General features: G+C 37.9%; 5 protein-coding genes and 1 long non-coding RNA gene across 12 annotated transcripts; 4 read left to right on the top strand and 2 right to left on the bottom strand.

Annotated features, from left to right (window-relative positions):
* Positions 1-10,351: 10,351 nt before the first annotated feature.
* Positions 10,352-18,235, top strand: LOC132701951 (uncharacterized). Of its 6 annotated transcripts, XR_009618837.1 has the most exons (4): positions 10,352-10,944; positions 11,014-11,350; positions 15,533-15,832; positions 16,733-18,235. XR_009618837.1 is itself a non-coding variant. In XM_060670302.1 (3 exons), the coding sequence occupies exon 1, from the start codon at positions 11,867-11,869 to the stop codon at positions 13,472-13,474; it is 1,608 nt and encodes a 535-aa protein (XP_060526285.1). In that variant the 5' UTR covers positions 11,380-11,866; the 3' UTR covers positions 13,475-15,832; positions 16,733-17,242; positions 17,302-18,235. The 6 variants fall into 6 exon arrangements, 3 of the variants coding, with proteins under 3 accessions (XP_060526285.1, XP_060526284.1, XP_060526283.1); XR_009618838.1 differs by lacking the exon at positions 15,533-15,832 and having other exon boundaries at positions 10,995-11,350; XR_009618836.1 differs by lacking the exon at positions 15,533-15,832 and having other exon boundaries at positions 10,360-10,944.
* Positions 18,236-18,628: 393 nt separating this feature from the next.
* On the bottom strand, positions 18,629-19,212 carry LOC132702392 (serine protease 48-like). The gene is made up of 2 exons (XM_060670984.1): positions 18,899-19,212; positions 18,629-18,848 (listed from the first exon to the last, which is right to left on the bottom strand). The coding sequence occupies exons 1-2, from the start codon at positions 19,210-19,212 to the stop codon at positions 18,629-18,631; spliced, it is 534 nt and encodes a 177-aa protein (XP_060526967.1).
* A 12,532-nt stretch (positions 19,213-31,744) lies between these two features.
* Positions 31,745-33,210, top strand: LOC132702391 (rho-associated protein kinase 2-like). The gene is made up of 2 exons (XM_060670983.1): positions 31,745-32,506; positions 32,554-33,210. Exons 1-2 carry the CDS (start codon positions 31,745-31,747, stop codon positions 33,208-33,210), a joined length of 1,419 nt encoding a protein of 472 aa, XP_060526966.1.
* Positions 33,211-40,903: 7,693 nt separating this feature from the next.
* On the bottom strand, positions 40,904-42,975 carry LOC132702196 (uncharacterized). 2 transcript variants are annotated; one of them, XR_009618864.1, is made up of 4 exons: positions 42,639-42,975; positions 42,426-42,586; positions 41,605-41,722; positions 40,904-41,152 (listed from the first exon to the last, which is right to left on the bottom strand). It is a non-coding gene; the product is annotated as an uncharacterized LOC132702196 (long non-coding RNA). The 2 variants fall into 2 exon arrangements; XR_009618863.1 differs by lacking the exon at positions 41,605-41,722 and having other exon boundaries at positions 42,639-42,967.
* Positions 42,976-43,525: 550 nt separating this feature from the next.
* LOC132701957 (chromosome-associated kinesin KIF4A-like) lies at positions 43,526-66,787 on the top strand. Its single transcript, XM_060670315.1, has 21 exons — positions 43,526-43,626; positions 43,695-43,948; positions 45,299-45,559; positions 45,615-45,792; positions 46,031-46,245; positions 46,294-46,480; positions 47,157-47,364; positions 58,636-58,855; positions 58,906-59,196; positions 60,577-60,692; positions 60,750-60,851; positions 60,912-61,047; positions 62,434-62,561; positions 62,619-62,720; positions 62,781-62,916; positions 64,308-64,435; positions 64,493-64,594; positions 64,655-64,790; positions 65,885-66,048; positions 66,107-66,156; positions 66,323-66,787. Exons 2-20 carry the CDS (start codon positions 43,714-43,716, stop codon positions 66,116-66,118), a joined length of 3,057 nt encoding a protein of 1,018 aa, XP_060526298.1. The 5' UTR covers positions 43,526-43,626; positions 43,695-43,713; the 3' UTR covers positions 66,119-66,156; positions 66,323-66,787.
* Positions 47,722-58,606, top strand: LOC132701954 (uncharacterized). The gene is made up of 5 exons (XM_060670309.1): positions 47,722-49,497; positions 55,527-55,799; positions 55,968-56,288; positions 56,800-56,948; positions 57,174-58,606. The coding sequence occupies exon 1, from the start codon at positions 48,192-48,194 to the stop codon at positions 49,470-49,472; it is 1,281 nt and encodes a 426-aa protein (XP_060526292.1). The 5' UTR covers positions 47,722-48,191; the 3' UTR covers positions 49,473-49,497; positions 55,527-55,799; positions 55,968-56,288; positions 56,800-56,948; positions 57,174-58,606.
* Positions 66,788-72,089: the final 5,302 nt, after the last annotated feature.

The raw sequence follows: 72,089 nt of genomic DNA, 5'->3' as shown, positions 1-72,089 counted from the left end.
CTGTAACTAACCTAAATCACCATTGCTTAGATCTCGTTTTCGCCAATTTCGACGTTGCGATATTGAGAAACGCAGTACCATTTATCGACGAGGATCCACAGCATCCTTCGTTAATAGTTTCTCTCCAAGTCTCTTTTCCACACGTCTCTAATTTTCCAATCAATAGGAACGATCAAACCGAATTTAACTTTAGGATGGCCAACTATCCTCATATGTATGAACTGATGCAACATGCAGACTGGAATAGTGTTATGGAGTGCTCGGATGTCGACAGGGCTCTAACACTTTTTTACGACATGCTAAACAATATTTTTGCCCTTTGCACGCCCACTAAAACACCGAGACAAAGGCGATTTCCATCATGGTTCACTAAAGAAATGATCGCAACTATATTTGAGAAGGAGAAAGCTTTCTGCAATTTCAAGCAACATAAATCTGCTTATTATTTTGGCCGATATACCGCGCTACGTAAGTCAATCAAGTTCCAACGCATTGCCTATACTGATTTTCTTCGTCGTGCTGAGTTAACTATACATGATAGTCCTACCAATTTCTGGTCATTTATTCAGCGGAAGAAGGCAGATTCGCGAATCCCAGCCTCGATGTCCTATTCCAGTCAGCCATGCCAAGGGCCTAATATGGTTGTTGCAGCTTTTGGTAAGTACTTTGGTAGCGTTTATACCATATCCCAGCCAGATCCACGTTCATCTTCAAGCGTGTCCTCTAATCCGGAACTAGTGAACATACCTAAGCTTACTATCCAAGATGTCTTGTCAGCAAGCAAAGCACTCAAGAACAAAATTACCGCTGGTCCTGATGGCATACCAAGTTTTATCGTGAGAGACTGTTCCCACACACTGTGTGCTCCTTTATGTCAGGTTTTTAACCTGATACTTGAGACGGGTGTTTATCCAGAGCCTTGGAAATATGTCATAGTTTATCCTATTCTCAAAAAAGGTGATCCCTCTGTTGTTGAAAACTACCGGCCTATTTCGATCTTGTGCAACTTTTCTAAAATATTCGAGATTATATTAAATAAATTTATTTTTGCTCAAATTAGAAATAAACTATCTACGCAACAACATGGTTTTTATGCGAAAAGATCATGTATCACTAACTTATGCTCATTGTCTTCGTATGTCTGTGACTCTCTGAACAAGCAAGGTCAAGTTAACGTTATATACACTGACTTCCACAGAGCATTTGACAAGATAGATCATCACTTACTGATTGAAAAAGCATCTCATAAATTTAGTTTCTCTGATTCGCTGATTACAGTGTTGAGGTGCTATTTGGTGAATCGTCGACAGTTTGTTGAGATTGAGGGGTTTAGATCAGTTCCTTTTGTTCCAACTTCTGGCGTCCCTCAAGGTTCTAATCTTGGACCTCTGCTTTTCAATATATTTATAGATGATCTCGTATCTTCGATCATTTGCAACAAGCTTGCCTATGCGGATGACCTAAAGCTATACGAAAGCATTGAAACTGGCATGGACTGCATGACTCTCCAGGACAACATCAATATTGTCAGTCAATGGTGTACTAAAAATAAATTGCATCTTAACATCAGCAAGTGTAATGTGGTTTCTTACCACCGCACAAAAACTCCTATAGTCTTTAATTACAATACGGATGGTACTGTCCTGACTAGACTTGCTACTGTGAAGGATCTGGGGATTTTATTTGACCAGTCGTTCTCTATTGTACCTCACATTACAAAAATGGTTTCCAGTGCAATGCAAATTTTAGGATTCGTAATAAAAAATTGCAGGCATTTTTGTAGCTCAGCTACTGTTAAATTGTTATTTAACTGTTACGTTAGGTCCAAGCTTGACTATGGCTCGCTGATATGGTCACCAATTTATAACTGCCACACTCAGTCCATTGAGAGTGTGCAGAGAAGGTTACTAAAGTATCTAACGTTCAGGGAGGACGGTTCCTATCCTGAGAGGGGAGTTGATCACGATCTTCTACTAAGAAGGTTCTCTATACTGCCCCTGAGCTTGCGCAGAGATTTGCAATCTGTTTCATTTCTCTATAAGTTAGTTCATTACGGAGTCGATTGTCCGTTTCTTCTGGAACAATTACGTTTTCATGTGCCGCGGCTGGAAGGGAGACATCAATCAACTTTCTTACCGCAGTTACCCAGGTCCAATATCCATTTTCAAAACCCTATTTACAATATGTGTGCTACCTTCAACAAACTATCATCGTACTGCGATTTATATTATGATGGTCTCCAGGCCATACTTCAGCAACTTCGAATGGCGTCGGGTTATGCGTACCGATAAGTCTTATCGTTTTCTTTCTCTTTCTCATTCTATCTTTCTTCATTTTTTTTAGTTATAAGATTAGTACATTTAAGATTAGTTTCTACGTCCCCTAGTATATATATATATATATATATATATATATATATATATATATATATATATATATATATATATATATATATATATATATATATATATATATATATATATATATATATATATATATATATATATAATAATAATAATAGCACTTTATTTCCAACAGGTAACATGACCCAATTACAGGAAATATTAAATATAAATCATCTATATATATATATATATATATATATATATATATATATATATATATATATATATATATATATATATATATATATATATATATATATATATATGTATATATATATATATATATATATATATATATATATATATATATATATATATATATATATATATATATATATATATATATAGATGATTTATATTTAATATTTCCTGTAATTGGGTCATGTTACCTGTTGGAAATAAAGTGCTATTATTATTAATATGCGTTAAATTGTATGCTATGTAAAAGACCTGAATGATAATACCAACCATTCAAAATCTTAAAGAGAAAAACTAAATCACTGCAAAATCTTCTGGTTTGAAGAGTATCAATATTGAAGGCCCTGCTTATAATACTGTAGTTGATCTGTATAGAGATTGATATGCGCCTTTGAAGCCAAAGATCTTAAAAATACTTTTTGAACGGCTTCAATGTTATCTATATGGCAGTCATCATATGGAGACTGTACCACAAATGCATACTCCGGTCTAGACCGAACCAAAGAGATATAAAGGAGTATAAAGCAATGTGGAGTAAGTTGACCACCCTTGCGTAAAACAAACCTAAGGACTCACGTAGGCCTGTTAGTTCAGAATCAAAGAAAACACCAAAGTCTTTAATGCTAGTGACAGCCTTGATCTCGACTCTCAATGCTATATTGGTTGTGAACCATACTCAATGAATGACTAAAGCTAATACAACGTTTTTTTACATTAAACACAAGGCTATTAAACTTAGACCACATGCAAACACTGTCCTTGTCCCTCTGAAGCAGCAGATCATCCTTGCTCCATTCAATCCTCCTGAATATCTTCAAATCATCCCCAAACAAAAGACACTGCGATTCCCAAACTGCACTGACAATATCATTTATAAACAAATTAAAAAAGATGGGTTCAGTGTGACAATAAATATCATACCCGAGACATAATTATCAATTCGAATCGACTGAGTATGACCCCACAGGAACACTAGATCCACTGCACCAACCCAGGCCCATAGCTCTAACTTAGAAACAAGATGCTCATAACTCACCTGGTCAAACGAATTCGAGAAATCAGTATAGATAGAATCCACTTGACCAAGCCTATCAAAGACATTCAATAAAAATTGTTTTTAGGCGAGTAAATTTGTTACTACCCTGTATAAATCCATGCAGTTGATCAGCCAGAATTCTCCTGCAATGCCAAGTTTCTCACAAAATAACTTATCGTCCAGTTTAGGAACCACCGACTGTATGCAAATGTCTCTATAATTAGCGACATAGCTCTTATCACCACTCATGAATCTGTACCAAATAGTCAACCTTCCAAAAGTCAGGAATACATGTAAAGTACACACGCAATTCTTAATCAAGACTGATGGAATCCCATGGAGTTGAAGTCTAAACTGTAGTCAAAATTATAATTAGGAATCACGCAATCTAACGTTCCAGTGCACCCAATATTTACATATTCAAACGGCCTAAAAGTTTCTCAAAGGATGCCCGAAGTCCCACTGGATTTGATAATGTTTTTGTATATGTATAGTATTTTTATAGCTGAGCTTAAGCGACTGAGAACAGGTGCAGATTCTATTTTTTGTTATCCAATCTGCTTTTATAGGCTATTTTGATATTTATTTTACATACGGTATATTTAGTACTGCAGTTACTTTGTTCTAGAGCGGGGGGAGATTTTTTTTTTTTAATTAACTTACCAACTTCGTTAATTTTGACTAGCATTTTGTCACTCAACTCGCCCGATTTGTGCGGTGATTCTCCCCCTAGGTTAAAGTTAAAGATTTTTTTTTTTTACAGATAACTATTCTAATAATTCCCGACGAATTTTATGATTAACGAGGATTGGATCTGTGTGAAATGCAAAACATTTTTTTCTATACTATGTTTTTTTATTTTTCAAAAAATCTAAATATGAACTACAACTGTTGTTGGTATCCCAATCATCATCTGCTATTGTGACTGGTCCCGTCCAATTTGTTGTCGTTTGATATGAACTACAACTGTTGTTGGTATTTTTTCATTAAATCTTGTTACGTGTTGATTTAGCTGCTGCTCCTTCCACGCCGGCCACTCTTGTGTTTCTTCCAGACGTGATTTGTGAGGCGCCGCTTAAGCAACAGGTGTGATTCGTCGATGGGACAGAGAGTTAAATCTTTTGAAAAGAATAAAAAAAAATTAAAAAAAAAATCTTCAAAAACTTACCAGCAGCGGAGTAGCAGCAATAAGGAGCTTCTTTATTCATTGACATATTGAAGTTGTTCGAAGAAGTGTTTTCAGAGCACGAGTATACACACAATGTTTCGCCACGAATTGCGCCGCTCGATCAAATTTGCCTCGTATTTATTACGACAACGTTCGGACAACTTCGCTAAGCGGCCGGTGTTCCACGATGCAATCGTGAATCATGACGCAATAGGCACGCGTAATTGCAGGAAATATGTGGCACAAATTACGAGTACAACGAATTTTTTAAATAAATAGATCAACGCAGGACCCGTGGATTTCAGTCTATTAGGCATCAGTTGTCCACGCGAGAAATTTTTTAAATAAATTGATCAACGCAGGACCCGTGGATTTCAGTCTATTAGGCATCAATTGTCCACGCAAGAGCGTGTTTCAACAGATTAAAAATTTGTTAATGAAACTGACGACTAGGGGGTGACCACGATGGATAAAATACTGTTGAGCCATCCGACGAATTTGAACAGCGAAGACCTGAAAGTGCTGCCGGCATAATACCTCATAGAACGGGTGAGACTCTACGAATTGTTAAATATGTGGCACAAATTACCGGGAAAACATCAATGTAATTTTGAACTACAAACTCATCTGCCGTGTTTTGTGCATTACAACCGGCCTGACAGCAGAACCCATATCGACGGACCGGCTCCCTCGCAAAATCGGTGTTTTCATTGTTTGAGCGCTATAAAAAAGCGCTGACGACGTGGTGATCAGTGTCATTCGAGAACGCGATGGCTACGCTAAACGCCAAGTTTATTTTGTTGTCCACATTAGTGCAAAATATGTTTTATATTCACAAACCCAGCGGGGTAATTGAAGCATATGTGTGTTTCAAAAACGTCGATAATCGTAATTTTTCCTGTTCATGGCCGGACACCTGGACGCCGATGCATCTGGCGGCGACGGACGGCAACCTGTTTTTTTGACTAAACTGCCAATGAGTGCGGTGCACCAAAATTATAAAGTTCGTTTGGTTTTCTCCGGTCGCAGTTACGGAGATCAGGGAGAATGGCAAAGCATTGTAAGCAGTAGCAGCAGCAGCAGCAATGACTCTTTAAACAAAAACAACTCCAGAAGCCTCCAAAGCAGTGGTGACGACGACGACAAGCACTTTTCCCCGAATCAAAAACAAACTATTTTCATTTTGTTATACCTGATCGCGTCCAGTTCGCTACTTTTGCTATCAAAGTGTTTGGTCAAGATAACTAAAACTCAATGTGCCGTCCAATTTCGACGATAGGAGGGGGATGAAATGTATAAATACTGTGTAGGAGTTATAAAAACAATGTAAGTTTTGTGTGTGTGTTAGTTGACTGAACAACAGCAACAACGATGGTTGGTGATTGGGATGCAACATTTAATAATCACAGAAGAATTACGCCTACGCGTATTCCGGATACTACAGTAACGATCGATGAACATATATATGTCGAGATGGATTGCGCCCAAGTACGCCTGTATGTTAATGGACAGCAGCGACTAGACTTTACCCACGAGGCATTTTTGGAGTTTTTATATTTTATTGACGAGGAAATTGGAAATCTAAAATGGAACGACGTCATCTTCCCCCTAGGAGATTGCATGCAAGCGACTTATATATATATATATATATATATATATATATATATATATATATATATATATATAAGGGGGTAGTCGAATAAGGGTTGTAGTCATGCGGGTGGTGCAACAGAAACTCGCACTCCCCATCGAAAATTTAGATTTTGTTTGCGGCGAGGGCGGGGACAATAAAAGCAAACACGGAAAACTGTTACCCAACTCGTTTAGGGCGGTGTTTTGTGGACCGAGCGGGTGCGGTAAAACTAACGCCATGTTGACGCTACTCTTCAGCCCCAATGGAGCGCGTTTCGAGAACGTTTACGTCTACTCAAAGTCGCTGTATCAACCCAAATACCAACTACTGTCTCGCGTAATGAAGCAAACCAAAGGACTTGGATACTTTCCTTACAGGGATAGCGACGAGATAATCGACCCCAGCGAAGCGAAAGAGAATTCCGTGTTCATTTTCGACGACGTGTCGTGGGATAAACAAAATAAAATTCGCGAATATTTCTCAATGTGTCGACACAAGTCCATCGACGCGGCCTATCTCTGCCAGACGTACTCCAAAATACCCAAGCAACTGATACGGGACAATTGCAACGTTATAGTACTGTTTAAACAGGATGACGTGAATTTACACCACGTTTACGAGGAGCACGTCTCGCCCGACGTTTCGTACGACGCGTTCAAAAATATCTGTTCCGCCTGTTGGCAGGACAAGTACGGAAGCCTCGTAATTGTCAAAGATTTTGAATTGAAAAACGGCCGTTACCGCAAGGGTTTTGACAAGTATATAAAAGTGGATGACAAGTGATCGTCGGAAACACACAGTGTCATGAAGGCGGCGCCCGTTGACATCGCCGACGCGGCGCTTAAACGGAAAGTAAACGACCTGTCCAAGTCAATTAGGAAAAAGTACTTGGCTCTAAAATTGGGCAAGAGCGAGGAGGACGCGTCCATTCGGATAGGGGAGGAGGATGAAGTGTTTGACACCTCGAATGTGGCTAACGAGTCCTTTCGATCCTATCTGGATCAATATCCTGAGATTTCCCATCCTTATATTATGGCCCCGTTTATGACTCGATCTCATCGAAATGGGTTCTCGGCAATAAGTGGATGGACTTTCATCGAAGATCCGGCGACATTATTGTGGACAGCACGCGTTACCCCGGCACTCTCGGCCTATATAATTTGGTGTTTTTGAAAAACCCCCAGACATACACCGAAAACGATTTGGCAGAATATAAAAAAATTATGGATATCACGGGGGTACATAGGGACTCGCGCGGGCGTCTAAAAGGCGCGTCGACGGTACCCAAGTACGTTCAGGTCATTCGACCGTTAGTAAAACCGCGTCCTTATTCGTACAGTGGACAAGGTTATTGTATGCGCCTATATATAATATAATAATAATAATATAATAATAACGCGCCTATGGAATACGTGTACTGGGACGACGTCAACGAACTCGTTGAGCGCCTAAAATTACTGGTCGCGTCGAAACACGCAGGGAACACGTCCGCGGACAACGAAATTCTCTCTATCGTCGAAGAGTTAAAAGAAGCCGGTATAATACGTTAGTTTAATAATGAGTCTGGACAAGTTTGGACGTTCCAGCGGTGTCCGCTCCAAGCGAACTACCGTGATAAAGTGCTCCGTCTTCGATTATACCGCGGAGGGAAACGTCGATATGAACCATTTAAGAATTTGCAATGTCCAAATGCCTAGCGAACACTACGACGCGGCCACCAAAAAGTACGTGGACGATGAAGTGGACGAGGCGCTTACGAAAAGGCTACGATCCAAGGACGTCATCGCATCACCACCGCTGCTAGCCCCAGAAGAACAAGCGTTCGAAAAACACGCTTTAGCGGTGGAGCGACTCTCGCGGCAAAACAGGGACATTACCCTGGCGTTGGAAGCAAACAAGAGTAGATTCGCACGTTTGGAGCAACAAGTCGGAACGTTTCGAAGTGAATTTCTAAAGTTTCGCCGCGACCTTGATCGCAAACTAGGCCAGATATGCACAAAGCAAGAGTTGGAAAATCACGCGTTAGTGACGGAACGGAGATTCGACGAGATTGTTCCCGAGGTGAATCGACTCTCCCGGGAAAATAAAGATATAACGAGGGCGTTGGAATTAAAGATTCTCAATCACCCGCCGCAGCAACAGTCGTATCGGCCCAAAAAAAGAGCAGCGGACCAAATTGACGAATGAGTAGTAAAGAAAAGATACAACTCGTGTGGGAACTGCACAGGCCGGCACGTAGAAATTATGCGCGTCGCAGAACTATAATACGAGGGTTGGATGATTTGTGGCAGGCCGATTTGGCCCAGCTCGATCGATATGCGAAACAAAATAAAAACTTTAAATTTATATTGGTTGTTATCGATTGTTTTTCAAAATACGTGTGGTGCGAACCGTTAAAAAGAAAAACGGGTAGTGATGAGACCAAGGCCTTCGCCAAAATTCTAAAAGAGGCACGGGATCGACACCCAAAAAACCTGCAAACGGATCTGGGCAAAGAATTTTATAATGGCAATTTTGCGAAGCTCATGACCAAGCGCGGAATTAATCATTATAGTACGTACAGTAAGAAAAAGGCTGCGATAGTCGAACGGGTAATAAGGACGCTCAAAGAAAAATTGCATCGGTATTTCTCGTTAAACGGAACGTACCGCTGGACAGACGTGCTGCCCTCTGTCGTTCAAGAATACAACAACAAGAAACACAGAACGACGGGAATGAAACCTAATGCGGTGAATAAAAGTAACGCCGATTCACTTTTGAAGAGCGCTTTCAGTCACCTGAAAATATTCGGAGCTAGGAAATTGAAAGTGGGTGACGTGGTTAGAATTAGTAAAGCCAAACACGTGTTTAACAAAGGATACACGCCGAATTGGACCACCGAACTATTTAAAGTGGTCAAAGTGCAGATCACGAACCCGGTGACGTATCTTCTCGAAGATATGAACGGTAAACCTATAATGGGAGGATTTTACGAAGAAGAATTGCAAAAAACGGCCAATCCTGACGTCTATCTCGTTGAAAAGGTTCTGCGCAGGCGCGGTAAAAAAGTTTTGGTACGCTGGTTGGGATTGGACAAGTCGCACGATTCGTGGATTGACGACGCGAATGTATTATAAGTCTCAGTGTCGATGTAACAGTTGTGTCGGGGCGCGCATCATGGAGCAGCAGCAGCAGCAAATATCACTCCCCCCCGAAGAGTTGTACGAATTTTTAACGAGCTACGACATACATTATACGACGCCGCCGCCACCACCACCACCACCGAAAGTGCAACAACAACAAGTAAGAAAACCGTCAAAACGGCGTCGTAGTGCGACGACGCCCCCAAAGCCTCACAAAAAAAAAAGAAAAAGCGAAGAAACGGTTCAGCAGCAGCAGCAGCAGCATACCGGCTCATCCTCCTCCTCCTCCGGTTGGTTCGATACGTTTATCGGCGACGAAGAAAGAAGGGTGGTATGCGAAGCGTTCCAGTTGAAAATGGTTTTAGAGTCGCAGCTGGTGCGAAACGAGGACCGGATCAAAGAGACTGAAACTAAAATTGCCCTGCTGCAGAGCGAGTTACAAGTGGCGCGCCTTCACTCCGACGAATGCAGAAAAAAACTTAAACATTTTGCAAGTTTAGCGTCCTCTCTGCCCGCATCAATCACATAGTTTTTTTTTTATTTTAAAAATATTGTCGATGTTGATGTAAATAAAAAAAAAATCTTTAGTGTTTTTTTTTATTTAGACACACACACACACACTCCTCCAAACAACAACAACAACTAGAACAAAACCTGTTGAATCGGAAGTGAAAAAAAAAAAAACATATTCATTTTACATTAGAATAAAAAAAAGACCAACATAAGCCTAATTTTTTTACAAATATTTTTTATTATTAGGTCGCAACGAATATGTTAAAACAAATCAATTATCGCCATTAAATTATTATATATTCTGGTGTGATCATCGTTTTCTGAGGGATTCTAAAAAGACTAACATAAGCCGAATTTTTACAAATATTTTTATTAATATTAGGTCGCAATGAATATGTTAAAACAAATCAATTATCGCCATTAAATTATTATATATTCTGATGTGAGCTTCGCTTCGAATCTCGACCGTTGGTCGCGGTATGAATGTAAATTGCAGCGCGATTGTGTGCGATGGCGTACCGCCGCCGTCGCGTTTGACGACTGGATGACATCATCGCCCGCCGCGTGGCCGGTGTACGGCAGCGGATGCATGACATCATCGCTTTGCGAAATGTTTGAACGAAACCTTGGCGGGTGAGATCATCGCGTCGCCTGCCTTCGCAACGAGACTTTCGTATTAGTCCGCTGTCGGAATACAGTATATAAAAGGTTTCGATTGTTTGTCATCATTTAAATACCGCTTGAGTTGTGTGTGTGTGTGTGTGTGTGTGTGTGTGTGTGTGTGTGTGATCAAGTCGCTTAATTGACCAAACGATCCGTGTTATCTCAGTGTTAGCCGCGCCACCGCAACCTCCCAAACCAACGCCAAAGTAAGTACTATTTTTTTTTTCTTGAAAAAATTGTCAATATTGAACTGAAGGAATCTACTTTCGTTATAGATGGACTTAAAAGCATTAAATGAAAAAATTGCAGCGAATAAAGAGAATCGAAAACCAATAGTTAAGTTGGGGCAGTTAGACGTTGGTCGACCATACAAGATAGACAAGGCCAGAATAGTAAAGACCCAGTTTGGGGAGGCGGTTCTATTGGAGTTAGAATTATCGGTGGTGTTCCTGCCGAACCGGGTGACGGACAGCTTCCGGCTGAATATAGACCAATTTTCGACGGGCCGCTACAGTCTGGTGTATCGGGGCGTTAAAGAAGTCGGCAGTTGGCCCGCTCAACAATTTGAAATTGTTCAAAATTAAAAATTACGGGGGGAGAGAGAGAGAGACGGTAAGTCTTATTTTTTCAAATATTATTATTATTAATTGGTCGCAATGAATTTCACGCGAACTATTGAGGACGCTCAAAATTTAATTTTGGCTTTTCGTCAAGTGAACAAATACGTGTTCGATAATTTAACGGAAGAAGATAAAAATGTTTGGTTGGGTCGTTTACGCAGAAACATCATTCGGTGCAACAAGATTGTTCGTAGTCCCAAAAAAAATATATCCATGGGGTTACAAAGAAAAATACAGACAACAATTCAACATCTTAAGACTATTAAACAAATGATTTTAAATCATCGCTACCATTTTGGAATGGGGTTGCAAAACAACAGTCCCGTAAATATAAAACAAAGGGTTTTGTGGGAGCAGATCGTGTCTTGTTTCCAGGGAAGAGTTTTAACGGGTGTAATAATCAATTTGAAACACAGAGACGAACAACAGTTTTTAAACGACTGTCTTGTCATATTTAAGAAAAAAATTTCAAAAATTTTAAAACAAGCGTCGCCAATGCTAAAAGTAAATGCCATCGTTTTGCGGGGAATTTATAAAGAGAAAAAGCGACGACCAAGACGTGACCGACGTGAAATATATTTCTACCAAAAATGCTGTCATCGACTTGGGGACGGATTTAAACGAATGGTTCGTTGAAAATGTTAAAAGTCAAATTCTAAATAAATTGTCTGAATTTCAAGAACGCGATTCGGGATTTGCCTTGCAAAAAATTCTTTATTTGGAAATTAATATTAACAAATTTGAAGTGGGTAACGGCTCTTCCTACATTGAATTGCCCCCAGAAATTAAGAGAAAAAATGCATGCATTAATATTCAAAATAATGACGAAGCCTGTTTTTATTGGTCAGTGGTCTGTGCTTGTTTTCCTGTACATCGCAAACAACACTTACCAACTTCATATCCTTATTATAAGGGCGTTTTAAGAACTGAAAATTGCCCAACACCGATGGGTCTAAATCAAATTCATATATTTGAAAAATTCAACGAAATTTCCGTAAATGTGTACGTTTTAGAGTTAATTCAAAATAACAGTAAAAGTTTTTATTCAGTGCTACCGGCCCATTTGACTAAAGAAAAACGCGAAAAACATGTCAATTTACTATTAATTCAAAATAAGTATTATCCAAAAATTAATGATTTTGATCCGGAACCGACGACGGCAGAGGACCATAAATATGAAAAAGAAGAAGAAATTAAATATCATAATTGTTATATTAAAAATTTATCTCGACTAGTGTCGCGCCAGCTTAGTAAACATAACGGTAAAAAATATATTTGCGATAGGTGTTTGAATTACTTCAGTAGCGAAACGCTCTTAAAGGATCATGAAAGGTTGTGTGTCAGTTTGAACGATTATAAAGTGTCTTTTCCCAAATACGACTATGTTGAATTTCGAAACCATATATACAAACAAACCGCGCCATTTGTAATCTACGCCGATTTCGAAAGTCAACTTAAAGATGTAAATTTGGTAATTTCAGACAAAACGCGAAAATATCAAAAGCATGAGGCATATAGTGCCGCATATTATTTTAAATGTTCTTATGACGATTCTTTGTTCTTTTTCGAATCCTATCGCGGCCCAGATTGTATGGATTGGTTCGTCCGACAAATATCTTACTTATCGAAATTTGTCCAATCGAAATTTATTGATATCGCACCCATGGAAGGGTCAATTACTTTCTCTCAAGTTTCGACACATTGTCATATTTGCGAAGAACCTTTCTCACCGAAAGACGTCATTGTCTGCGTCCACGACCATTTTACCGGGAAATTCAGAAATTTCGCCCATCAGGCTTGTAATTTAAATTTTAGAAAATTGTTGATAGTGCCCGTAGTATTCCAGAACCTCTCAGGGTACAACGCCCATTTTATCCTTAGGGCCTTGGGCAATAAAGGGTCTTTAAGTTTGGTTCCGGTCAACAAGGAAAAATACATATCTTTTACCTATTACGAGCCCGTATATAAGCTAAAGTTTCGATTTATAGATTCGTTTAGATTTTTGGGGGCGTCTCTAGACAATTTGGTAAACAGCGTCGACAAAAATGAACTTTACATATTAAAAAAGGAATTTTCTCACCTTCAAGACGAATCAAAACTAAATTTATGGTCATAAAAGGGTGTATTTTGTTATGATTACATAGACGACTACGACAAATTAAATGAGTCCGACATTAGTAAAGAAAAGTATGCTCATGCGCAAAAAGTCTGGTCCGCGTTTGAAATTAAAAACTTGGGCGAATATTCGGATTTATATTTGAAAACGGACGTTATTCTTTTGGTCGACATATTTGAAAATTTTTGAAAAAATTGTATGGTGACGCATATTTTGGACCCGGCATGGTATTTTAGTATGCCCGGATATACGTGGGACTGTATGCTTAGATTCACAAAATGTCGTTTAGAACTGATGCGTGACATTGATCAGATTATGTTTATCGAACAGGGTATACGGGTTGGGATTTCGGTGTGCGTTGGCAATCAATCAAGCAATCAAATTATCTCACATTTTTTGACGTTAACAATCTTTACGGCAAGGCTATGTCGGAGCCTCTTCCCTACGGCGGATTCACATGGTTGACTCGGGAAGAAATTGCCTCCCTTAGCATTAATAATGTTCCAGACACGGGCGGGGTAGGCTATATTTTGGAGGTAGATTTGCAATAGCCTCAGAGTTTACACGATTTACATAAATATTTCCCATTTTGTACCGAGCATCGCGTGCCTCCCAATTCAAAATTACCAAAATTGATGACAACCCTTTTTAATAAAACCAATAACATTATACACTATCGAAATTTAAAGCAAGCTTTAAAACACGGACTCGTTCTTACTAAAATACACAGAGTATTAAAATTTAGGCAATCTTGGCTAAAAGAATATATCGATCTAAATAATCACTTACGGGCGCAAGCCACTACCACTTTTGGTAAAAATCTTTTTAAATTATTTAACAACGCGGTGTCCGGAAAAACTATGGAAAACATACGTAAGCATCGGGTCGTAAAATTTGTTAGAAAGTGGGAGGGTCGTTACGGTGCTAAAAATTTAATTGCTAGTCCCCGATTTCACAATAGAACTGTACTAGATGATAATCTAATGTTGGTTTAACTGAAAAAATCGGAACTTATTTTTAACAAACCCCTTTACATTGGAATGTCAATTCTGGATCTATCTAAAATTATCATGTATTCGTTTCATTACGATTACCTGCTACCCAAGTTAGGTCCGGAGAAATGTAAAATTCAGTATATGGACACGGACAGTTTCATTTACAACATCCATTGTGATGATGTATACGAAGAGGTTATTAAGTCCAATTTAAGCAAATTCGACACGTCCGACTATCCCATTGATAATCCATACAATATGCCTCGCGTCAATAAGAAAGTACTGGGTCTAATGAAGGACGAGGCCAACGGTTCAATAATTTCACACTATGCCAGACTAAGATCGAAAATGTACACTTATAAAATCTTAAACGGAAAAACTGTAAAAAAATCAAAGGGTGTAAACTACCAGATTGTTAAAAATAAAATAACTTTTGAAGATTTTGTTGATTGCTTGAAAAATTTAAAAGAAAAACATGCTACTCAACGAACCATTCGTTCTTATACGCACGAGGTGTTTAGTATCGAACAAATTAAAGTGGCGCTAAGTCCGTATGACGACAAAAGATATCTTATAGCAAACACATTTGATACTCTTCCGTGGGGAGATTACAAGGCACTGTAATTTTTTTTCTCTGTTGTAGACAATGACCGAATTGTTGTCGTTGAAAGATCTATGTATAAAGTCAATTAGTGAAAACGTTCATTCTTTTGCACATTTTCTGCTTGAAACGACCTTACCGAGGACGCTAACGCTACAGATAATGGAAAAATATCCCGAATATAGGTGGAAATATATTAATGCACTCGCTGTCAAATGTGAACGACCACCTCCACCAGATTTGAGTTTGATAACCCGTCAAAAGAAAGTATCGTTGGCACATCGAAATGCCATTTTAGTATGGCCAAGGTATACAGACCATCCTTTTGAGCATTATAGCTATTATTTATGGGAAAAACACTATATAGTGATGACCCGAACATTTCTGTTGATGGTTTGTGAATCTTGCAAAGACGCTTTTATAACTTTTGATGTTGCTATTCCGAAATACACTTTGAATTAGAACCCGAAAAAAAAAAAACGATGATCGCCCCCCATTTCAACGACGGACGGGTTTTCACGGCAGCCCCTCCGAGATGGCGGGGGGGCGGGGACTCTACCAGCGGGGGCTACGCCCGCCCGCGCGGGCGGGCGGGGCCCCCGAACGGCACGCGGGCAAACGGCTCATGGGCGAGCGGACAAACTACGCACCACGGACAACGGTTTGGTTGGCACCACTGACAACGGTTTGGTTGGCACCACTGACAACGGTTTGGTTGGCACCACGGACGACGGTTTGGTTGGCACCACGGACAACAATTTGGTAAGGTTGGCACAACGGACGACGGTTTTGTTGGGTTAGGGCGAGTGACCTTGAACCAATGGGCGAGCGGCCAATGGACGAACGGCCAAAACACAAAAAGAAGAAGAGTGGCCTATGGGCGAGTGGGCGGGGCCCGTGGCCGGGAAGCCAAAAAGTGAGGTTATGTGGGCCTGGATGTCCCTTTATTCGGGCGAGACGTGCTCGTCGTAAACGTGGTGTAAATTCACGTCATCCTGTTTAAACAGTACTATAACGTTGCAATTGTCCCGTATCAGTTGCTTGGGTATTTTGGAGTACGTCTGGCAGAGATAGGCCGCGTCGATGGACTTGTGTCGACACATTGAGAAATATTCGCGAATTTTATTTTGTTTGTCCCACGACACGTCGTCGAAAATGAACACGGAATTCTCTTTCGCTTCGCTGGGGTCGATTATCTCGTCGCTATCCCTGTAAGGAAAGTATCCAAGTCCTTTGGTTTGCTTCATTACGCGAGACAGTAGTTGGTATTTGGGTTGATACAGCGACTTTGAGTAGACGTAAACGTTCTCGAAACGCGCTCCATTGGGGCTGAAGAGTAGCGTCAACATGGCGTTAGTTTTACCGCACCCGCTCGGTCCACAAAACACCGCCCTAAACGAGTTGGGTAACAGTTTTCCGTGTTTGCTTTTATTGTCCCCGCCCTCGCCGCAAACAAAATCTAAATTTTCGATGGGGAGTGCGAGTTTCTGTTGCACCACCCGCATGACTACAACCCTTATTCGACTACCCCCTTTATATATATATATATATATATATATATATATATATATATATATATATATATATATATATATATATATATATATATATGTACAATATATGGACGCGGCGTGTAAGGCCCACGACATTGCTTATTCGCAGAAATGGTTCAAGGAGCGCCGTCACCCAGCCGGGCGGGCACTCTACCAGCGGGGGCTACGCCCCCCCGGGGGCCCCCGCGGGCGACCTACGCGCCACGGACAACGGTTTGGTTGGGCACCACGGACAACGGTTGGCACCACGGACCACGGTTGGCACCACTGACAACGGTTTGGTTGGAACCACGGACAACGGTTTGGTTAGGTTGGAACCACGGACGACAATTTGGTTAGGTTGGTACCACGGACGATGGTTTGGTTAGGTTAGGGCGAGTGGACAATGGGCGAGTGACCTTGAACCCATGGGCGAGCGGCCAATGGTCGAACGGCCAGAAGACAAAAGAAGAAGACCTATGGGCAAGTGGCAAATGGGCGAGTGACCAATGGGCGAGTGGCCAGTGGGCGAGTGGCCAATGGGCGTTTGGCCAACGGACCAAAAAGTGAGGTTATGGGGTCCCTGGAAGTCCCTTTATCCATCTACTGATTATTATTGGTAATAGCGGGTAGTAGTTAGGTAATGTTTAGTCTCCTTCCGTTGATTAACTTCTGTCATTATTGGCCCATTGACCCTAGTGGTGTCGGAACCGAACATCGTATTGCCAGCACCATCGGTCTCTTTTTTTTGGAACTTTGTGAAACTTCATCGATCTTTCTTTCTTTGGCTCTACGATTTCCGCTGGTGCAAGTGGTTGCAAGATTTCAATCCGAATAAGTTTGTGGCATCTCGTAGTTTTCGAGGATTAAACCGGATTGAAATCGTATAGAAGTTGCGGATCGTCGTCTTGTTGGTAGTATTTTGCTTGGACGTCCCCGACATTACAGCCTAGGCTGGATTAAAGCTAACCAACCTAGCACCTGGCACTCTTCACCGCCACCCACGATCATCAGGCGTAAGTTTCACAATTTATTTCACACTTTGCAAGTAATTATGAACTCCGCAACTCATTATTTTGTTTTGTAGGGTTTCTGGTTCTGGTTTTGGTTTTGGATTTGGTTTTCGTTTTGGAACCAGTTTTTGATTGTTGGACTGGTTTTGGCTTCCCATTTGGTACTGGCTTCCCTGGTTCCGGTTCAATTGGATTTGGTGCCTCCTTACATCGTGGACGGCACGTGTTATGAATTCTGCAACCCAAGAATTCGTCAAGTCTTCAAGTTAGCTCGGTTCAGGACGTTGCAGTGCATATCTCCTCGTCCAAGAGGAGATATGCATGACTGGTGAACCCGTAGGCAGCATACAGGACAGCCATCTTAGAGCTTGCCCGACTCGTTCGTTGCTGGTAACTGGAGGATCACAGATAAGCCTCTATTTACGTTTCGGGTAATTTTATTGCTATTAAATACAAATTTCAATTTTTAAATATCGATATAAATTAAAGAGCTCAGTTAGGGTAAAGATAAAGTACACAATAATAGAAACATTTGTCTGTAAGAGTTATTTGTAAACGATCGATCGTAACCAAGCTTCCTGTGCTTAGTGTGTACTTGAGCCAATATATGGAGATTTAAACTGACGTGCCGGTTTATTTATTAATTATTTATTTGGTTATTTGGGTTCGAACTTTGTTAACTTTGTGAGTTTGATGGGTGGCTAGTGAGCAAGGACACTAGTCACTATCACTAACTTATAGTATAGGTTGGGGTTTTGTCCTAGCTGGCGCCCTTCAAAAAAAAAAAAAAAAAAAAGAAAAAGTGTCAATGGCAATACCAATCGGTAGCAAAGTGAGCAAAGTATAGTAGGATTGCTTCGGTTTCCCCTCCACCTTCAGTGGAAAAGAGACGTGGCAATTTTTCTGGAAACCGGGGCGCCAGCTAGGACAAAACCCCAACCACTATAGGCTGGAAGAATTCGTTAGAAATGCTCAAGCTATCAATGTGCCAAAAGACAAAAGGCACTAATGAATTAAGTAAACGTACTCAGATTAGGTAACCATACAGGCCTGTATGAGTCGGTGCTGTTTGCCAATGTCAACAGGCAAATGTCGTAGTACGGCTTCTTCTTGGGATAAAGTTCGTGGATTTCCACTTTGACGACCCTGTATTCGGTCACCTCCTTTTCGCTGGCGCAAATGTTGTACATTCCTAGTCTGACTGTGTAAATGTCCTCCAATTTGCCTCCCTGACTAAACAAACCTGTTATATCGGCGGTAGCCGTAGCAGTGAAGTCAATTACCTAGCAGAGTGGAGGTACTCTTTGAAACAATGAGCTGCGGTGAGGACAATTTGGGGCCCAATCAAAGCACCGCCGCAGTTTACTTGGTTCGAGCGTACCAGCGCCGCGTACCATGGGTACCTGTAGTACCCGACGTCGTAGCCAGCTACGATGCGGTCAGTTTGGATGACATATTCATTGCCCAGGGGTCTTCCGCATTCGCTGCCTACATGGTTTCGCTTATAAGTGGGTCTCAACATGTGTTTACGATTGGCCAGACAAGGGTCTGTAAGAGCGTACAAGCTTATAATGATCGCGGCGTGCGTTGCAAACATAGCAAGGGTTAAAATGTACTCCACACGCATACAGTGATGACCTACAAGCGAAATGATAATCGCGTCTAACGTAATGGTTTGCATAAATGCGGAATATTTGGCATATTTTTTGCAGCGTATCGTTTAGGGAAAATACCGATGCATCTACAGGGCGATTCAGTTAAAGCCTGTTTCCTAGTTCTCAATTATGTGGCAGGTTTTAGAGAGTAAAACTTTACAATTGCAGAAAAATACTTTGTTTGTTTTTTAAGTTTTATTTAAAAAATATAGGAGTGGCAAACCTCAAAGATACATCATAGAACTTCTTATTTAATTGTTTATACATGTCTGACTATAAATAAATAAATGAAACGACAGATAGAATTGGTAGAATTGTGAATTAATAAGTCAACGTAAGTCGCTAATGAAAAATGGTAACATAATAAAAGAAATAATGACGAGTTTAGTGATGTTTGGAATGCTTAATTAAACATTGTAATAGGTGTTTTTTTTCGATGTATAGAACTTTAAGTTGGCATTACTGTTCAAGATGGTGACCGATTTTTTAGCAGCAGTCAAGTGATTTATTTTCAGTTTGGTTTGGCAATTCATCATGAATAGACTCATGCCTGAACAACGCTTGCAAATAGTGCAATTTTATTTCGAAAATAATGGTTCTGTGCGGAATACGTATCGCGCACTACGTCCATTTTATCGTCGACAAAATCGTCCATCAGAGCAGTTAATTCGATTAACCATGGAACGTTTTCGCACCACGTTTACTCTTATTGTTAATTCGCGTCCCCAGCGACGTCGTACGGTGCGTACAGAAGAAGCTATTGCTGCTGAAGAGCGTAGCATTGAGGAAGACCCGAATGAGTCCATCTGCCATTGAGCACAGGAATTGGATCTGTGTCCATCCACTTTATGGAAGATTTTGCTGACGGATCTTGGTGTACGTGCTTACAAAATCCGACTCGTGCAAGAATTGAAGTCAAACGATCATCAAGTAAGGCGTAGATTCGTCGAATGGGCCCAAAACGAGATTGCCGTTGTTCCCGATTTTCATAAGCGAATTTTGTTTAGCGATGAAGCGCACTTCTGGTTGAACGGCTACGTCAACAAACAAAACTGCCGCATTTGGAGCGAAGCTAATCCTCAAGTGTATGTCGAAACACCGTTACATCCAGAAAAACTGACTGTTTGGTGCGCTTTATGGGCTGATGGAATCATTGGCCCGTACTTCTTCAAAAACGATGATGGCCAGAACGTTACAGTCAATGGTGATCGGTATAGAGCTATGATTACTAACTCTAACTAACTCTTTCATTCCTGAATTGAATTACCATGATGTCCAGGAGATGTGGTTTCAACAAGACGGCGCAACATGTCACACAGCTCGTGCTACAATCGATTTATTGAAAGACACGTTTGGTGACCCCCTAATTTCACGTCTTGGACCTGTGAATTGGCCTCCAAGATCTTGTGATTTAACACCGCTAGAGTACTTTCTGTGGGGCTATGTAAAGTCATTGGTCTATGCGGATAAGCCACAAACGCTTGACCATTTGGAAGACAACACAAATGTTGGAAAAAGTCATCGAAAATTGGACGTCCAGATTGGACTACATCCGCGCCAACCGTGGCGGTCATATGCCAGAAATCATATTTAAAATGTAATGCCACAAGATTATCTTTCGGATAAATAACATTAATGTCAATTGAATAATCCATCGTTGTTTTATTGCAACTTAAAGTTCTATACATCGAAAAAAAAACACCCTATATGATAGTAACCTTCAGAACCTCCACAGGCTACATGAGCCCATAAATTGCAACTTTAACACTGTACCCATGGCTCTCCAGGTCTGTCATTGCAATAAATGGTTTCGCAGACTCGACATAATCGGTATTCACTGCGTCTTCGTCACTTTCAGAGCCACTGCTCGACGTAGCTTTTCTCTGGCGTCGAACGACATGCCTACCGGATCCTTCTCTGTCGTGATTACGTCTGACACCGTGTCCACGTCCGCGTCCGCGTCCACGATTCTGTGCTAAGCGCAAAGATTCGGTTAATTGATTTTTGTATGGTGATGACACCTTTGCTGTAGCCTTTCTTCCACGATTAGCAGTCCTAGTCTTGATCGTAGAAATTGGGTGAATGTTTTTCCTGGGGAAAAGCATCATAGGTGGCACAAATATACCCGATGCGTTCATGCAGCAAACATAGTGATTCTCATTCTGCAGCAACTTCTTGCCATTTTACCTAACACCTGACTGCACGATTGTCAATCCAGTTTTGTCAATATTAAAAATCCTGCCAGCAGGATTAGTTTTTCTCATTTCGGCTTCCAAAATATCAAAAAATTCTTTGACTGCTTGACGATTGAAGCCTTGAGTACGAGCATATGATGTCCTCATTGGTCTGCGTAAAGATAAAGTGTCTTTATGCCGGTTTAAAAAGTGATCTAACCAAGCACGCCCTGCTGCTTCATTCTTAAATGTATTAAGAATACCATTTTTAACAGCTAACTGATAAGCCGTTTGCCGAACATCCATTCTAGTAAGCCCATAGTACCTGGACTCCATAAACAAGATATACTCCACTAACTTTTTTCCAGCTCAGCTGGAAGTACACGTTTCCTTTCTAGTGGTTTATGTACAAGCAACTCTAAAGATTCTGGAAGGTTGTTTACTAACCGTTTCAGTGTACAACTAGGCACAGAATACATTTTTACAGCCTTTTTATATCCCATGACCTTACTTCATTAATTGCTGATTTCATTTGTTCAGGATCCCATTTTTTTTGTTAAACAAACGTATCAAAAATAATTATTACAAATTTAATTTTGTCTTTACCTTTTAATTCTCGAAGAAGAACAGTTCAACGTATCCAATGTCCGAACCATAGACAACTATATTATATTAGTTGGTTAGTTGTCCGAACACAATAGCCACAAAACTATTTATAAACAATTACCAAATTAAAATCACAGTAGTTTAAGTTTTACCGGAAACGAGTTTCAACTGTTTCGAATGGCAATCGAACATGACAGGCTCTGGTGGATTTGTAAGGTACTAAATACGTATGGTGCCGGGAGCATCCCGTAGCGCATAAAACATACTAGATGGCGTTTTTCAAATATTAAAATATTGAAGGGGACAATATATCCGCAGGGGCCACATTACCACCTTTTCCTCTAATATTAAAAATGATTTCGAGAGAGACCACATAGGGTTAGACTTCTAGAACATATTAAAAGAATTCACAACACAGTGCTTAAAACAAACCAATTAGCTAATCACTTAATTGATTATGAAAGGGAATCCAACGATCCGCGACCCGCTAGGTCAACTACAAAATTGCCAATCACAAATAAACTATCGGAGCTACTCAAAATCCACACTTAACCAGTGGTTTTATGACGTAAGATTATCTTCACCGGATTGCGTTCGACCACTTAAAACGAAGGACGCCGATATATAGTATGGGCGTGGATAGAGTAGCGAAAAAATGAATTAACTAATATTTCTTGAAAAAATTGTTTCATGTAGCCCTTCAGAAGAAATGGCAAAAATATTACTGTAAAGTTTACGTCAATAGTCATTTGGTCTGATGCAGCGTTCAGGGTTATAAAAAGATATAAACATATAATTTATTATATAATTGTAATATTTAAATTAAAAAAAAAAAAATAAAAACTGTCCCGCATGTGCATTTAAACAGTTGTTCTCTAACTTTTTTTCATTTTCAAGAAATGAGCACCCACACTCACAACTTTGTGACAGGTGAATGTGGAAATCTAGTTTATGATGTAAACATGAAATATTCTAAAACTAATTCATTTACAATTAAGCAATTAGGAGTGAAAAACGATGAGGTCTGGAGGATAATTTCAAAAGAGCTGAAACAATACACTTCTGAAAGTACACGAAAGTTAAAGACATTATGATAGACAAAAATACTGGAGGAAAGCGAATTACATTTGACTTTTTTAAGGAGTGGACTGAAAAGTGCTAGAAGATACAGATATGCAGTGTGAAGAAAATGAAGTTCTAACAAAAATGACAAAAACAATTTCTGCTACAAAAAGCAAACAAATGTTGCTTTCAAAACAATTAAAAAATCTTTCAGATCTAATGAGAGAAGAAGTGGCGAGTAAAGAACAAAGTAATGAAGGAAAACAAGAGAGCATAAATGTATTTAATAAATATTTCACATTCTTAATGGCAACGGAAATACGTAAGGCTAGTGAAAAATAGTTTTTATTCTACAAAATATTTTTGCCAAGGTGTTTAGAGAATATTTGTTTTATTTTGCAGTTGATTTTTTAGCTGTTTCGCAAAAATATATATGTTTTTAGTTTATTTTATAAATAATGATAAATAAGATATTTTAACACACGTATGATATCGGCTGATGACCCCTTCATTGCACCGAGATAATGACTAAAAATCAATTAGGCTTTAGGTTTTAAAAAATTTAAAGTTTGCGTCTGTCATCAACGCTTATATTTATTTTTATTTATTTGAGATGTATAAGACATTTTTTCTCTAGTTTGAAGGAGTTTCTTGTTTTATGAAATAGCGAAATAGTCATTCTAAAAAAAAACGAAGATCGGCTTTTAATGGTTTCAATTTTCCAAACACCACAAGATAAATACAAATGCTTCGGTTAAAACCAAGGCAGGACATTTCTGTAAGGGTCGCCCGCATGTGGTGTTTGAAAATAAGTCATTAAGGTCACAGCATTGAGACGCATTTAAGCTGTCTAAAGCATCAACCCAAATTTAATGGTAGCCGCTCGACATAGCAACAAGATCTTTCTGTGGTATAGAAGGAAGCTGCAGTGAGCCCTAGCAGACTGGCAAAAATGAAACGCTTAAAGAGCCAGTGCCTTATTCTCCATAGGAAGCGTTAGAAAATAATTTAACAAAAAGTCATCGTAATTAGAGCTAAAGAGAGGAACTGCGATATTTACCCAAGTTATGTCTCAGGAAAAAAGGAAAGTCTACCCAACGGGATACAAATTTAGGAGACAAATGCATCGTTTCCACTGGCATGTTTGCTAAACTACATAATTTCAAGAATAATTTTACTGTAAGAATGTATTCTTATCAATTTATTTGAGTTTTTAAAATGAGAACTATCGCGATTTGTATTTTTTTTCCATTCTAATTATATTCAAAAAATTTGCAACTCATCCTGTGATGACTCTAGCAAATTTGCTACTACACTACCACTTTGGTTGGTTTTTAATGACGTCTACAATCTAAATGATTTGGTAGGTCGTTTAAAATACGATACACAAAAGAAAAAGTAGATTTTAAATTTCAAATTCAAGTCCACATATTCTAGAAATTATTTGGACATTGTGCTTAACAGTAATCCATGGCAGGACACCTTTACAAATCCCCACACATCCCAAACTTGTTCCAACAACGAATCACCTTCAACATTCATGAAGGTTCAAAATTTTCAATTAGATATTTTTACGTCCTATTACACTGCAGCATAAGATTTTTAGAATGTGTGCACCATATGATCTATAAAGTTAAAATTAAAGTATGAAAAATTACAAGAGAACCTAACAAACTTCAACGAAAGAAAATAAATTGTACAAAATCACTTTTGGGAGAAGCTAAGTTTGCACATGGACAAACCTAAACCAACTTATGGTCCAATGATCGATATTTGTAAGTTTATATCCTTGGTTCCTCTTCAAATCTTTACTACTTGTCGTCCACTTTGGTGAAGATACTGCTGGATTAAGAAATAAACTTTTCAAGCAAGATCGTTAATACCACGCTAGCAGAGTAAGTAACTTAGAAGATCAATTTTGTCGTGGTCTAGATATTCTTATTTCCAGTGCCAGCTTTCTAAAAATTTATATTTAGTGGTTGATCAATAATTTAATTAATTTTAATAAAAAATTCTCGTTGGTATCAGGTAAAATTTATTGTTTCAATTTAATTAAAAAAGATAAAAATATTAGTGTTTAATATTTTGCGTTGTTATTATTAGTTTTAAACAGTTAAAAGGTTTTCTAATAATTCTGATTGAGATTGTGGCCATTCGGACCATATTGCCAGGGAAATTTGACAATTGCGTGATAATAATAATAATAATAATAATAATAGATTTATTGTTATAACCATCAAAGTTACATAGAAATAATTACATAACCAAAGTTAAATAAGTGAAATAATGGTCAACAATAGGCCTTGTTAGGGCAGTCATCTAGAAGTTCTAGATACTGTTCAGGCCTCAATTTAACAGCGAAAATATAATAATAAAAAAATTGATAGAATTTATTTGAAAGCGCCAAGCGTAGATACACATAATTCTAAAGAAAACAAAAGAGAAGAAATGGAGGGGGAAGGAAAGGAAAGGAAAGGGGCACATGTTTTGTAGAAGAGCTTAATATTAGTGCGTACGTAACAACTGCTTTTTGAAATTATTCCTAAACGTCGAGTTGGACTGATTAATATCAAAATTAGTAATAAAGTTAATGCAAATGGCTATATTATAGGAATATGATCTTTTAAATAATTCTTTGCGGTGACGGGGTATAACTAGTCGGTGTCTTCCACGCAGATTCAAATTGTGTATTGATATGTTAAGAGTAATTTTTCTGTATAGATAAAAAGGTAATTTTGTTTTAAGGATGTTGAAATAAAGGGAACTCATTCGTAATTTGCATCGAAGGTGCATATTAAGCCACCCTGACGCAGCAAGGTACGGGGAGATATGATCTCTCCTTACCCCATAAATTAGCCTTAGACAAGAGTTTTGAACCTTCTGGCACGGTAACGATCGGACGCATCCAGGCACGGTCCGTACACAGCACTGCAGTGATTAAATTGTGACAGAACAAGTGATTCACACAGCAACTTACGAGTTCCCTGACAAAGTATATGTCTATTGCCATAAATTAATTTTAAATTAGCATAGGCAACCCTTAGTTTATTAGTAATATGTTCTCTGAAACGCAACTGCGAATCAAGAGTGAGATCCAAGCTTTTGCATGACTCAGAGAGTGGCAATTTTATGTTATTAAGTTTAATTGTTATGTTATACTTTGCATGGGTGAAATGATTATCATTTCCAAAGAGTATTACTGAAGATTTATTAGGGTTAAGCTTTAGGAGGTGATCTGTTGCAATGTTAAAAAAATTTGATAAATCAGTATTGATGACATCCTCCGCGATAGATATTTCTTGAGGAAAAAATGAGTAGTAAATTTTAGTAAAATTAAATTAGTAAAAAATGACAGTTGCATTGGTGGAGGGCTCCAATAAAGTTAAAAGTAAAAATAGTGTACAACAAGGGACCAAGAATGCTGCCCTGTGGAACACCCATGCGAACACCTAGGAACGATGACTGCTGCTGATTGTAGACAACCCGTTGTGTCCGACCTGACAAAAAGGAACACAGAAACTTTCGAGCACCTTCGGAGAAACCAACGTAATGGAGAATGGCCAAGAGAATTGAATGATTTATCATATCAAATGCCTTACTGAGATCCAACAATATTAAAGCCGTTATCTTTCCATCGTCAGTCGCTCTAAAAATGTCATCAGTAATGTTCAGCATGGCACTCTCACAACCGTGATTGGGTCTAAAACCAGACTGTTTCTCTGGTAGAATATGATTAGAATTTAAAAAGTTTACCATTTGATCGTTCATAATTCTTTCAAGTACTTTAGATAGAACAGGCAATATGCTAATTAACCGCAGGTGACTAAATTCGCTTGGATTGTTTATTTTCGGTAAGGGGATGACTTGTGCCCGCTTCCATGTTGACAGAAAGTACGAATTTAAGATACACTCATTTATTATATGCGTAATGTATGGGGCAATATATGGACATCAAAGAAGTATTAATGATATATATGAGAATCTCATCTTCCGTGGACAATACAAAGTCAAAGTGATCCGTTCTGTCATTTAACCTATTATTATAATAAAAATTCAGCAGTTCTTGAGTGGGGCTATCATTATTTTCCACACTATTTATAAAAAAAATATTAATTTGATCGACATTATCTAAGTGACTTGGCAAAGTACCCCTGTTACATTTACAACATTAAGTTTCCTTAGTTCGTTCCATTTCTCTTTGGCATTACCATGACAAAACTTAGTTTTTAAATAAGCTTTTTTCTCTGATCTAATGGCCGAATTTGTATAATTACGTAATTGTTTATAATGCTCGTAATATGCTGGAAGTTTAGTCAGTTTAAATTTTTTTAGCGCTTTATTTCTCAGCTTTTGTAGCAGTTTTATGTTTTCTGTTATCCAAGGCGCATAGTTATAGTTTTTATTCTTCCTAAAGCGTTTTAACGGCGCATGCTTATTAAATAGTATTTAAGAGGTTTAGCTTTTCTTCGATGTCACAAAAATAAAGTAAGTTATTTAACGGTAAATCTAGTAGATCCCTCTTAAACTCCTGAAGATTAATGGTTTTTAATGATCTATAATAAAAACTTACAGGTTCATCATCTGGCAAGTCTAGACTGAATTTTATGTATGTCAAAAAGTGATCAGCGATGTTATTGTCGACAACTCCTACATCAGACACGTTTTTTACGTTGGTAAATATTAAATCTAAGAGCGACATAGAATGTAATGCAATGCGGGTAGGTTCTTGTATATATTGGTCCATATTGAAAGTAGAAAACAAAGAAGTTAATCTAGTTCCAAGATCAGTATTTAAATTAAGCATATTTATATTGAAGCCACCAAAGCAAATCAAATCAGTTTTTCAACACGGCAGAAGGTTTTTCAAAAATGCTTGATAAAAATTTAAAAAAAGACTTTCCGTGGCTATCCTTTTGTGAGCAACTGCGACGACCGATCCGATATTAAAGAGATAAAATAATGCCGTTATTCGATACATGCAGGCACGTTTGAAAGATGCGTTTTCAAAGTTCACGCCCAGATTTATTTTCAAACAGACGCGATCAAATAAACGAAGCTAGGCGAGGATTTGCAGATGTTTTACGCGCCGTGAAAATTTTATTTTTACACTTCGAAAAAGCGCCTGCGGATATTTTTGAATGCATTTTTATATATTTTAAAGTATGCGTGGAACATAATCACTTTTCGATTAATAATAGAGTCAATGGCGATGGCTTAACGTATAGCTTAAAAAAAACAAATATACAAATGAACAAAAAAGAGTTGAAAGAGTAAATTTTAATTACAATATGAAAATTATTTAAAAAATAAAGAAAAATGATTTATTCATCGCCTGACTCGTTATGAGCACTATTTATTCTCAGATAACATGTGTAGCGTATTAGTTAAAAATTAATTCGACACGGAAAAATAAACATTTATAATTTTATAAAAAAAGGCACAACGAACACATTAACTCTTCGATAATAAAACAATTTCCTTGCAATATTCTGAGGTCACCGGACAAGTATAACACATCTAAAACTTCTAAAAATAGCTGATTTGTTTATTTATTTACAAAAAAAGTCTATTTAATAGGCATGAAGCAAAACTAATAGATAGGTTGCAGTAAAATGGAATATTAAGATCATGAAATTTAACCTAAAATCTAACCTAACGTTAGATAATAGTAATAAAAAAGAACAAGAGAAGAGAAAAATACTGAAAATTATAATTTAATTTATAGTTTATAATTATAATGGGGCAATAACATTGAGAAATTTATTATATATTTGTTTTTGGCGTGGACAGATAGAATGTTTTGTTACCATGTCTAGAATTTATTTCGGGAACAAACAAAATTAGTCTATATAACATGCCAGCGCAATTTAAAATTTTCAATACAGTTATTAAATAATGGTAATCATGTCCAAACCTATTTAATAATATTGTATCATACATATTTCAAAAGTTTATGCTAAAAAGTTTTTGAACGGAAGAGAGTTTTATAAAAATATGATAATCATTTTTCCCAGTTACACCCATGGTGGTGAAAGACACTACTGCATTGCACTTGGCTGTACTAAGCGGCAAGTTATTATAGACATATTGTTCATTTGCTTCGAACTACGCTGGAGCGTAAGACAATCTTCTAAACACTCAAGATCGTTAGCAATGACATTATGAGAATAATAATGGCCCCAATATTGAGCCTTGAGGAACGCCTGAGAAAGCAACGTATGAAGAAAACAAATTAGCAAGCGATTCAGAAAATTCAGTGGATCAGAATTTAGCAATCTAGCCGATCAACCGCTTTTGAAAAATCAAGATATATGACGTCTACTTGAGAAACTTCATCGATATCTTCAGAAATATTTTGATTAGTTAAATTCGTAATGGTGGATCTCCCTTTAAGGTATCCATGTTGTTGGGGGACTACTTGGGTCCCAACAACATGAAATATCTTGTCATGTAGGAGGGCTTGTAAATCTTAACAGAAATTACAGATAGTGAAAATAGCCCTATAGTTTGGGATTTGCTAGTTACAGTCTTTTTTGTGTACGGGAAAAATTTAGACATTTTTCGTATACGAGAAAGTTCTTACTTTGTTAGACATGGATTAAAAAGTATTACAAACGGTTTAGTCAAAACAATGGGACAGAGATGCAGGGATTAAAACTGGACTCATTGAAAATAAAGATTTTTTTTTTCAGATTCGGAGAAATTCTTTGCTTCCATTTTCAGAATGGTATGAATTACGAAAAACATTAAACTTCTTGAAAAAACCACCGCCGCGAATGTACCCCTGAGATTTCGCTTCTGTTTTTAACGAACTACCAAAACTTCTTAGGATCTTTTTTAATGTCATATTTAATTTTAATTATAAAAGTACATATTTTAGATTTTATCTTCGACATTTGAACGTTTTCTGAGCTACTACTCCTACTTCTGAAGCCTTTGTGACATCCGGTTTTTTTTCATATTGTATATAATATTTCAATTAAATCAAGGAGGATACTTTTTATTAGCTGACTTTCCAAAACGAAGAATACACATGTTAATAATTTAACACATTCCAAGTCCAAGCATTTAAAATTATTATGCAGCGACATAGGAAAGTCGTGTTTTCTATTTAAGGAATGAGGAAATTGAAGTAAGATGTGAACAGCTTAGCAATATCACTTTTTGAAGATATCATAGACTTGTGATAGACTTGTTTAAGACATATCAAAATCCCTCTCTAAATAGCGTGCGTCGTATATTTCAAGATTTGTTTTTCAGAAATGGCACATTGGGGAACTTTTCTATACAACGTGTATTAGGGAAACGGATGTTTCTAAAAATAAAAAAACAATTGGTAAATGAGCCAAGAGAAAATGCTTTTGAGTTTCTGAAATAGCCACCAGAGGGCGTAATTACCATCTTAAATTTTTATACAAATTTTCCCTTCCTATCCAACAGTTTGGATACCTTTGGTCTAAGGAATTAGAATTCGGTGTATCAATGTTTTACTAACGTTCAAGTCCAAACTTACTCTTTTTATGCGTCAGTTTGGATGAATGTGGACTTAGGGAAGAGCCTTAATGACGTTTTCCTCGTCCCTAACTTCGGTCGGTTTCTTCTATGCACTGGATTAGGATGAACTCGCGCAAACATTTACTTAATCGACTAAATACCATTCTACTATAATAACATATAATAATGACACTGAGAAAACAAAATCAACATGTCATCTACTTCGGCAGACGAATAAGACATCAATTAACAACATGATAGGCATCACAATGTATAGTCGGTACGATTTGTGATGGCATAGGCGGCAATAAAGTGCTAGACAGAATAAAATACTTATAACAAATGTTGTTATTGTACGCACATACTTAGAGATGGATTCATGTATAGTCTATGTCTATGTAATATTATGATAATTTGTTCCATAAAAATTGAACAATATAACAATACTAAAAAAAACAGAAATATTTTGAAAAATGCAATCGTGTTTGATATTGAGATTCGATTTTCAATGTGTTGTTTGTTGAGTTTTTACAGGATTATTTATCCATCTCCTTTAAGCATCTAAGAAAAACTTTTGAATTTGCTTCAGCTTTAAAAGTATCATTAATTATCATTAACTAATATACCGGTTGCTTCCTCTACTTGTTACTGTCACTGCCACAAAGTACCAACGAGTAATCTCTTGATGGCTGCTTCTAGCATAAAGCCACGATAACCTAGTATATTGCAAATAGCTACATGTCCGTTGTAAATGTTTACCTTCCTAATGATATAAACCACATATATTGGCTAAACTATTTTCACAAAGACATTGCAACTGCATAAACTTGAAATTGGAAAGGGTCTGTTTGTGGTAAAACATCTCTTCTAATTGCCACATCTTCTCCAGCTTGCACCAGGTCCTCGTTAAAATCTTCATTTCTTCAAAGAATTATGAAGTCAGCGGAACGAAGCAATGAACGCAAATTCTCTTGAGTAGCGTTCCCGTCTCTCAGTTTTCAATAGAAACAATGGAGCCTGTTGTCGAGGGAACTACGTCCACTTCTTTGGTTAGTTCTACTTCCATAGGGTCTATATGATGTTGACATGTTGCCACAGGTTAGTGCCCAATTTCAATGAGGATCTATATGACGTTGACATGTCACTGGACGTCGGTGACGTAACTGATTCGCGCGTCCCGGAAGATATTTTATTCCCGGACGAGTTATGCCGCTACCTTCGGGAAGAACTGAAAACCTGTACCCGCGAAAACTGCTTCTTGAGGAAGGACATTGCAGAAAAAGAGAAACAAAACGAAGACACCCAACGCAAGTTGCTAAAACTAGAAACGAAACTCAAGGAGTACCAGGACTCGTCCGACATGGTCGCCGCTACTCCCAATCACTTGGTCAGCGCCAAGATCGTCGAGATCAGCAAGAAGCTGCGCGAAAAGTGCGCAGAACTTGAATCATGCAAGTCCAAGTATGCGAAACTTGAAAACTACGTCCTCGAATTGGAAAATCGATCGACTCGTTGCGAACCAATTGCAGAATTCAGATGCGAAGACGTCGAGACGAAGCGGCTGGAAGAAAAGCTCCGTGCTACTTCCAACAAGTTGGTGGAGGCGAGGGACGCCAATGCGCAGCTTAAAAACGACCTGAAAACTGCCAACGAGTACCTGAAACGAGAGACGGGGGAAGAACTGACTTCGTTGCTCGGCAATAGCAAGTGGAAAGGTAAATCTGAGCTGATTAACGAATTGCAGAGCAAAAACAGGGAGCTGAAGGACAAAACTAAGATGATGCAGGATACCCAGCAGAGTTACGCAAAGACATACCAGAAATTGACGAGCCTGGAACAGGAAAGCAGAGACGTAAAGGCGATCAACGAAGAACTGAGGAGAAAAATCGAAGCTATCAAGGCTCGAAACAAAGCTTTGGAGGCAGATAACAAGTAAAGTATTTACAGTTAAAGTATTCTACGTTGAACGAACACTACGAAAAAGATCAGTGCTTCATCGCTACCTTGTCGGCTCAGGTAGTTTCTTTCGAGGAGCTCAGAAGGGACGTAACAAGGGAAAAGGAATGTTTACTGGGCAAGGTCCGTAATGAGAAAGAGCAACTGTTTCTAGAGGTGCAAACATGCAAGACTATAATAAACGAGCTACGCCAACAGCTCGAATCGAAAAATGAGCAAATTACTGAACTGAGAAAAGTCAAAGGCGTCAAGGAGGACGAGGAAGAAATGGTCGTAGCGGAGTGCTACGATGCCGAACGAATTAAGATTTTAGACCTATTCGAGACTCAAAATAAACGACTAGAGGATGCGCGAAGCGAACTTTCCAAATGTCAATTGGCGCTGCGAAAGGAAAAGCAGAAATCTGCGAAATTAGAATCGGCGCTGGCTAGAACTGAGGCTGAATCTATATCGTCTAACAGATACCGTTCTACCACATTCTTGGCATCTGTGCGTGTCCCGGATGAGTCATTGAGCGATAAGCTAGAGCTGGCTGAGGAAAATATTAAAGCTCTCACGACTAAACTCGAACTAGAGCGGCACGAGAGGCGGACGGATTTAAAAGAGTTTTCCGCAATCCTAAAGTGTTCCAGCAATTCCAGCAAATAAATAAAATTTAAGATCCGGCATATTTTTAATTAAGGTGGTGATAATTAATGTGTTATTTATTACCGTTCCCACCAACAGTTAGTATATTGCTAGGTGAACTTTTGTTTTCTAGACTACTTAAGTCTTTTGCAAGTCACTTTAGGTGGTACCTACATTTAGGTGCTCAATTTTAAATACAACCACAAAATTTTGCTAAACATATCTAATAAAACAGATTTTTGCTCGCTAGTTCCGTAGAATGAATACGGAGTTGAAATTTTTGAGGATAATCTTGAATTCCTCGAATGGTTTTCCAGATGTCAATGGTATCCTTTATAATTTCTATGAAAATAAAAGATTTAATAGAGAGAACAAAACCTGCAGAAGATAGGGCTGAGTTATGTTATCTCTTAGATGGAATCCAGATTCAACTCAGCAATATGTGGTTTCAGCTGATCGGGAGTTTATACTTAAAAACAAGGTGGCAAGAATAATAACCTTTCCATGTCTGTACATCTATTATCAACTGCTGGAAGTACACGGAGGCACACACCTGCTCATTCTCTAAAAAGTATGCAACACATATTAGTACGCATATTACAATACGAAATTTAAGTATTTAAGTATCATCAAATGTTAAGGCAATGAGTTATAAAACATTTAACAGTTATGCAACTAACTTCCTTTAAAAGCACTGTTGCTATTCCGCACTTCACCATCATGATAGAAGATGCTATCAAGGATCTTTTAATTTAATCTTGGCTATTTTGTATGTAATTCTTCTTTAATGTGTAATACTCTTGTTTCGTGTTGTTCATATTTTACTGTTTTGTATGTCACGCCATTTTATATTATATTTTTATATTTTATCTTTATATATATTATATATTATATTTTTAGTTGTACAACATGACTTGCGACAATAATTTTTTTAACCAGAAGGTGATCAATAAATTATCTATGGCACCTGTTAGAGAACTTGAGGATCTTGTCAGGATCTGGAGAAAAAAAATGGATACAAGAATTATTTTATTGCAATTAAGTTGCATATTTATATAATTCATTTATTATTAAAGAAAAATGCCATTTGTCAGCCTCCATCTCATGTCCGTTGTTGAACGTATGCCTCCTTTAGTCTTTCTCCGCAGTTCCACTCTTGAGGTTTTTGTGTGTGTCAGCATTTCCGGTTCGAGCGAGACGCATTTGTTTAAAGCTTTCTCTTTAAGGGCAATAGTGGCCTTGCAGCTTTTGATATGCCGCTCATACCAATTGTCGATTTGTGATGTGACTTGTTGTAGTTCCCAAACCACGTCCCTTATGTCTGCGAAATTGTTCACTATGAGGACTACATCAACTGCAAAGCATAGACGCCTCAAACGCTCACTTTTCCGTGCAAGTTTATTATTTTAAAAGTCTGTTCCAAGACTGTAGTAAATAATTTCAGTGACAGAGTGTCTCCTTCGCTTGTATGGTCTGTTCATAGATATAAGAACGTGACCAATTGCTTTTGAATGGAATTATCCAAGGGTAGTCATTAACATACAATGCAACAAGATTATTACCTAATGTTTCGGAATTTAAATTCAGGTAAAATTGTGGTCCGTAATAGAAAATAATTTTATACCTACCTGTGTTTAATATTATTTGGTTTGGTATACTACTTAGTTTAAGTTTATTAGTAATGTAGAAAACACTATTGAGACTAAGGAAGTTATAAACAATTTTTATTTGATTTGACCTACAAAAGTAATACGTCTGTGATAATTATGCAAAAAAATCTGAGGCATACAGTTTTAAGGCTTCACTGTATATTTAATCCCATTTAACATGTTTGGCACAAACTGAAATCTGTCATTCAACGTAACGATGTTTTTCCCCGTATTAACTCCAATGTCCTCAAACTTATAGAAACCGAAGTTTTTAACATCCCTCCACAAAGTTGGGCAAATTCTGTTAAACATATAGAAAAAGCAGAACAATCGTATATCCATATTGCAAATGATATAGAACAAATAATAATTAGAACAGGTGATAGCGATAGTGATACTGATATATTATGTGAATAATTTTAAATAATTTAAGTAGGTAATAAAAATAATTTGTAATTTTATATTAGATTTAAGCATACATACATACATACATAAAAAAATAAATATTTCCTAACAAAACCCCGAACAATTAAATTCGAAGCAAAGTACGGACCTGTTCGGCCATATTTCATTCTTACAGCTTGCCGGGTCTTTCCTTAATTCGTATCAGTTAGTCACTTTCTTATATCTATGAACAGATTTTTACCTCTCATAATTGGAAATTACTTGGTATCTTCATATCTATGGTCTATTCTATTTTCTTTTATTTCTTTGAGGATATCAGATGATTTAACAGTGCCGAAAGCTTCATGGAAATCCACAAAGGCAAGAACCAGCGGTCTATTGTATTCTATAGTCTTTTGAAATAATTTAATTTATCAATGAATTCCAGTTTATTTTCCAACCTGCCTCTTAATATACGGGTGTACACTTTATAACGAGTGTCCCAGTAAGGATAACCAGATACGGTATTGGGGAGACGGACATTCCAAAGAATTAAAAAAGAATTAGGTGAATTGGAAATGTCGGAATTTTAATAGAGATTGAGTAGGAGCCTTTCCTAGGTTATCAAATGATTGAGTACCCTGCCACTAGATGGCGTTTTATGAGATAATGTAAAAAAATTGAAAAAAATAATTAAATGCAAGTTGATTTTGCAAAAAATTGGCACATTTCCATAGTACATAGTGCCCATCTGATAAACTTTTATTAAAGATTAAAAATAGCCGCAGCAGCAGAGATGCCGCATAAGATTTATGGCATTATGTTATGCAGTCGGGCAGCCTTCCAATGATGGAGTAGAAGAATCTCCATTTTGGAGAATGTATTTGGAAGAAAGTAAGAAAGTAACTTAAGTAACTACGTTTTATTTTAAAAATATTCTTCTTTTTCGCCATGTAGATGTCCAAAAGTAAAAAAATTCGAAGGGCAATTGTGGGAAATTTTGTAAAAAATGGCCACTGAGAAATCCTAATTTAAATAAAACAATAAGCCATAACTTTATTGAAATTTTACATTCTATGGGTTCCTTTTTCAGGCAGAGAAATCAAGGAGTATAATTAAAAATTTAACTTTTAAACTAAACTAATTTTGGAAAAATGGTGTTTACCCAAGGAATATGTAGTTTGAAATTTAACCAAAACTAACCAAAACTGAGCAATTGTCATAATATTATTATCATTGTTCAGGCAAAGAATCTACAAGATTTTTTAAAAAAATTCGTTTTATAAAAAATCACTCTCACATGGGGAATTAACGTTACAATTCACAAATTCGCACCAAAAATGTCCACTTTTATCTTATTCTAAAAGATGAAGTAACAAAATTTCTGAAGTTTTTAGTTTACTAAAGTAAATATTGTAACATTTCTCAACAACTAAAAACAGTCGATTTTTTACGCAGAAGCCAAAAAAACTATCAAGATTCTCCTGAAACTTGCAACAGAGGTCCCAAGTATCCCAGACATGACATTTAACTAACATACCGAGTCCCGGATTTGGTAAGAAAAGCAGTGCACACCGAAAGTTTTAAGTTTCGCTAATATTATCGGATGATATACTTTATCGAATGCCTTGGAAAAATCAGTGCACACGGCATCGATTTTGCTTTCTATCATCTCACGCCTCAGATACATCTCGAATATACAGTCAGAGATTAGCAGACGCATCTACCTCTAAAAAAACTATGTTGCGTTTCACCAAGAACGTACCTAAGTATAAATTATTAAGTTATAATTGCCTCCAGAATTTTTCCCGGATTAGAAGTGACATGGATCGATGAAACTTTGATTGGCTCATCCAGCGTAAGGTAATAATTTCCGTGAATAATTTGAAATTTAACATTGGCAACTTTTGGACTGAACTAATTTTAGCAAAATCTTAATGTGTGTACCCACGGAATTTGCAGTTTGACAATTAACCAAAACAAATAGTTGGGGAGTGCCCTTTTAATAAATTTTTATTAAAAATTTAAACTAGCCTCAGCAGCAGAGATTCCCTACAAGATTTAAAATAGATTGAGGGAAATTTATCGTGCCCAGACCATTTATCTTGTTTGAATGAATCCTAGTCTGGTGTTTAAGTAACTGTGTAACATGGCGTATCTGACAACGGAGACTTGATGACCAACGAAGCCGAAAACTAAGCGCGAAACTGAAAGAATGAACGGGCGGTTTCTTTCTAATTGTAAAACTAAAAAAACTCAAAATAATGGCAAACTTCCAACATCCTCCTCAGCCTTTGTCGTACTGTAAACTTATGGCGTATAAATTTCATCCGACGATGATCGTTTACAGATTAGCCAGGTGTTTCGGCTCGTTTACCAGTAAATCTCCTTTCCGAATTAACCCAAATTTTATTTTTATCTTTCAAGATTTGCGAACGCGATTGTATCCACCTTGATTTAGAACTGGGTCAGACTCTGCTTTGGCCGATCATCAGTTTTCGATTTCCAACGTTTCTGAATGAGCAAAACAAATAATAATAATCATAATAATAATAATACAGACATTTCTTTAACAATTTGTATAGGGGAGCCTGTAACCCTTAGAGGGCGCGTCCTCGGGTGGTGGTTAGAGGAAGGCTCTCATGAATTTAATCACACCGGCGGATAGGTGGGGAAGGAAATACCATCCGCGGACCAACAGGTGGTAGATAGTAGTCCTGACCTGTAGAGAAAGCAATCCCCGATATTCGGAATAGAACTAAAATGTTGAAAGGCCCAAACTTTGCTTCGAAATGGATCGGAACTTCGGAAACGACTTAAGCTTCGGAAAAGCATCCTATCTCGGATAATAAATGAAATTACATGATAACTCAAGAAGATCGAGATAGACATTGTATTAATTAAGGAGACTATGAGAAAAGGACAGGGGTTAGAAAATCTCAGATACTTCGATCATTTCTTTAGTGGCGTACCTAAAGACCAGAGCGGTAAACAGGGAGTATCTATTATGACACGAAGGTGTAAATATGCTCATGCGGGGACACAGAACCACAAATTTTTGAGCATACGGCGTAAACTAAGACGCTCTGGTGAGCGAGAAAGAAGAACTAACTTATAAAACTGGGGGACATGAATAGTAGAAGAGGGAAGCAAGACAACGACAACGCGATAGGAAAATATGGTGAAGAGGTGAGAAACGAAAATGGCAATAGATTATAGATAATAAAAGGATTTTTTCCGGATCGCTGGATTCACAAATACATATGGACACAGCACAATAGAAATCTTAAATCGGTAACAGATTACGTCATTATAAGACAAAAGACACATATGAAAATCCAAGATGTTAAAGTTTGTAGAGGAGCCATATTTGGAAGTGATCATTGTCTGATAGATCAGAAATAAGGCTTCCAGGAAGCAACAGGCAGAGCAGACTTGAAAGTGAAACAACAATCATAGATCGACGTAGATATAACCTCGATAGCCTGGGACATGCAAGTATTAGACTACTGTATCAAAGAGGATTAGACGACAAACTCAAAATGCAGTCGACATTTGCAAACACAGAAGAGCTCCACACGTATATAACAAGTATGCGTACATGACGCAGCTTCAGAAGCATTGGGACTCTGTGGAGGAACAAAGCGGTAAAAACTCTATTGGTGGGAGACGGAGATCAAGTTGGTAATATAGGAAAACAATTCAAAAATATCTTACGACCAAAGCAGACACAGACAAAATGGTTTACAAAGAAGTGCAGGCAAAAGTTCGGAAATACGTTATTAAAAGGAAGAACAAAACATTGGGAGAAAAAATGTAATGTCTAAATACTTACATTGGAGGCTCAGGAAATTCGGAGAGTTGGAAACTTCTTAAAGCATTGAGACAAGATACAACAAAGGATATTATAACACCCATAAAAATGGATCACTGGGAAAAATACTTTTGGGAGGTATTAACGGAAAATAGAAAAGACTCCGAATAATGAGAACCGTACACAAAACATCACTACAATAGGTTCCCCGTTAGGACTAGAAAAATAAGAAGGCATCGGGACCAGGAAATATTGCATCGGAACTATTGAAATATGGTACAGACAAGTTGTATGCTTTATTAACCCAACTTTTCAAAAGTTGTATTAATGGCGAGGAAATATCTAAAGAATTTTAACCATACACACAAAAGATAACAGTACGAGTACGATCGATAGAGTGCATAGAAAGATAAAGATAAAGATAAAGATAAAGAGGGAGAGTACAGAGACATGGAAATGGAAGAACAGGCCCTCACACAAATAATGCACAAAAAAATAGCTTTTAATCGAGAACTATATCTGGTATTTATAGACCTTAAGCGAAAAATCAAGTAATCTTGGCCCAAGGCTATGATGACATAGAGTACATGACACAAAAGGTAATTAAAGAATATGATGAATGCGGCCTGGAAGTGAACATCAATTAAAGAGAATACATGTGTATATGAGGCGCACAAGAAGACTTAATTCTTGGAATAGGACACAGACAAAAGAATATACGTATTTGGGCTTAAAAGTAGCAGAAGACGGAAACGTGGATAAAGCAATTCAGGAAAGATATATCTATCTAGTATTATCAGAGTATCTTAAAACAGAACAAACAAAACAATTACAGTTCCATTGCCAATGGCATTGTAACATAATACAAGACACAGGGTTTCTGTTGAAGTGTTAAAGTTGGTATACCAAGGGGTTGTTTGTTTTATTTTCTGGAGACAAACATGTGACGAGCATCAATTTTTCTTGTTCGTCGTCCCATTCCCTTTTTTTAGAGTCGTATTTTATAGTTTTTTCGATTTGAGTTCCCTACCCTATAAGTTCGTTGCTTTATGGAACAAAATAAAGACATTTTCTGCGCTATCTAATTCTGATTGTGCGGAAAAAGATTTCTACGACTTATCTTTAGCTTGGGCGTGGGCGGAGCACTGTTTGAGGTAAGAGAAGATTCTTGGTAATTTTTCTGATCTGTGTTTTTGCAATCAGAGTCACCTACCTGATGTCTCAACTATCGCACAGTGTAAATATCATCATTTATTAATAGTCTATTTCCGTATAGTATTTCAGCAGACAGCTTCTTAGATCCTGCTAGTTCAAGGTCTTCCTCGAGTATTTTCTTATCGAGTCTGTCCGATATACATAAATCTTGGGATATAAAAATGTTTGCTTCCTTCAATCTTGGCGCCACTTTTATAACCTGTTTTTTCATTCAACTTTTATCGGTGCACTTCCTCAATTTTCCTCAATGATTCGTTAAATACTACGGCATAGTAGACGTTGCAAGGTAACAAAAATCCAATATTCAATTGAGAAAAGGAACAGCAAATCCTAGAGTAACAAACTCGCGCATTCTGGTTGCAATTACCTGGGTTAGCCCATTCGAAGACAGTGATAGAACGCCTAACCGACACCCTCTTGAATCTGAAAATTCTCTTAGACACTGGAGCCTCAAATACTATATATGCGTACAATCGATAGATGATGAAACAGCAGAGATCGTATTGTGTAGATGGGGGCGGTGAGAAGAATTAAGTACTCGAAAAACTTGAAGATCTGAGTAAATTACTAGTTCTTTACATCGATTTCCTATTGTTTTCGGCTGCGCTCAGGTTTAGGAAGCAAGGTTAAAGGAAAATCAAGTTTTCAAATTAATAAAATTTTATTTGTGCTTTTAAAAAATAAATCAATGAATAGACCAAGAGATAAACTTTTTCAAAAACCCATAAAGGGCTGCTGGCCCTAAGCATAATAAACGTTATTCCACATGGTCATTTCCTTTTCTTTTCTGTTTGGTTTCATTGCGAGCTCATTATCCAAGTCTAAATATTGAATATTTGACGGCGAAACTTGAGTCCATGTCACGTTGAGTAGTGGGTCTGTGGGATCGGGCGTAGGGTTCCTGAAATTATACAGATTACGGAAATAATTCGAAAACTCAAAAATAGAAGCGCCCAACCTAATTATCAGAAACAAGTTACAACAATATATATATATATATATATATATATATATATATATATATATATATATATATATATATATATATATATCAGGATTCCAGTCGGAGTTCAACGAGCGAACGGATGATATCCCGGAATATAGTGTCATCATATATATATATATATATATATATATATATATATATATATATATATATATATATATATATATATATATATATATATATATATATATATATATATATATATATATATATATATATATATATATATATATATATATATATATATATATATATATATATATATATATATATATATATATATATATATTCTGCCGCAACCAGAACTTGCTGCCAACATTTACAAGGTTGTCTTATCACACACGCACCAGAAAGACACAAGCTATCCTGGACAAAGCTAGCAAGGCCCTACTCCAAGACCAGATCAGGCGGACCCGGTACGAAATTATTGAGACTGAGCTACAACTTTTCAGACTTCACCTGAAACTAAGCAACGAGATCCATCAGTTGCTGTGGGACCATATAGAATTATTAACATTATGGCGCACTCAGAAAGACAAAGATATCACGTCAAAAAAACTGTGGAAAAAATTAGTATATATATATATATATATATATATATATATATATATATATATATATATATATATATATATATATATATATATATATATATATATATATATATATATATATATATATATAAATTATATAAATTATATATAAATTCATAATAACCAGAAAAAATAATAAAATGAAAACTAAACAGTTATTATCTCGGCTTGATCACAAATATGGGATCATCAGAAAAACATTACATGAACTACATATAGGATATTAAATATCACTTTTCACATTTTCACAGTTAACTTATTCAAGACACCATTCTTCATAAAAAGCTTCCTTTATATTGACCGGTTATTATTATATTATAATATATATTGAATATTAGTTAAAATCCAAATTTAAGTAGAAGAAAAAAAGAATTTGAGAGAGTACAATCTTGACAATCCGGAAAATTACATCTAAAACATATGAGCAAATTAGGGAGACATTCAAATTACTGCATTAAATGCATTATATCCATGTTTGTAAATAAGTGCAAGTTTAAAATACTTAACTTTCTGCATTGACACCAAAAATTCTTGTACCCAGCAAAACTGTAGTAAACAAACACTAGTTTGCATACCTTAAATTGATGACTTAGTAAATCCACCTCATTTTCATCCGAGATAAACATAAAACCATTAGCTCCATTTCCAGAATCTGATAGCGTGCAAGGTGGTACATAGTGATCAAAACTTGTTGCTTGAGACTCCAATTCTACGTCTGGTTGAGAATGTATAGGTACTATAAAATCATAAGAATAAATTCTGAACAATAAAAGCTCAATAAAGCTTACGGTTAAGCTCTGCCGAAATATGTTCACTGAATGAATTTAGAGAGTCCTCGAGCTTCAACGGCTGGGAACATCGTTGACATGTAAAGGACGCAAAAACTTTATCGTCGCACATATTGAACTACTTAACTATTTATTAAGGTAAAAAATCGTAAAACTAGTCTATGATCACAAAATTAAAAGTATTTTTAATACTGGTTGAATAATTAGTCTTATTCTTTTCTTTAATGCGTTGTATAATTAAAGTGTTTTATTTTTTATTGACCTTTTTACTTCAATTCAATAATGCGTTTCACTAATACAGTTGGCTTACTTTTTACGTCTATTTATATCCATACCATATATATATTTTAGTAAAGTCAGGCCACTCTGCCGTAGGTGATTCGCCCAACCACGACAATTGGTAGCATTATTGTAATTAAGCAGTGTAGGCGTGTTGGTTTCAGGGACACCAGATATTGCTTAAATTGTGATTTCCGTCGATGTTATTTGTAAACGACCAGCAAAGGTTCCACTACCATAAAAACAAAATTCCACCAAAATAAACAAAGTCCATTTTGTTCGAAAAAAAATGGAATTGTGCCTACTGTCAAAAACTCACCAGTTATAAATACATACACTTTTAATAGCAAAAAATACATGCATAAATACATGTGAAAATTCGATCGTGTCTACCAGGTTTTAATTTGCATTTTGACTGCCAAATCTTGCTAAATTTAAAATCAGAAACGTCAATGCATTTATAGTTGATTCCCAAGGAATTAATTGATAGAATATAACAGACCCCTGATTAACTCTTTTTTGATCGAAATTGACACGTTCGGCGATGGGCGAATGATCTTGGTTAATTGAATTGTTACATATTTACTGGCCAGAAAAGAAGAAGAAATCCTGATATTGCTTTGAACAGAGAAAAACGATTCTTTTTTAACGTGTATTTAACGGTGGTGATTATCATTTGTGATTGAGGCTGCAGAAGTAAGATTTAAAAGTAATTTTAATTGGTTAATAGGAACAATATACCCGTGTTAAATATTTTTTTATTTCCATTATAACAAGATAGAAACGCTGTGGCACTATGAACGGTAATGACACGTGTTCCGTGAAAGTTGCTGTGCGTGTACGGCCATTAGTTCCGTTCGAGATATCCAGGGGGTGTAAAGAAGTCCTGGAAATAGTTCCGGAAAATGAACAAATTTTAGTACGTCCAATCCACAAGCCTTTTACGTTTAATTATGTCTTGGGCGTTGATTCCACCCAAGTTGATTTGTACGAGAGATGCGTGGAGCCGCTTTTACAAAACTTATTTGAAGGTTAATATAAAACATTAATTTTTAATGTTTGTACAATTTTTAAGTTTTTTGACGACTTAATTTTTTTCCAGGATATTCTAATTGCTCTTATAAAAAATGATTTTATGCATAAATAAGAAGAAAGCGGGCACACTTTTTCTGCAACTGTTCTAAAAAAATCTAGTATTTTTTTCATGGCGCAAAAACCAATTTTGTCATATTGGTTTTAAAATGGGCATTACTTAAAAGACTTGATAATTTTAGTATAATGGGTGTGGAAATAGTGCAAAAATAGTTATATTTACCACAAATATTTTGGTATTTTTGTAGTGATTCGTTTATATTGTTATATTCTACATTTTAAAAAATATTTCTGTAGGATATGCCATTGGCATATCCAAAACGATAATTAAGAATATTGGAGAGAATTTTAAAATTTAAAATTGCATGACTGTATCAAAAAATGATAAATAGACACAAAAGCGGCGCTTGTTTTTGGTTAGTTTTAGTTTATGTAGTTTTGGTTATATAGTAAGTGAAATATTTTAACATTTGCAGAACCATATGCTTATAGAATATTACTTTTTAGTATAACTGATTTTTTTTTTATATAGTAATATATTGTTTCGTGTGTAATTATTACAGAGAAACCTAAAGTTGTCACGCTTTAAAAAAATGATATTTTATTTTAGACATATAACATAATTGAGAGGAAATTAGGTCAGAAAGAATTATTCAGAAATACCTCAATAAATTGATGTTTGGGGTGGGTTAGCAAAACCTAACACTAAAAATCTAACAATAAAGAAAACTTAACACTAAATCAAATGTTAACACTAAACAAAACCCAACTACACATATAACAAAATCATTAATGGCGTCCCAAATTTTCAAACCGGCGGCCATCATTCTCAATGCAAAGCTACATTGAAAGAGCAGCAGTCTCTACTTCAGCCATCCAAATTCCTTGAATGCCATTCCTGTGTGGCATAGACGATATCTTTAATTTTGCCCCACAAATAAATTAAATAAAATAAATTATTGATTATTGGTGATTATTATGGACAAAATCTAATGTAACTCTAGTGGAAAATATAAGCATCCTGCGTCACGTTTGTCGTCTCTGGTACTATTTCTATGCTACGGTTGAAAAATATGTTGAATAATCCCCTTAATTTGACAAGATAGGAAAAAATTGTTAAAATGAGTTGTAAGACTAACACTGCCTATATATATATATATATATATATATATATATATATATATATATATATATATATATATATATATATATATATATATATATATATATATATATATATATATATATATATATATATATATATAATATAAAATCTTTTTTTATCGCAGGATTTAATGTTACCATTCTTGCATATGGTCAAAATGGATCTGGAAAAACTCATTCTATGGGAACTGCCTACCAAGGAGAGGATCATGCGGGGGTTATACCTAGGGCTGTGAAACATATATTTGATTATATCAAGCATAATTTGTCCATAGATTTTACTGTTAGTGTGTCGTTTATTGAGCTTTACAACGAAAGAATTTTCGATCTGTTATCTGATAAGCCTCGAGACCAATGTAGATTAGAAATTCGCGAAGACGTCAAAGGTAGAAATTTGAAACAGTAGAATTTCATGATTTATTTCTTGTTGAAAATTTTCAGGGAACATACTTATAGCGAAATTAACTGAGACAATAGTAGAATCTGCCACTCAACTTTTAGATATACTGACGAAGGGTTCCAATGGACGAGCAACAGCTGCTACGAGCATGAACTTGCATAGTTCCAGAAGTCATGCTATATTCACCATTAACATTGCTATGCAGCACAAATTTGAAAGGTAATTTTTAACCAGTTCAATTTGATTAGGCTTTGTTTTAAATTATGATTTAAAATAATATAAAATTCTGTTAATAAAACGATTTTAAATTAAAAAAATGTGCAGAAGATAATTTGATCCTCAACAAAAGCCTTTTAGATTTGTTTAGTGGGTATACCACATATGTGACAAAAACAACAACATTTTGCTCATTTATGATTTTCTGTACCTTTAAAAATTCAATGAAAATATGTTGTAGAAATCAAAATAAGAACGCAAAATTGCACCTAGTTGACCTAGCTGGATCCGAGCGACCCAAGAAAACTGGAGCAGTTGGCAGTACATTTAAAGAGGGCGTAAATATCAACAAAGGACTTTTTGTGCTGGGAAATGTTATCAACTGTCTAGGAAATAATAAATCTCAACAAAGTTTTGTGCCATATAGAGACAGTAATTTAACACGGCTATTGAAAGGTAGGTTTGAATGAATTCTGTGCATCAAAATTTACCTGACTATTTTAGACTCTCTTGGGGGTAATAGTATGCTCCTGATGATTGCATGTGTTAGCCCTGCGGACTATAATTTGGAAGAAACTCTTTCGACCTTGAGATATGCTGACAGCGCGCGAAAAATTAAGAACAAACCAGTGATAAACCAAGGCCTAAGTCTTCTGCAGTTAGAACGAGTTAAGAGTAAAACCGAAATGAGGTATGTTTATAGAAGTTTACAAACTTTTTTAATATGGAGGAATTTTGAAAACTAAAAAAAATTATATGTAGTTACGATTATACCAACTTATCTCAGTGCCAACGTTTTAACGTTTTGTTACGTCGGATCTATAATGTAGGCTTCCTTAAACTCAAAATATCATTTATATTCATGTTATTAATTGTTAATATTGTTAGGTATTAATAGTTATGATGCAGCTCCATAATATTCACCCAAGTTATTCTCATCGCACAGTTACACATCCTTACAAAAAAATTTCTATATAATATTTTTTATTTTCATACCGGGTTGGCCATATCTTTGGTAACAAACAGACGGGAGCCATGAAACTAGTACAAGGTGGCAAAATCTGTTAAAAAAATATTTTAAGAACTAATTAAAATTAACAAAAAAAAAAGGAACCACATAAAATGCCTCAACTTTTTTCTGTTACATAAATCCTTATTTATATAAATAGAATCTGTAATTGTAATAAATTAAAATATGGGTAGGGTCTTCCATACAGATGCAATATTGGACAACGCAACATGGAAATCTTTGAAATTTAGCAACCATTTTCACTTTTCAAAGCAAATTAATGTATTATTTTGTGATCAAACTAATATTAAAATTTACATAAAATTTTTGAATTTTTAATCTTATCTTATCTTTGTAGAGAGTTAACACGTGTAGAGCAACAAGATCAGAAAAAGCAAACTGAAATAACAAAAATTAAGGTAATGCATGCTAATCAGCAGAATGTGTTGAAATGGAAGTTTGAAGAAGCGGCGGCATTAAATAAAAGACTTCAACAGACTCTGATTTTGAGGAAGCAAGTACAAGATTCTAAATTTAATGGAAAACCCGATAAAATTGGTCCTTTGGTAAGATACGCGTTTCGAATCCCAAATCCAACGATTTTGGTTCACTGACTTATAGCACATTAAATTTTTTTTCCGATCTCTTGATTCAATTTACAGGCCATGTCACATTACTAGTCGCTATGAGTTTGAGTCTCTTAAGTTGCATAGATAAGTTTTCATTTTAACATTACCTAGGTAACTCCAAACGCAAATTAGTAGTGTGTATTATTTTGCAGAATTGTTAGATAGTAACCTAAAATATATTTTTTTTTCGGTCAACCAGGTGAAGTGTGGGCACAATTTTACCTCGGTCCGAGAAAATTTTCATTTTTTTGACGTAATTCTAGTCTTCAACAGAATTTTTCGGTCTGGGTGAGTTTTATATTTAGTCAGCCGTAAATATTTGCTTTGGTTTGGTGTCGCAGTTCGCAATAATTTAGCGCTTTTCATATCATGGCATGTGCTTCGGGAGGTAAAGACCCCCCTGATAGAAACGATGTATCGTAGTTAATAATCCGATAGTGTTCGCAAATGATTTTGATTCCTTTCAAGCTCAACTAAACTTGTCCCAAGCTTCTACCTCCTCTAGCAGTGGTTATTCATCAGCCTTGACGCTTTCGCCTTTAGCTAAGAAAACAGCACATGCTATCACTCAGCATTAATGCTTCTTAGTACCCACTAAGGAGGAAATAGATTTATTGGAGACAGAGTTACAAAAGCTTAAATCTGTCTTCGTGGAAGATCAGGATGCCCTAAACGAAATTGCAAGAATTTCAGTCAACATAAGGAGAATACTTAACTGAAAGTATAAATATGAACTTACAGACCAGGGACCATTTCTTATCATAATGGAGGGAATAACTTCTCAAGTTGGAAACATTCACCCGATGAATGTTGGAAAAATTTTGTACAGAGCTGGAGTACAAGGTATAACAAAAATCAATAGAAAAGGGGCTAATAAAATTGGAATTGAATTCAGAACATCAGAGTATGCTAATCAGTTTTTGTCAAATGAAAGTTTCAGTTCTGCTAGAGGCTATAATAGGTACATTCCAAAACGTCTTGTCACTTGTAGAGGACTAATCAAGGATGTAGGGGACCAAATTACGGAAGAGGATTTTTACTCAGAAGCGGTAACTTATACAGGGGAAGGATCCCGGGCCAGGTCGATTAAGATATTAAATGTAAAAAAAGTCTTAAGAAGGAAGAAAATACTTGCTATTTCTGGCGAAACAGTAATGAAAACCATCCCCACAAACGATTATATTGTAACATTTGAAGGCAAATCATTACCCCAAACTGTAAATATTTTTAATAATGAAAGAGAAGTGGAAAAATATGTTAACCAGTTTATAATGTGCGTCAATTGTTGCAGATTTGGACATGTCAAAAATAATTGTAGAGGCAAGCCTCGTTGCGGTTTTTGTACAGAAGATCATCTTATGTTTGTTTCTGAAAAAAGAGGGCAAGCAATGAAAAAAATGAAATGCCCCGCAGATCATCTTAACAATCTGACTAAAACGTGTAAAATTCCAAATTGTGAAGCAAATCCAAAACCAAGCTGCGTAAATTGCAAGGGACACCACACTGCTACTGACTGGGGATGTTCTGAATACAAACGGCAAAAACAAATTAACGAAACCATGAGCTTCTACAACCTTTCTTTTTATGAAGCAGCTAAACTGCATCCACGGCTAATTAATACAAACCAAGGCTTTACCCGAAAACCAGAAGATTTTTCTAGTTTAAATAAAAAAACTCAGAATAAAACTCCTCATCCAACAAGTCCTCAGAGCTGTTCCTTATATACATCAGTACTTAAAAGAAAACGGCCTGACACCCAATTTATCAAAGGGTATGATAAAGTAGCCCATGAACTAACTTTGTTACCCTCAAGTGCAAGAAGAAAAGTCTCATCTATACAAGTAGGTGAAAACTCGACATCAGAGTCGGAAATGGAAGTAACTCCTGTAGGAAATGGCTGGGAAGAAGTATGCAACAAGTTTGAAGCTTTCAAAAAAGACGTTATGTCAATAAAGGGTATGGATGAAAATTGTGTCAACAATATCAAACAATATTTTGGTTCATTTGACCTACGGAGGGGGGGCGGCTGCGATGGCAGCGGTTGACCTACAGGGGTTAGAAAAAGAAAAGGTAATCTTATCACTAGTTTTAATCTAACAGTAGTTTTTACGTAACAAAACTAAGTTTAAGTTTTAGTCACAAGCGTTTTATAGTTGAGCTATAATGAATATCATTCATTGGAACATTTGCGGGGCTGAAAAAAATAAAGATGCTATCATTAGAGTTATAAGGGAGTTTAAGCTACAGATCTTATTGCTCAATGAAACCTTGCTCAAACCCAACACCAACTTTAAAATATCAGGGTTCTCTTCTGTAAGAGCTGATAAACCTAATGGTGCAGATGGTATAGCAATTTTCTTGAAAAACAAAATAAAATATAATATCATCGACTTAAGCAGAATTAATATACCAGAGAGGTGTCAGGTTGTTCTTGCAGAGCTTGTCGATTTTTTTATTTGTTGTGTTTACATCCCTCCAGATATTTGTTTGGTCAGGGCAAGCCTCGATTCAATTTTCGATCTAACCCGTATTGGTATTGGTATTGGTATTAAAGGGGGGCGCCCTCGCGGGCGTCCAAGCACTTAGGCCACCAGATGGGCCCGTTGTGCCCCCAGGCCGCTCTAGAGGGCGTCCAGAATGCCGCCCCTCCTGTAGAAGGTCAGCAAATCCTTTAGCCCAATACCGTGCACTGAGTCCGGATCGATCAGGGCCGTTCCGAAGACTCCCAATCTTGCCCATGTCAAGGCAGGGCACTCGGTGAGCAGATGATACGGGGTCTCCTCCCCTTCCATGCACCACCTACACTCCGGGTCGTCTCCAATGCCTAGCAAGCAGAGATGCCTCCTAAGCCTGCAATGTCCTGTGTAGGCCCCTGTTAGTGCTCTACACTCCCTCCTGGTCAGTCTAAGCAGCTCCCTGGTCCGAGGAAGTGCGGGCCCATCCATCATAAGCCTCGCCTGCCTCATTCCCGGAGCAACTCTCCAGCCCCCCGCGGCCCGGTCTCTCGCCCAGGCTTCGAGAGCTCCCCGCCTCACACACGGGGCGATCCCCAAGCGGGGCTCTGGCCCTATATGCCTATGCGAGGAGCCCTCCCTGGCTAAGGCGTCCGCTGCCTCATTGCCCCGGACACCGGTGTGACCCGGAACCCAGACCAACGTGACCTTTCTCTCCTCAGCCACCCTCCTCAGTACCCCTTTGCACTCCTTTATCAACAAGGAGCGCGTACGCACTGACTTCAGCGCCATGAGTGCAGCCCTACTATCCGAGCAGAAGAAGACTCTCCTGCTTCCGTAGTTGAGCCGAAGCACCTCTCTGGCCGCCATCAATAAAGCGAAAATTTCCGCCTGAAACACAGTGCAGTACTGGCCCAGAGGGACCGACAAGCTTGATCCCGTTGTCTCGCAGTACGCTCCAGCTCCGGCCAGATCTCCCATTCTGGACCCGTCCGTGTACCAGACAAGTCCATCCCAGGAGCCGACTCTGCCCTCTCTCCAATCTTCCCTTGATGGAAAGAGAAAGGTCAATTTATCAAAGAAGGTCATCTCGGGGATCATGACGTCACTCGGCATGCCCATGACCCCGCGATCCCCGCGACAGCCCTCTAAAATGTCGTACGGATCCCGATTGAGGGTTCCCTCCCTCCAGAGCCCGCAGCTCGCCAGCCTCACAGCTGTCCTGGCCGCCTCCATCTGCACCCGATCCGCCAGAGAGGGCAGCCCCACCAGAGCCTCCAGGGCCCTCGTGGGCGCCGTTCTCATGGCGCCCGTTATGCAGAGGCAAGCCAATCTCTGCAGTCTGTCAAGAACTAGCCTTGCTCCCGCTCTTTTGGTCCCCGGCCACCATGCCACTGCCCCATGCGTGAGCATAGGCACCACCATGGTACCGTAGATCCACTGCATGATCTTCGGCCCCAGGCCCCAAGTGCCCCCTACCGCTCTCCGGCACGCCCACAGAGCTCCAAAGGCCGACCTGGTCCTTGATCTTATATGTTCCTGGAAGGTCAACTTAGAGTCCAACCATACGCCCAAGTACTTGACACTTCCGCTTGCAGAAAGAGGCACCCCATCCATCGAAATGTTGAGGTTGCACTCCATCTTCCTTTTCCTAGTGAAGATTACCATCTCCACCTTGCTAGGATTGACAGCCAACTTGCTGTCCAGGCACCATTGTGAGAATCTTGCCAATGCCCCGTTCAGGAGCCCCTGCATCCTCCTCACGTCCGTCCCCTGCGTCATTATCACAAGGTCGTCTGCATATGCCTGAGCATAGACCCCGTGTTCTTCCCTCAGAATATGCAATATCTCGTTCACCACCAGGCACCACAGGAACGGGGACAAGACCCCGCCCTGTGGACAACCCCGTGATGAACCGATGGAGACCTGCTCCCCACCCAGTCTTGCCTCGACCCTCCTGTCGGTTAGCATGGAGCGGATCCACCTTACAATGGCCGTCCCCACTCCAGTACTCTCCACCGCCCTGCAGATCGAGTACAGGGCCGTGTTATTGAAAGCCCCTTCGATGTCAGCGAACACGCACACCGACAGCCGTCCCGAGCCCATACCCTCCTCCAACCTGGAAGTCAGATGGTGAAGAGCTGAGCCCACAGACCCGCCACTTCGGTACGCATGCTGAGCTGGCTCTAAAGGGGCCTCCAGCTCCACCCAGTCCCTCAGATACCGGTCCACCAGCCTCTCCAGAGTCTTCATAATGAAGCTGGTGAGGCAAACAGGCCGGTACGACTTCGGGTCTGTGTAGTCACTCTTCCCTACCTTGGGAATGAACACTACCCTGCTGTGTCTCCACAGCTCGGGCACGTACCCCCTCGCAATGGAGGCCCTGAACAGGTCCATCAGCGGGCTGGTCAGGAGACCTCCGTCCCTTTGCAGCAGAGCCGGAAAAACTCCATCCCCGCCCGCCGACTTGAAGGGGCCAAAGCTGTCAATAGCCCACCTCAGCCTACTGTGGGTAACCACCCTCCTTGCCGTGGCGTAGTCGCCTCCAAGACGACCCCCGGCTTCAATATTCTCCCCTGTGTCCGGATCAGCGGACCCTGGGAAGTGCGTGTTCAGCAGCTGTTGTAGTGTGTCCGCTGGTCCCGCTGTGTAGCCACCGCCGGTCCTGCGGACCACCCCCAGTCTTCCCGCAGGGTCACTTCTGAGTACCCTAAGGAGCCTAGCCGCGTCCGGGGTATTCATTACTCCGTCGCAGTAGCCCCTCCAGGCCCTCCTCTGTGATGCCCGTAGTTCTTTTTTGTACTGTCTGCGGACCTCCCTATAGAGATCCCAGTCCGCACCTTGGCTGCTGCTCCTCGCTGTATTGAACAGCCTCCGCACTTTCCTCCTGAGACGCTCCAGGGAAGAGCTCCACCAAGGAGTCCTTCCCGCCCTATGCTCCTCTGTCTCAGGGCAACTATTCTCGAACGCCCGCATCATAGCGGAGCTGACTCGGTCGGCGGCCTCGTCAATCTCCTCCACTGTGCGGTGTTTCCTTGGTAAGCCCCCTAGGCGCCAAGCAAGTTCCTCTCTATAGAGTTCCCAGTTTGTTGCCCGGGGGTTCCTAAATCTAATGGGTTCCCGAACACCCATCTCCAACCCAAAGGTGATGTATCTATGGTCCGACATAGAGTCTTCCCCACAGACACACCACCCAGTTATTTCCGGGAGCAGAGCCCTGGTACAAAGTGTTAAATCTATGACCGAGCTCCGACCCGTCGTGAAAAACGTGGGTTCTACCCCTCTGTTGGCCACCTGCAGCCCTGCAGAGGCCATGAACTCCACGAGGTCTCCCCCCCTTCTATTCGTTGCCGCGCTGCCCCACAAAACGTGGTGAGCATTGCTGTCGCAGCCAATCAAAAGAGGAAGATTCGCCTCCTCGCAGTAGGAGACCAAGTCACTGATCTCCTGCGGAGGACAGCTGCGGTCGCCCGGAAAGTACGCAGAGGCGACCACTACCTCCCTCACGCCGTCCCGAGTGGGGGATCTGACCAGAATTGGAACCAGGTCCCTGGACGCCTTATCCCTTAGGAAAAAGGCCTCCAGCCCCATGGTTAGAATACAGGCCCTGGGACCGTCCTCTAAGGAGTCAACACTATGCAGCATCGATCCTCCCAGAGATAAGCCCCTAACCCTTGATTTTACAATCCAGGGCTCTTGGATCAGTACAATAGATGTACCGCCCTCCGAAATTTTCCTGCATAAGTGGGCCGTTGCAGCCCTGCTGTGTTGCAGGTTAATCTGTAATATCCCCGTGAAGATGTTATTGCGGGAATACCACCTGCGGGTCACGATGCTAGCCTCAGCCCGAATCCGAGCCCGAGGTAGCACCTCCCTCCGCTTCCGCTTCCTGACTGGTGGACCCTGATGGGATTCCCCGGTCAACTTCCATCTGAGATACCTCCTCGGTTCTCGCTTCCTCGGAGGGCCCTCCGGAGGTCTCCTCCACAGAAGCCGTGGGCGCCGCCTCTCCGACAGGCCCGCCAACCTCCATGGACGAGCCCTCCTCGCGTGAGCCCCCCGCGGCCACCTCATCCCCCTGCGGCTTCGGCGCCGCCAGGTTCACTTTTACCTGTGTCGCCAGGCAGAAGAGAAGTGAGCCCTTAGCCGTGATGGCGCTTGCCGATTTCTCGTCCACGCCCACCACCAACCTTGTGCCCCTTACATCCTCCGTCCTCTGCCAGACCCTCCAGGCACGGCAATCTAGGCCATTCTGAGCTGCCAGGCAGCGGACTAGTGCCTCATTCGAGACACCCGCTCCCAGGCCCGGAATCCATATCGCCGCCCTTCTCAGTCTCAATCCTTCCGGATCGACCTCCACCAGGTTTGCGAGCCCCCAGGGCCTGACGTTAATCAGCTCCCTGCGAACCCACTCCCTGGTTTCTTCATCCATCATCTCGATCAGGATGTGGCTCCTCCACAGCCTAACCGAGCGTATCCGGGGAGGGGTGTATTGCCCCCCCTGCATGATATACATGCTTATGCGGAGGTTAAGAGACCCTATGAACCGCAGCAGGTCCTCGGAAGACAGGTCAGTTTCCTGTCCTCTGAGGCCCACCACCAGTTCAGGCCCCCCCGCCGCCGCTTGTGCATAGGACCGAGCCCCCCTCTCAGAGCCCCCCCGGGACGGCCCGCCTTTCCCGGGCCTAGCTTTCGCCGGGCCACGTGTCGGCCGCCGACCCCCGGCAGGTGCCCCAACCTGGGTGGTCTCTCCCATTTTTCTTTTCCGCTTCCCGCCTGCCGTTTCCGGTGTGCCCCCTATGGAGCCCTCCGTTGACGGCGTGGCAGGAATCCTGGGCGCCGGAAGAGAGCCCGTCTGCGGTTCCGAAACCGTCACCGCGAGTCTCTTCTTCTTCGCCCTCCTTTTTTCCGCCCCACTCCTATGTCTGGGGCGGTGTGTCATCGAGGTGGTGTTCCCGGTTTGTACCGAGCCCTCCACCCCGCTGGCGACCTGGGGATCCTGTTCGGATCGCCCTTGGAGGGGGCCTTCCTGAGGACGCCCCTGCTTGCTGGAGCCCCCCTGGGTCCCCTCCTCCTTCTTCATTACTTCGCATTTCATTTTTGGTTCCATAAAGGTCCCACGAGTAGCTAGGGAAACATAACGGTCCACCTCTGCAGAGCCCCGCATGCAGAGGTAAGGCTTCCTTCCCCGAGGTGCGCCCGGTGCCTCGTAATGACCCGTAATAAACCAGTCCTCTTTATGCGAGACTTTAATGCCCATAATCCAATATGGGGTTCCCAGGTCAGTTACTCACGGGGAATTAGAAGTGGGAACATTCTTTATGATTTTATTAAGGATCACGATTTGTGGGTACTAAATGATGGATCAGCTACTCGGCTCACACGCCCAGGCGTACACAGCGCTCCAGATGTAGCTTTTTGCTCCCAGAGACTGTCTGGACTTACTGACTGCAGGGTTCTCCAGGATAGAGTGAATAGCGATCATTTTCCTATTTTGTGGTATCATCGGAAATAACCGTTGCAACTCAGGTTCGACAAGAAACTACACTAGCAAATATAATTTCAATATAATCTCCACGAAATTTAGAACTTCACCTCCTATAAATTATGAGGATTTTATGAATATAATTTTCCTATCTATTGCAGAATCTGTTCCAATGCATAAACACTCATTAAACTACGGGTTACCTTGATGGGATAATGAGTGCACCAACGCTGTTAAAAGGAAAAGACAAGCATTCAGAGATTATAAAAACAACCCCTCTGAGACCAATTTCCTGGAATCATTAAGAACACGGGCACAAACAAGACAGCTGCTACGTAAGAAGAAAAAGGAAGGCTTTGTCAACTTTTGTGAGAATCTATCTCCAAACACTAGTGCAAAAGAAGTTTGGAGCAGTATTAGAAGGTTTGCTAAAGGTATCAGGTACCAAAATTATCATTTTCCCTTGAATTTCTCAATCCCACAAGATATGTTTGATCTTTTGACGCAACCTCCCTCTATGTTGCGTAACCTCCCCGAATGTCGCTTCTCATCAGAATATACCGAAGACTTCCATATCTCAGAATTTGTCGCGGCTGTTATAGGTCGGAAGAGCAAGAGTCCCGGTGTGGATAAAGTACCTTTCAGTGTGCTCAGCCATCTCCCTGTTGAAGGAGCAGTCTTTCTTATCAAATTTTTCAACAAAATACTTCGGAGGGAAACCACCATTCCAGAGACGTGGAAAACCCAAATGGTGATCGCAATTCCTAAACCGGGGAGAGACCCCTCAGCGTTATCGTCCTACAGGCCCATCAACCTAGCTTCTTGCATAAGCAAAACTTTTGAAATTATGATCAAAAACCGACTGGAATGGTTCGTAGAGAACCAAGGTTTAATAGACGTTCGCCAAACTGGTTTCAGAAAGGGTAAGGGAACTTTCGACAATCTTGCAGTTATCTCCTCAGAGGTCCTCTGCCGTTTGGCTCGCAATCAACTAGCACCAATGGTGACTTTGGACATATCCAATGCCTACGATAATATAAATGTTGACTATTGACCTCGGTGTTGGCCAAAATTGGAATCGCCAGAGATTTGACTTTGCTCATTAAAGATTTTCTCACGAACAGGAAGATACAAGTTAAAGATCCATCTACTAATACATTCGTGTCAGGCAGAACCACCAGCAAGGGAGTTCCCCAAGGTTCCCCTCTTTCTCTATTACTATTTAATATTTACATCAATTCAATTAAACAAAACAATTCCTGAGAACATAAGACTTTTACAGTTTGCGGACGATACCGCCTTGCTGAGTACTGGGACTGATGCCCAAACAATAGTGAACAATTTGAATAGAACTTTGCAAAATATGCATATTTGGTCTTTGAATGTAGGACTTGAGATTAACCCCAATAAATCTGCATCTATATTTTTTTCCAGGAAGAATTACAAGGTTAATTATCTCCCCAGACTTCACCTCAACACTCGAACCATTGCATGGAGAAATTCCATCACACATCTAGGAGTGATTTTTGATCCAAAGCTGTCATGGGAGCCACAAATTAGAAATATGATACAGAAAGCTTCAGGTGGGTTGAATATGATGCGATTTATAAGTAGAATCTGGTGGGGGGCACATCCCTCTACCCTTCTAACTTTTTACAAAGCTTATGTTAGACCCCATTTGGATTATGGAGCCTCTTTTTTGGGTGGTAGCTCAAGAAAGTCTATTGCTCAACTTAACAAAATTCAATTTGAGGCACTGAGAATAGCTCTGGGATATATGAAGTCCACACCTACTAACATACTTCTAGGGGAAGCAAGTGAAATGGATTTAGAACACAGAAGATACATGCTAGCAACTAAATCATTATTGAAAGCTGCCAGTTTAGTGGACAGTGAAACCTTAGCTGCGGTTAGATGGTTATATATCACCTATAATGAAAACTATTACTTTTTTCGGAAAAAGAGTATTCTTGCACTTGTGGATGCTTTTGAAAGAGTTGATTCACTGTTAGATACACTTTACAGGAGCCCACTTTATCCCTGTTTCTCTTGTCCACTGCCGAACCTTTTAAGCTCTGTTCAAATCCAAGACTTAAAACTAAAGAAAGATAATAATAACTCCAAATTATTTGAAATTAAGAAGAGCGAGACTTGGACCCCAGATTTTCATTTAATTTTTACAGACGCCTCAAAAGATAAAGAAGGCCGAGCAGGTTTTGGCGTTTACAACTACAATACGAACCTTAAAAAAAATGGGACAAGGCCTACCAAGTGAACTATCCATTTGCTCTGCCGAGATTTATGCTATTGGTCAAGCTCTTGATTGGATTGAATTCAAGGAGATCAACAAAGCAGTCATCCTTTCAGACTCCAAAAGTGCCCTCGAAGATATCAATAAAATTGGGATGGGTGCAAAGTCTAACTACCTAACCTTGCAGGTTAAGAATAAACTATTTACCTTAATAAAAACTCAAAATAAGGACATCCAATTATGCTGGATACCAAGCCATACCAGTATAAAAGAAAACGATATTGCGGACCAGATCGCCAATGCTGCACGCCTCGAACCACAGGAAAATATAAAATTGAGCTTTAGGGAATTCTTCCCTAAATTAAAGCATAACATCTGAAATGCTTGGAGCGACAGATGGAAACATATAGGATTAGGGAAAGGAGTTAATTTCACCTCACATTATTCTACTCCGCCAACTAAACCCTGGTTTCATAAGCTCGACCTGAATAGAAGAGAAATCACAACTATGTGTAGACTGAGAAGCAACCATTGCTGTTCTCCGGCTCACCTAAAGAGAATCAAAGTCAAACTCTCCGGAGACTGTGAATGTGGAGAACTGGGCGATTTTAGTCATGTGCTGTTTGATTGTGCTCTTCATTGGGAAAAATCACAACAGTTGTATGAGTCACTCATTAGTGCTAATTTTCCTTCGCCTCTGCATATTAATTCCATTTTATTTCACCGCACTCAGTTGGATTTTGCTGCTAGAATTGTTTGCCGCTTTTTAGATGCATGTGGATTAAAACTTTGAATATTGTTTTCACATATTCTAATTCTTTCGTCCATTTTTTTTTCCTGTATAGCCGTCCAGTAGGATGATGGTATCACCCAGACCCTCTTTACGGAGGCATCCTTCATGGAAATAGTTTATTGCACACCACTACCGAGAAGCTGGCCGAATTGCCTTAGCAGCAGCGGCCAAATAAAGCGTAATTAAAAAAAAAAAAACCTAAAATAAAAGATTCCTGTGTTTTTAGCTTAAACAAGAATTAGAGATCATGATGAACCTGATAGAGTTAGAGACAACATTAAGTGGATTGCTAGATGATAGAGCAATTTTACAACAGCAATTAGATGAACTGATGAAGAATCCGAAAACTGCCGAGTCGAACGAAACAAAAACGATTAAAGATGATATTGAATTAAGATCTGTGCAAATTCAAGATTTACAACTGAAGTTGCTGGATTTTGATAAAGGCTAGTAAAAAAAAATACAATTACTGTAAACTTTTTTTTCTATTTTATAGAGAAACCAAAAACTAGGTTTGATAGAATCCAATCTATGGCAGAGGCAAAATATGCGCTCAAATTATTGTTTGAGCAAGCCGAAGAATTTTTCAAGAAATTTGTTCAGTGCAAAAATAAATGTAGCGAATTGATGGAGATTAATAAAGTACTTTCAGAGAAAAATGAAAGAGACGCCCATACCTTAAAACTGACTGAAGACAAATATAGGGATATCCTGTCCAACCAGCAACAGGTGTATGAAGAAAAGGTGGCGATATTATTGAGGCAACTTAGAGGAATCGAAAATGGAAGTGAGTGGGTCGTTTTTTAAAAATTTTAATTGGTTTTCCTTCAGTGGTTCACTTAACATCAGTTATAGTGATTATTATATTACGGCTTACGCTTTTGGTAGGGTTCCCTTTAGAGTTTAGAGGATTGATAAACAATTTTAACCGATGAACACCGTATAGTCCGAATTATAATGAAGAAAGTAAAAAAGTTGATATAAACTTATGCTCAAAAGTTCTTCGTTGTTCTCTTTAGTTTTTTTGCTACAATAAAACCTAAAATAACTAAAAAGTTGTTAGTAATCTATATTTAGAAAACAATTCTGAAAATAATGATACACTAATAAAATCGTCTGATTTTACAGAACTTAACTGGAAGTTAAAAAAATTGAAATAATTATTAAAGCAATATGTAAATAAAGATCCAACGATTCAAATCTATCCCCATACTCTGACGAGCTCCCACTTTAGCTCTGTAATAATTTAAACTCATGTGGATAAAACGAGTGGCGCTAATAGAAAGCTACGCACCATGCCAAACTAACTTCAAATTAGGTTTCAAAGAATGCAAGATGTAGGTCTGCACTCAAGTTTTATTATATTAGGAATTATTTGCCTCGAGCGGCTTTTGGAATGAGTTGGTTTTAACCAGCGATATGTCGCTTTTATGGGTTAGCATTTTATGCGTTTAGACTATATGAGTGCACTCTTTACAGCAAAGTCGTGACAGGTGTTCTGAATAGTCAGGGTGTTATTGAAATTACATCATGTAATTTAACGAGTGCATTACTCCTGGTTTCGGTAGTGTTGCTCAGTAATTCCGCGACATCAAACATGACAATTGAACTGTTCGCTTTTATTTTTCTTATTATTTTTTAATTGCATTTTAAAAACAAAATCGATTAGGTAATAGTAAACATTTGTCATACGACAATGATCAAGAACCATAGAGTGTAGAAAAAAACTAGGAGCGGCTTTGATTTAATATAAAAAATTGACGAAATGTTTTTCAATTATCGTTTAAATGAGGTGCTATAAGTATGTTGAAAATGTTCAATATCGAGGCGCAATGCTGTATGTTCTTATTTAAGTTTTTTTTTTCTTTTGATGAATGCTAAAGCCTGCTCTAACAATATAACAATAAAACCTAAAATAACTGAAAATTGCAAACTAAATTAAGATAATTCGTGTTGTTACAAAAAATCGCAATATTTGAACATCCTGTATGTCGGAAGAAAAGCATTTGACAAGTCCTACTTTTTCCATCCTTCATTACTCACAAATCCAAATCATATAATTTGGTATAAAATTTCAAGAAGTGTTATTAATAGAGACTTGTATGTTTGTTATTCACCCCAAATATGTAAACGCAGACAAAGGTGTTTCATTTTTAATAATCTCTAGGTCAAAATGGCGATTCCGGATTGTCTCGATGCCAGACTCAAAGACTCAAAGAAAAACAGATAGAAGAGCAGCAAAAACTAATAAATAAGTTAAAGAATAAATTAGAAGAGAATGAGGTAAGATTCAAGTAAATTTTGGTTGCAAAATGTTCTTTTTTGTTTTGTTGTGTTTAGAAAGCCAATTTGGAGAATGTCCCGATATCCCAAAATTCAAGGAAAAGAAACAAATCGACTGTTGTTGAGAGCATTGAAGAAGATGATAAACTTGCAGAACCTGTAAGTTTTTTGGGGGGTGATTATGATTTATATGAGAAATATATACTCTTAATTTTGTAGATAGACGCATCAGAACCCGAAGATTCGTTCGGCGACGATCTTATTAACGATCCTGATTGGCGAAAAACGCCATTAGGCAAGAGAGTAATAGCGAAAAAGAAAAAAATTATCAAACAAAGTCAGATTTCGGTACAAGGTGAGTTAGCTTATCCATCTATACATTTACAAGTATGAAACAAAAATAATTCGGTGTATCATTTTTTATTTAGTAATAATATATTATAAAAATTGTTCATAGTTGAATGGAGATAATATCAAACATTAATAAAGCCACCCAACAAGATCAGACGCTCCACCAGTAGTCGTGGTGGGGTCTCGGGGCAGTCCAATAATACCTGTTGATATTAATTCTTTCTTTAATTCTTCTTCTTTAATTTGAAGTTCTTGTACAAAATGTCCAATTAACAAAAAGTTGTTAGTAATCTATATTTAGAAAACAATTCTGAAAATAATGATACACTAATAAAATCGTCTGATTTTACAGAACTTAACTGGAAGTTAAAAAAATTGCAATAATTAAAGCAATATGTAAATAAAGATCCAACGATTCAAATCTATCCCCATACTCTGACGAGCTCCCACTTTAGCTCTGTAATAATTTAAACTCATGTGGATAAAACGAGTGGCGCTAATAGAAAGCTACGCACCATGCCAAACTAACTTCAAGTAAGGTTTCAAAGAATGCAGGATGTAAGTCTGCACTCAAGTTTCATTATATTAGGAATTATTTGCCTCTGGCGGCTTTTGGAATGAGTTGGTTTTAACCAGCGATATGTCGCTTTTATGGGCAAATGTTTGATGCGTTTAGACTATATGAGTGCACTCTTGACAGCAAAGTCTTGACAGGTGTTCTGAATAGTCAGGGTGTTATTGAAATTACATCATGTAATTTAACGAGTGCATTACTCCTCCTGGTTTCGGTAGTGTTGCTCAGTAATTCCGCGACATCAAACATGACAATTGAACTTTTCGCTTTTATTTTTCTTATTATTTTTTAATTGCATTTTAAAAACAAAATCGATTAGGTAATAGTAAACATTTGTCATACGACAATGATCAAGAACCATAGAGTGTAGAAAAAAACTAGGAGCGGCTTTGATTTAATATAAAAAATTGACGAAATGTTTTTCAATTATCGTTTAAATGAGGTGCTATAAGTATGTTGAAAATGTTCAATATCGAGGCGCAATGCTGTATGTTCTTATTTAATTTTTTTTTTCTTTTGATGAATGCTAAAACCTGCTCTAACAATATAACAATAAAACCTAAAATAACTGAAAATTGCAAACTAAATTAAGATAATTCGTGTTGTTACAAAAAATCGCAATATTTGAACATCCTGTGTGTCGGAAGAAAAGCATTTGACAAGTCCTACTTTTTCCATCCTTCATTACTCACAAATCCAAATCATATAATTTGGTATAAAATTTCAAGAAGTGTTATTAATAGAGACTTGTATGTTTGTTATTCACCCCAAATATGTAAACGCAGACAAAGGTGTTTCATTTTTAATAATCTCTAGGTCAAAATGGCGATTCCGGATTGTCTCGATGCCAGACTCAAAAGGAATTAATTGAGAAACAAGAAAAACAGATAGAAGAGCAGCAAAAACTAATAAATAAGTTAAAGAATAAATTAGAAGAGAATGAGGTAAGATTCAAGTAAATTTTGGTTGCAAAATGTTCTTTTTTGTTTTGTTGTGTTTAGAAAGCCAATTTGGAGAATGTCCCGATATCCCAAAATTCAAGGAAAAGAAACAAATCGACTGTTGTTGAGAGCATTGAAGAAGATGATAAACTTGCAGAACCTGTAGGTTTTTTGGGGGGTGATTATGATTTATATGAGAAATATATACTCTTAATTTTGTAGATAGACGCATCAGAACCCGAAGATTCGTTCGGCGACGATCTTATTAACGATCCTGATTGGCGAAAAACGCCATTAGGGAAGAGAGTAATAGCGAAAAAGAAAAAAATTATCAAACAAAGTCAGATTTCGGTACAAGGTGAGTTAGCTTATCCATCTATACATTTACAAGTATGAAACAAAAATAATTCGGTGTATCATTTTTTATTTAGTAATAATATATTATAAAAATTGTTCATAGATGAATGGAGATAATATCAAACATTAATAAAGCCACCCAACAAGATCAGACGCTCCACCAGTAGTCGTGGTGGGGTCTCGGGGCAGTCCAATAATACCTGTTGATATTAATTCTTTCTTTAATTCTTCTTCTTTAATTTGAAGTTCTTGTACAAAATGTCCAATTAACAAAAAGTTGTTAGTAATCTATATTTAGAAAACAATTCTGAAAATAATGATACACTAATAAAATCGTCTGATTTTACAGAACTTAACTGGAAGTTAAAAAAATTGCAATAATTATTAAAGCAATATGTAAATAAAGATCCAACGATTCAAATCTATCCCCATACTCTGACGAGCTCCCACTTTAGCTCTGTAATAATTTAAACTCATGTGGATAAAACGAGTGGCGCTAATAGAAAGCTACGCACCATGCCAAACTAACTTCAAGTAAGGTTTCAAAGAATGCAAGATGTAAGTCTGCACTCAAGTTTCATTATATTAGGAATTATTTGCCTCTGGCGGCTTTTGGAATGAGTTGGTTTTAACCAGCGATATGTCGCTTTTATGGGCAAATGTTTGATGCGTTTAGACTATATGAGTGCACTCTTGACAGCAAAGTCTTGACAGGTGTTCTGATTAGTCAGGGTGTTATTGAAATTACATCATGTAATTTAACGAGTGCATTACTCCTCCTGGTTTCGGTAGTGTTGCTCAGTAATTCCGCGACATCAAACATGACAATTGAACTTTTCGCTTTTATTTTTCTTATTATTTTTTAATTGCATTTTAATAACAAAATCGATTAGGTAATAGTAAACATTTGTCATACGACAATGATCAAGAACCATAGAGTGTAGAAAAAAACTAGGAGCGGCTTTGATTTAATATAAAAAATTGACGAAATGTTTTTCAATTATCGTTTAAATGAGGTGCTATAAGTATGTTGAAAATGTTCAATATCGAGGCGCAATGCTGTATGTTCTTATTTAAGTTTTTTTTTTTCTTTTGATGAATGCTAAAACCTGCTCTAACAATATAACAATAAAACCTAAAATAACTGAAAATTGCAAACTAAATTAAGATAATTCGTGTTGTTACAAAAAATCGCAATATTTGAACATCCTGTGTGTCGGAAGAAAAGCATTTGACAAGTCCTACTTTTTCCATCCTTCATTACTCACAAATCCAAATCATATAATTTGGTATAAAATTTTAAGAAGTGTTATTAATAGAGACTTGTATGTTTGTTATTCACCCCAAATATGTAAACGCAGACAAAGGTGTTTCATTTTTAATAATCTCTAGGTCAAAATGGCGATTCCGGATTGTCTCGATGCCAGACTCAAAAGGAATTAATTGAGAAACAAGAAAAACAGATAGAAGAGCAGCAAAAACTAATAAATAAGTTAAAGAATAAATTAGAAGAGAATGAGGTAAGATTCAAGTAAATTTTGGTTGCAAAATGTTCTTTTTTGTTTTGTTGTGTTTAGAAAGCCAATTTGGAGAATGTCCCGATATCCCAAAATTCAAGGAAAAGAAACAAATCGACTGTTGTTGAGAGCATTGAAGAAGATGATAAACTTGCAGAACCTGTAAGTTTTTTGGGGGGTGATTATGATTTATATGAGAAATATATACTCTTAATTTTGTAGATAGACGCATCAGAACCCGAAGATTCGTTCGGCGACGATCTTATTAACGATCCTGATTGGCGAAAAACGCCATTAGGCAAGAGAGTAATAGCGAAAAAGAAAAAAATTATCAAACAAAGTCAGATTTCGGTACAAGGTGAGTTAGCTTATCCATCTATACATTTACAAGTATGAAACAAAAATAATTCGGTGTATCATTTTTTATTTAGTAATAATATATTATAAAAATTGTTCATAGATGAATGGAGATAATATCAAACATTAATAAACACCCAACAAGATCAGACGCTCCACCAGTAGTCGTGGTGGGGTCTCGGGGCAGTCCAATAATACCTGTTGATATTAATTCTTTCTTTAATTCTTCTTCTTTAATTTGAAGTTCTTGTACAAAATGTCCAATTAACAAAAAGTTGTTAGTAATCTATATTTAGAAAACAATTCTGAAAATAATGATACACTAATAAAATCGTCTGATTTTACAGAACTTTACTGGAAGTTAAAAAAATTGCAATAATTATTAAAGCAATATGTAAATAAAGATCCAACGATTCAAATCTATCCCCATACTCTGACGAGCTCCCACTTTAGCTCTGTAATAATTTAAACTCATGTGGATAAAACGAGTGGCGCTAATAGAAAGCTACGCACCATGCCAAATTAACTTCAAGTAAGGTTTCAAAGAATGCAAGATGTAAGTCTGCACTCAAGTTTCATTATATTAGGAATTATTTGCCTCTGGCGGCTTTTGGAATGAGTTGGTTTTAACCAGCGATATGTCGCTTTTATGGGCAAATGTTTGATGCGTTTAGACTATATGAGTGCACTCTTGACAGCAAAGTCTTGACAGGTGTTCTGAATAGTCAGGGTGTTATTGAAATTACATCATGTAATTTAAAGAGTGCATTACTCCTCCTGGTTTCGGTAGTGTTGCTCAGTAATTCCGCGACATCAAACATGACAATTGAACTGTTCGCTTTTATTTTTCTTATTATTTTTTAATTGCATTTTAAAAACAAAATCGATTAGGTAATAGTAAACATTTGTCATACGACAATGATCAAGAACCATAGAGTGTAGAAAAAAACTAGGAGCGACTTTGATTTAATATAAAAAATTGACGAAATGTTTTTCAATTATCGTTTAAATGAGGTGCTATAAGTATGTTCTTATTTAAGTTTTTTTTTTCTTTTGATGAACGCTAAAACCTGCTCTAACAATATTTTTATTAAGATTTACGCAGGGGACGGACACGTTTGTTGAACGATGGATGCACTTGCAAAACAAAATGTAACAGTGTCAGATGCGGCTGTAGAAAAGCGAATAAAATATGCATGGGCACTTGCAAATGCGATGCATCCGTATGCGAAAATAGGACGTCTTCGTCCACTAATGCTGTAAGTTTGGAGTAGGGGATGATCTGAGTTATTGCTAAACACGTGACATATTTTTTAGGAAGTGGATTAAGATGCTTCCGAGTTGATCCATGATTTTAAGAGGCCTAGGTAAGTCGATCTTGATTTACAGCTTTTCGCAGGTGTTATTAAATCTTAAGTAAATTTTTAAATTCTAAAGTATTTGTTGTTTTGTGAAAAAAAAAACAATGTTGCAATAAGAGGCAGGGAGTGTCGCAATAATTTGGTTGGTTAATATATACAAGTATATTTTCAGGGTGGATGAAGAAATGGAAAGTCAAATTGCTAGGCGGTGTCAAGAGCCCAAAAAACTATTTATCCCACAATGATTTTAACTATGTGACGTAAATATTTTTACTTATATGACTTATTTTTACTTTTATTTTTACTTATATATAAATATATCTTCAGAGTGGACAAAGAAATGAAAAGCCAAATTGGTATGCGACGTTAAGTTTTTTCCTTACGTTGTGGATATTTATATATAAGAATCTGTCTTACAAAAAACTATTCGTCCTACAATTATCTTGAATCTGTGATTGTTAGTTTAGTCTTAATTTTAAGTGTGATTATCATGTCCCATTTTTAAGTTATGAATAATCTCTGTGAGAAAAATTATTCATCATACAAATATTTTACATATGCGACTGTTAGTATGTTCGTTTAATTTTCGTTATTTTTACGTTATATTGTGCATATTTATAATCTGTATTACAAAAAATAATATTTATTAAATGCTGATTTTTTATTATATTTTGTAAAATTTTATTTAGGGTTTAGCCAATTTACAAAACTTTTACATTCATTAAAGGCACAGAAACCAGAACAAAATATAACAATTGCAATAAATAGAATTAACTGGATGCATTCAAACGGAACACATCAGAAACAAATTCGCGGAGGCTGCCGACAAAAAGATCAAGCTTTACACATTTGCACGCTTTCAGCATTCTAGTAAGGAGTGAATAAACTCCATAACTTGCGCGATAGTAAGATATGCGGAACATTGAGTTATCTGTAATATGCCTGTCGCCGTCGGACCTGCTTAACACCAGTTTCCGTAGTTCTAACACATTTTAAATGCGCTAAAAACATACCAGCCACTTTTAGTTGTTCTTCGGCAGACGTGAAACAAATAATCGATCAAAAACAGTGCTCACACAATAGTATTTGTAGTGTTTTAGTTGAGTTCCGCGTGGTCGGGCTTAGTCGTGTTTATATATTTTTTTCTAAAAGTGCAGTCCGCGGACGGACTGCACGGATGGCGCCGAATATCAACAATCGTTCGGGGTCTCAGAACTAGGACCCATGTCTTTTACAGTGGCGTAACTTCCTCAGGGCATGATATCGTTGCTGTTACTGTATCCTGGCTTCAACCAGATTTTCGGGCTACTGAACTCTTTCCTGATTCTTATCTGGTCTACCGCTCAGACAGAAGGCAAGATCTAACCGGAGTCTCCAGGGGCGGTGGTGTCATGCTCGGTGTTCGTGACAGTTTTGAGTCTGCACTTCTGGATACCGCCGGCATCAGCAACAGTGCTCCAAGCATAGACTTTTTAGGCTGTAAGATCTCTTTAGATTACTTTGTATTTTATGTATTTTTAGTATACATTCCTTCCACTGCTGCCAACTTCGAAGTTGAGAACTTTTTTGAATCTTTGTCGTCGCTGGACTTGTTGTTTGGTGGATCTGTCTTGTTATTGGGTGACTTCAATATTCCTTCTTTCACTGTTTCAGCTCCTGTCAATGTCCGACATAGATCCCTACTCAACCTCAGCGCCATATTGAATCTTAAACAGCATAACTCTGTAACTAACCTAAATCACCATTGCTTAGATCTCGTTTTCGCCAATTTCGACGTTGCGATATTGAGAAACGCAGTACCATTTATCGACGAGGATCCACAGCAACCTTCGTTAATAGTTTCTCTCCAAGTCTCTTTTCCACACGTCTCTAATTTTCCAATCAATAGGAACGATCAAACCGAATTTAACTTTAGGATGGCCAACTATCCTCATATGTATGAACTGATGCAACATGCAGACTGGAATAGTGTTATGGAGTGCTCGGATGTCGACAGGGCTCTAACACTTTTTTACGACATGCTAAACAATATTTTTGCCCTTTGCACGCCCACTAAAACACCGAGACAAAGGCGATTTCCATCATGGTTCACTAAAGAAATGATCGCAACTATATTTGAGAAGGAGAAAGCTTTCTGCAATTTCAAGCAACATAAATCTGCTTATTATTTTGGCCGATATACCGCGCTACGTAAGTCAATCAAGTTCCAACGCATTGCCTATACTGATTTTCTTCGTCGTGCTGAGTTAACTATACATGATAGTCCTACCAATTTCTGGTCATTTATTCAGCGGAAGAAGGCAGATTCGCGAATCCCAGCCTCGATGTCCTATTCCAGTCAGCCATGCCAAGGGCCTAATATGGTTGTTGCAGCTTTTGGTAAGTACTTTGGTAGCGTTTATACCATATCCCAGCCAGATCCACGTTCATCTTCAAGCGTGTCCTCTAATCCGGAACTAGTGAACATACCTAAGCTTACTATCCAAGATGTCTTGTCAGCAAGCAAAGCACTCAAGAACAAAATTACCGCTGGTCCTGATGGCATACCAAGTTTTATCGTGAGAGACTGTTCCCACACACTGTGTGCTCCTTTATGTCAGGTTTTTAACCTGATACTTGAGACGGGTGTTTATCCAGAGCCTTGGAAATATGTCATAGTTTATCCTATTCTCAAAAAAGGTGATCCCTCTGTTGTTGAAAACTACCGGCCTATTTCGATCTTGTGCAACTTTTCTAAAATATTCGAGATTATATTAAATAAATTTATTTTTGCTCAAATTAGAAATAAACTATCTACGCAACAACATGGTTTTTATGCGAAAAGATCATGTATCACTAACTTATGCTCATTGTCTTCGTATGTCTGTGACTCTCTGAACAAGCAAGGTCAAGTTAACGTTATATACACTGACTTCCACAGAGCATTTGACAAGATAGATCATCACTTACTGATTGAAAAAGCATCTCATAAATTTAGTTTCTCTGATTCGCTGATTACAGTGTTGAGGTGCTATTTGGTGAATCGTCGACAGTTTGTTGAGATTGAGGGGTTTAGATCAGTTCCTTTTGTTCCAACTTCTGGCGTCCCTCAAGGTTCTAATCTTGGACCTCTGCTTTTCAATATATTTATAGATGATCTCGTATCTTCGATCATTTGCAACAAGCTTGCCTATGCGGATGACCTAAAGCTATACGAAAGCATTGAAACTGGCATGGACTGCATGACTCTCCAGGACAACATCAATATTGTCAGTCAATGGTGTACTAAAAATAAATTGCATCTTAACATCAGCAAGTGTAATGTGGTTTCTTACCACCGCACAAAAACTCCTATAGTCTTTAATTACAATACGGATGGTACTGTCCTGACTAGACTTGCTACTGTGAAGGATCTGGGGATTTTATTTGACCAGTCGTTCTCTATTGTACCTCACATTACAAAAATGGTTTCCAGTGCAATGCAAATTTTAGGATTCGTAATAAAAAATTGCAGGCATTTTTGTAGCTCAGCTACTGTTAAATTGTTATTTAACTGTTACGTTAGGTCCAAGCTTGACTATGGCTCGCTGATATGGTCACCAATTTATAACTGCCACACTCAGTCCATTGAGAGTGTGCAGAGAAGGTTACTAAAGTATCTAACGTTCAGGGAGGACGGTTCCTATCCTGAGAGGGGAGTTGATCACGATCTTCTACTAAGAAGGTTCTCTATACTGCCCCTGAGCTTGCGCAGAGATTTGCAATCTGTTTCATTTCTCTATAAGTTAGTTCATTACGGAGTCGATTGTCCGTTTCTTCTGGAACAATTACGTTTTCATGTGCCGCGGCTGGAAGGGAGACATCAATCAACTTTCTTACCGCAGTTACCCAGGTCCAATATCCATTTTCAAAACCCTATTTACAATATGTGTGCTACCTTCAACAAACTATCATCGTACTGCGATTTATATTATGATGGTCTCCAGGCCATACTTCAGCAACTTCGAATGGCGTCGGGTTATGCGTACCGATAAGTCTTATCGTTTTCTTTCTCTTTCTCATTCTATCTTTCTTCATTTTTTTTAGTTATAAGATTAGTACATTTAAGATTAGTTTCTACGTCCCCTAGTATATATATATATATATATATATATATATATATATATATATATATATATATATATATATATATATATATATATATATATATATATATATATATATATATATATATATATATATATATATATATATAATAATAATAGCACTTTATTTCCAACAGGTAACATGACCCAATTACAGGAAATATTAAATATAAATCATCTATATATATATATATATATATATATATATATATATATATATATATATATATATATATATATATATATATATATATATATATATATATATATGTATATATATATATATATATATATATATATATATATATATATATATATATATATATATATATATATATATATATATATATAGATGATTTATATTTAATATTTCCTGTAATTGGGTCATGTTACCTGTTGGAAATAAAGTGCTATTATTATTAATATGCGTTAAATTGTATGCTATGTAAAAGACCTGAATGATAATACCAACCATTCAAAATCTTAAAGAGAAAAACTAAATCACTGCAAAATCTTCTGGTTTGAAGAGTATCAATATTGAAGGCCCTGCTTATAATACTGTAGTTGATCTGTATAGAGATTGATATGCGCCTTTGAAGCCAAAGATCTTAAAAATACTTTTTGAACGGCTTCAATGTTATCTATATGGCAGTCATCATATGGAGACTGTACCACAAATGCATACTCCGGTCTAGACCGAACCAAAGAGATATAAAGGAGTATAAAGCAATGTGGAGTAAGTTGACCACCCTTGCGTAAAACAAACCTAAGGACTCACGTAGGCCTGTTAGTTCAGAATCAAAGAAAACACCAAAGTCTTTAATGCTAGTGACAGCCTTGATCTCGACTCTCAATGCTATATTGGTTGTGAACCATACTCAATGAATGACTAAAGCTAATACAACGTTTTTTTACATTAAACACAAGGCTATTAAACTTAGACCACATGCAAACACTGTCCTTGTCCCTCTGAAGCAGCAGATCATCCTTGCTCCATTCAATCCTCCTGAATATCTTCAAATCATCCCCAAACAAAAGACACTGCGATTCCCAAACTGCACTGACAATATCATTTATAAACAAATTAAAAAAGATGGGTTCAGTGTGACAATAAATATCATACCCGAGACATAATTATCAATTCGAATCGACTGAGTATGACCCCACAGGAACACTAGATCCACTGCACCAACCCAGGCCCATAGCTCTAACTTAGAAACAAGATGCTCATAACTCACCTGGTCAAACGAATTCGAGAAATCAGTATAGATAGAATCCACTTGACCAAGCCTATCAAAGACATTCAATAAAAATTGTTTTTAGGCGAGTAAATTTGTTACTACCCTGTATAAATCCATGCAGTTGATCAGCCAGAATTCTCCTGCAATGCCAAGTTTCTCACAAAATAACTTATCGTCCAGTTTAGGAACCACCGACTGTATGCAAATGTCTCTATAATTAGCGACATAGCTCTTATCACCACTCATGAATCTGTACCAAATAGTCAACCTTCCAAAAGTCAGGAATACATGTAAAGTACACACGCAATTCTTAATCAAGACTGATGGAATCCCATGGAGTTGAAGTCTAAACTGTAGTCAAAATTATAATTAGGAATCACGCAATCTAACGTTCCAGTGCACCCAATATTTACATATTCAAACGGCCTAAAAGTTTCTCAAAGGATGCCCGAAGTCCCACTGGATTTGATAATGTTTTTGTATATGTATAGTATTTTTATAGCTGAGCTTAAGCGACTGAGAACAGGTGCAGATTCTATTTTTTGTTATCCAATCTGCTTTTATAGGCTATTTT

Source organism: Cylas formicarius, unplaced genomic scaffold, assembly GCF_029955315.1.
Source record: "Cylas formicarius isolate icCylForm1 unplaced genomic scaffold, icCylForm1.1 PGA_scaffold_5__7_contigs__length_24384050, whole genome shotgun sequence".
Classification (NCBI taxonomy): Eukaryota; Metazoa; Arthropoda; class Insecta; order Coleoptera; family Brentidae; genus Cylas; species Cylas formicarius.
This window is presented reverse-complemented; position numbering and strand designations above follow the sequence as displayed.

Excerpts from the sequence above, each read along its gene's own strand:
- LOC132701957 (XM_060670315.1), top strand. The coding sequence starts at position 43,714 with ATGAACGGTAATGACACGTGTTCCGTGAAAGTTGCTGTGCGTGTACGG. Across the intron at positions 46,246-46,293 it reads TTTAACACGGCTATTGAAAG|ACTCTCTTGGGGGTAATAGT; the intron begins GTAGGTTTGAAT and ends TGACTATTTTAG. Across the intron at positions 61,048-62,433 it reads AAGTCAGATTTCGGTACAAG|GTCAAAATGGCGATTCCGGA; the intron begins GTGAGTTAGCTT and ends AATAATCTCTAG.
- LOC132702392 (XM_060670984.1), bottom strand. The coding sequence starts at position 19,212 with ATGTTTGCAACGCACGCCGCGATCATTATAAGCTTGTACGCTCTTACA. Across the intron at positions 18,849-18,898 it reads GAGTACCTCCACTCTGCTAG|TCAGGGAGGCAAATTGGAGG; the intron begins GTAATTGACTTC and ends AGGTTTGTTTAG.
- LOC132701951 (XM_060670302.1), top strand. The coding sequence starts at position 11,867 with ATGCCATCGTTTTGCGGGGAATTTATAAAGAGAAAAAGCGACGACCAA.
- LOC132702391 (XM_060670983.1), top strand. The coding sequence starts at position 31,745 with ATGTCACTGGACGTCGGTGACGTAACTGATTCGCGCGTCCCGGAAGAT. Across the intron at positions 32,507-32,553 it reads GAAAAATCGAAGCTATCAAG|TTAAAGTATTCTACGTTGAA; the intron begins GCTCGAAACAAA and ends AAGTATTTACAG.
- LOC132701954 (XM_060670309.1), top strand. The coding sequence starts at position 48,192 with ATGGAGGGAATAACTTCTCAAGTTGGAAACATTCACCCGATGAATGTT.